This window comes from Sylvia atricapilla, chromosome Z, assembly GCF_009819655.1.
Source record: "Sylvia atricapilla isolate bSylAtr1 chromosome Z, bSylAtr1.pri, whole genome shotgun sequence".
NCBI classification, from domain to species: Eukaryota; Metazoa; Chordata; class Aves; order Passeriformes; family Sylviidae; genus Sylvia; species Sylvia atricapilla.
In genome coordinates, this window is record NC_089174.1 from 69,221,545 (window position 1) to 69,293,633 (window position 72,089).

The 72,089-nt window shown below is 42.2% G+C and overlaps 1 protein-coding gene across 2 annotated transcripts; it reads left to right on the plus strand.

Moving 5' to 3' along the window:
* Positions 1–22,656: 22,656 nt before the first annotated feature.
* On the plus strand, positions 22,657–56,399 carry TARS1 (threonyl-tRNA synthetase 1). 2 transcript variants are annotated; one of them, XM_066339613.1, is made up of 19 exons: positions 22,657–23,169; positions 41,971–42,051; positions 42,895–43,085; positions 44,142–44,265; positions 45,274–45,395; positions 45,614–45,731; positions 46,584–46,648; positions 46,730–46,808; positions 47,342–47,488; positions 48,381–48,479; positions 49,074–49,240; positions 49,721–49,883; positions 49,975–50,112; positions 50,799–50,876; positions 52,601–52,701; positions 52,792–52,896; positions 53,554–53,626; positions 54,371–54,485; positions 55,114–56,399. In XM_066339613.1, the coding sequence occupies exons 1-19, from the start codon at positions 22,714–22,716 to the stop codon at positions 55,260–55,262; spliced, it is 2,571 nt and encodes an 856-aa protein (XP_066195710.1). In that variant the 5' UTR covers positions 22,657–22,713; the 3' UTR covers positions 55,263–56,399. The 2 variants fall into 2 exon arrangements, with proteins under 2 accessions (XP_066195710.1, XP_066195709.1); XM_066339612.1 differs by lacking the exon at positions 22,657–23,169 and adding an exon at positions 41,604–41,710.
* Positions 56,400–72,089: the final 15,690 nt, after the last annotated feature.

The following is a 72,089-nucleotide window of genomic DNA, read 5'->3' on the forward strand; positions in this document are numbered from 1 at the left end:
CCCTCAGGATAAAAACTGAACAGAGCATAAAATCTATTAAAGGCCCACTAATCTTATAGGTAATTAAAAGTTATTTTAATTGTTGAGCTCTAATACAAAGCAGAGTCTTTTTATTGTATTGTCTTCCATTTTCATTTATGCTGTCTTATAATCATTGTGAGCAGAGCTCCAAACGCTGTGATCACAATTTGCATGTCAGAGCTACTGAAAATGTTGCTGTCCCAGGCCCTTACTGCAGGGCCACCCCCTCAACGTGACAGCAATGCGACCAGCAGCAGAGAAGCTGCCAGGTTTGCTGAACATCTCTGAAGGCTGCAGTACAAATACATGCAAATCTCTTCCTAAGCTATCCTCTGTATTACTCTCACATCCTATTCTAATACCATACACCTAAAAAGCAAGTATGCTAACTGCATAAGAGAATAAGATGTATACCCCCTTTATCTTCCTGCCTTTCTATTCTAATAAATCATCTTCAATCAGAGAGGGAAAAAAAAAAACCCAAAAAAAAAAAAAAAAAAAAAAAAACCACCACCCAACAAACCCTCTCAGTGGAAATCACACACATAAATTTTACCCAGCTCAAAGTTATAATTCCCCAAGCAGCTATATTGTGACCACACTGTTCACATATACCAAGGTGTTAACAGCATACACAGCAATGCAAAATACTACTGATGTGGAAGACAGCCAAGATACAGCTATGCAGGACCCAGAATTTTCCATATTCTGCCTACTGACTGTAAAATAAGATTATTCTCCTCCATCTGAAGCTGCTCAGCTCTGAATCACAGAAACTACAGCAATTCATACCACTTCCATTCTTAGTGGGGAGCACCATCATGACTTTTTTCTATTGAAAAGGCAAACAACATCTCCCACACTTGGTCTCTACATCTGCTTTCCAGTACATCTTAGTGATATTCAAGTTGTCAAACTATAGTTTCAACCCAAATCAGTGAGAACCCTAGGGAACTGCAGAGCACTGTAGCCAGATATTTTGTAAAAATCTTATCAATTTATGTTTTTGACATGATGGTCCTGCTATCTCACACTGTTACAATGTATCTTAACATATTTTTCTAAGCAGTTGCAATTTAACTGTCAGTTCTCTCCTTTTAATCCTCCTTCACCAAGCCAATTGTAATTATGGTCCCTTCTTTATGAATTTTTCTAAGAAGTCCTAACATAACTAACTTCTCATACATGCATTATTGACACATATCTTCAATTGTCTTCTGCTGACTCGCTATCCAGCACTATTCACCTCACTGTACAGCAAGGATTTCTTTCTTTAGTACCATTTGTTGATGTTGCATATTCCCATTCAGGACATTGCCACAACCCATGATGTCCTCAGTACTTACTCATGGTCCTGAGATGGTCAGCAGCCTTCAGCAGTTCTTGGATGAGTTGCTATGACCTTGCTCTGAGTTGCACAAATCTAGAACAAGGTGCTCATGATCCCCATACAGTAGACGATCAACATATAGAAACAAATTATTTATGCCTAAATTTTTTAAGATAAAATATCATTACTAAAAACTGATTTTGTATTAAACTTCTAGTTTTCATAATCCCAGTGAGAAACTCTGGGTGGAACTAACATGTAGATTGAGAACATGAAGCTGAGGGAAGAATATTCTTACACTTGATCACTACCTGAGAAAAGGTGAAGTGCATTTCAAACCACCAATGCCATGTGCAGTTCCAGCTTTGCAGTAATGTATTAGTCCTACTGCCATTAACACTACCATGTGTCATCCTGCATGCTACCACCCTAACAAGATTATCAAAGTTTTAACTACACCACCATCCATCTCTTCAGATCTTCACAGGATTTCTCCATTCCATTATGCAACAGAAACTCACAGAGCTCCTGAATGTCACCTATGGGTAACAGCTGGGTAATGCTAACATGCACTGGGACTGGGATTTCAAGGACTCTGAAGCACAACAAATGCAAAGCCATGGGATACGCCCATAGTCAGCTGTCATAAACAGCATGTCTTGGGGTGCTTACAGACAGGGATGCATCACTGTGGAACCAAAGCAGCAACTGGAAAGGAGAATAAAGCTGTAAGAATGTTAATTAAATCTGTATGTTAGGTGCCTAAGACTAAAAATACAGACTGTTTGATTGAGCATCCATACTGCTCCCCTACTGGACCATGTTGCTTCAAACAAACAATAAGAAAAAGGAAAAAATAATACAAGCACATGCTTTCTTAGGGAAGGCTATTTCCACAATACTTAATTCAAAACTGTAAAAATTCTGGGCAACACAGCTGTAGATAAAGACAGCTGTATTCACTGATATCCAGTCTCTATAAATACATAAATGGGCACCTGCTCAAGAACACATGAGGCAGGGCACAGGACTTGGTTTTCTAAAGGATATATCCAAACTGACTTTATTATTTGGAGCTCGAACTCCCATCTCACCGTAGGAAAAGAGGAAGAGCATAACAGTAAAACCTTGTGCATATCTAAGAGAGATTTATTCAAGTACTGTTGCATCAATTTCATGTTTCACAGGGAGACAGTGTTTATATAGAAACCTATAAGACATGTTTCTTATAGGGGAGCAAGTGACTTTATTAGTGGGATTCTGCAGACTGAGGCTTACACTCTACTCTAAAATTTACAGCTTTCACACTATAATTCAGCACTACAGTCAAACAAGACATCACTTCCTTTTAAGGAGGTTTCTTCCAACAAGGCTGCCTGCTTGTGTTCATCTCCTTGCCAGTATTCAATGGAGCAGCAGTGATGCTGAGAGCAGAGGAGATGAGGTGTGTACTCCACCTGGGCAATGTGTCCCTGGCATAAGGAATTTGCAACTGAAGCCCACATTTAGAGAGTCTGGGGCATGAGCATGGCTGGCAGCTCATCAGCCACCCATCTCCACCATGAAAGAGCCTGCATGCACCATTTGAGAGACAAGATGTATAGTGAGATCCCTGCTTTTTTCTGCACTTTCTGTTTGCTTTGGACACAAAATTGCTGTGCTGCAATTAAGCCCATTTCTTTGAGGGTGAGACCCTGCCTTTGCCTGCCTGTACTGTTCAGCTGCAACATGAGCTCACACGCACTCCAGGCATGCCAAACCACTGCTGCCTTTGCTCCACTCAGACAAGAGAAGTCCTACTCCAGCAGTACTAAAGTACCACTAGTGACAAACTCCCATCCACTTTAAAGCCAATTGTGGACCAGACACCATCCCTTTGTTCCAAGAAAAGGTCTGCTGAAATAAAATAAACTAAGAAAAAGAAAATAAAAGTAAGTCAACAAATTACAAGCAGTAACTGTGATTTAATTTGAAAAGGCAGCCAAACTCAAGGAGTTAAGGCTATTTGTCAGTGAAGGTTATTTTCTTGCTATGGAAAGAAAACTAACAACAAAGCCAGCTCCTTTGCTCTTGTATCTCATCTCATTCTGAAGCCTTCTTTCTTGTTTTTCTTAGTACCCCATTCCTGAACAACTAGCAGATTCACCCACAATCGTCTGGCTGGGGCAGCCATGAGTTGCTCTACTGTCTCAATGGTGAACTGAAGCAAAAAAGCTATTCAGCCCCCAGACATCAGGGCAGCTGTGCTGTGAAATGTCAGCTAAAACATGTCAGGCTACAGTGACAACTGAGATACAAAGGCGTGGAGAAAACCTTCCACCCCACTGCCTGCAAAAGCTGCCCATTCTTTGTTTATTGCTTGCAATACTCTTCTATGGTTATCTAAAAAATAGCTGTAAACCCCCAGTGCCTGCTGCTTACAGGATGGGCAGAAATCTCCAGCTACAGCCAAAATGAGCTCCTTCCATTAAACACAGAAAAAGGAACTGTCACCTCAGCAGAGTTAGAATCTTACCCACTGTCAGTTCACATCAAAGGGCTCTGAGTGCTGCCCTCCACACATGGTCTGACATCACTGGGCTCTCAGACTCTCCCCAGACCTCCACGGGTATGGCCAAAGCAGGGGCAGGCTGAGTTGAGACCTGCCCTGCTCCAGGAACAGGATTCTCTTCTAGACCAGATTTTCGCCCTGAAAACCTGTGTGGGATTTATTTCTGGCCCTATCCATTGTGTTCACTGCTTCCTTTTGCAAGCTGCTCCCAGCCACTTTATCCCTCTGTGGTTTCGGTTCCTGCATTACTTTTTAATGTTGCACTCAAAGGGGTGCAATTGATGTATCTAAGGAGCATAACCATTTTGTACCAGAACTCAACTATCTACAGAATATTAATTTAGAGGAATTTCTCCTTTATGTATGATTTGCACATATACTATTCATCTTTATAATTTAGCTTTAAAGGGCTCCAAGTCACCTATGAAGGAAAAGGATAGAATCTGAGAATTATTTTGATCATGCAGTTAAGGTGAAATGTCCCATAATACACTTCTAACATCAGATAAACACCTAATGCAAAGGATCTCTAGCACGTCTTGCTATATTGTGACTGCCTGAATACTGAGTGTATCTTAACCACAGAAGATGTATCATTTATAAAATTAACCTTCCAATTTTTTTAGGTTTTTAACCCTTCTAACAAACTACATGTCCAGTCATTTGATGAGTTACAAAACTATGTCCAGAAATTTTACATCTAGTCATAATGGTGAAACATAAGAAATATTAAAGGAATTATTCTTTTCAGCTGAAAACACACAGATATAGAGAAACTAAAATATGCTTGTTTTAAGCAGATTTTTCCAAGACATCCTACTGGCAGTCTCATAATCTGTTACACACTTGTAATGAATGCTTACATTTTAAGTTGGCATTTAAATTGGGACATTTTAATTGCAGATAAACACTTAGCAGCAAAAAAACCACCACCCCCATCCTTTCATTAGATATTAAGTTTTTGATGTCAATGGGCAAGAATGTTTCACAAGCAGGAACATCTCAGTTTTCAGGATGACAGTCACTCATCTGAAAAAATCAGTTCCAATTGCTAAAATAAGTCAAAGTGGTTTAAATGAACGCAAACCTAGGACAAACAGGAAGGACATTTTTTCTTAAATGTTTATCCTTGTAGAATGTGCAATTGTTCTGGGTTTTGGATCACTAACATTATCACCAAACCACAAAAATCACATATTTTATTTTTTGTATTAAAAACTCTCAAAATCACATCAGTTCTCATGCAAAATTTAGAAAAATCACTACGTCACTTTGGAGACAACTTGGGTGTTCAAACTGAATTTACCTGTGCTACACTAGCTGGTCGGCTGGTAAAATCCTGGATGGGGTAAAAAACACACGTGATGAAAAAGACCATTTCATTCCTGCTTTGTAGCTGATTAGCAAAGATTACCCAGCAGAGCATTTGCTTTACAGTCTTAAGGACTGGATAAACATGAATTATTTAGACACAGTCAAAAGTTGTGCTTAGCTCAAAAGTATGCTTGGAGTTGGGATTAGTCATTTAAGATCCTTATTCAGTAACAGGCAAAAATTAGGCACACAAAACCAGAATTCATGAGAACAGTATCCTGCCTCATCCTTGCCTGCAGAGGAGGTAGAGAATGAGGGATGACATGACCCTCTTACTCTCATACAGGCAGGTAACAACTCCCCACTACATGAACTTGCCTTTGCAAAGCCCCACAGGGCACCAATCCTTTTAAATTCCCTGCCCCTTTCATCTAAAAGCCCTGGGCCCCCTATTATTAAAATTGCATAAGAGAACTTCAGGGTCCAATCTCTGCTTTCAGAGAATCTGAATTCCATCTTTCCCCTGCCCTGTCTGCAGGGCATCCTGAGGTGGAGGCACTCCTGAAACTGAAATCCAGGTGCTGGAGGAGAGTAATGACCTGCCAAGACCTGGGGGACCTCTGGGCTGGGAGTCAATAATTTGCTAAAAGAGCCCACCTGAGGCTGTGGTTGCCATGACAAATGATCCTTTTATTAAATACCAGGGTAAATGGGCATATGAACTTGTAAACTTTAATGGCATGGAACTAATGCAAACCCTCAGGCTGCTATTAGTCATGCTTCCATTCCAAATAACTTAAAATTTAACTATTCAGTTTTGTTATTTTCTTTCAGGTAGTAGATATGTGATGAAAGGTGTTCAGCTGGCTGATTAACCACCCCTTTGCTGGATCCCATTTGCACAGGAGAGGTTCAGCAGCTATCTTAGCAGGTATTTGTGTGTACCTGTCAGCAGCCAGTAAGGTTCCAGCTGCACACCTGAAACACATCCTCCCACTCTTCAGCAGCAGCATGGTAGTTAATACCTCTAAATCTGAGGATTTGCTGCCACTCCAAGAAACTAAAAACTCACTCTCATTGCTGCTGGCACCCATATTGACTGTCTGATCCCTGAGATCCTCCTTGGTTTTGCTCTCTAAAGTACTTTGTAGTCTGCAGGCTGATGGGTTAACTGGATGTATTTACACACACATTTCCCATCAAATGTAAATGTCCTGCTCAGTGAATGTCACCTTGTTCCCAGCCACAGCGCAAAGGGCGTCCTCACCTACCCTCCTCCCATTGTCTCATGCCCCTTTCTCATGCCCCTCTTATTCATTTGCTCTGGGACAGAGACACCCCTTGTCTTTTCAATACACTTTGATATATTAGTTCTTTTTAGAATGGTCTAGACCTTCTCATTTTTGTCCCAGACTTCTCTTCCTAATGAAAAAAGTATCTACTAAAGAGAAAAGGAAAGTTCTGAGTTTCCTCCTGTGGGTTCCTATGTCTCCTTGCATACGCAAGAACACCACAGCTTTTATTCACAAGCCTTCTCACAAGATGACTACATTACCCCCTCTGCATTAGCAAAATTGCTAAATATCCCCTGAAGAAAGAATAAAAAAAATCAGCTGGCACACTGTACACTGACCTTTTCTTACAGCCCAGTGGAGTGGAGCACACCCAAGCACTGCTGCCTGTCTTGGCTCTGCCAACACTCGGGTCACCTGACTAACCCACAGCACTGACCTGCCCTTCTATTAAAAGATTTTTTTTCCCTCTGCAGAATGAGACTTCCTCAGAGCTACATTCACCTTAATGCACCTCCAAGCATTTAGCCATAAGAAATGCAAGTGCTGAGACAGCAGATCTCAGACATGAGATATTACTGACAGCCACTTACACTGTTTCTTCAGAAGACTGCCACTTGCGAGTATCACAAAGTTAGACCCTGCCCTGCTGTCATTCAGAATCACTTACACCAAGCCAATACCCCAAAAGAGTGCAAGAAAGCTTTACTGGACCATCTCAGTGTGGAGGCAACAACTCTTCTGCTCTGGTTCTCTCAAACAAGGAAACCACATTTCTGGCCTTGAAGAATTGTCCTTCCTTCACATCCACAAAGAAAACAAAGCATGGCTCCTTCCCCACACCTCCTGCCACCCTCCCAACAAACTCTCTGATTAAACTGCTTGGCTCAGACAGAATTCAAACACTGGACTCTTAACCCAGTCTGTGTGACAACGGTGTGAAGGCAACAGCAGAGGTGAGGTGAACCCTCTGCAGCACCCAAGGTAGTGAAGCTGGAGCATCCCATCAGCCATCTAGCAAGTGCAGAACAGCTTCCAACTGCCTGCCCAGGACCCTGCTGCTGGCTACACCACCATCCTGACATGGAACAGACTCACCCAAACCTCCTCTTCATGCCTTGTTGAGCTGAATACTCTTTTGGTAAATAAGGAAACTTCCAACTCAGTGTTATTTTCATGAGATACCCAGAAGACAGGAATGACAGAAAAAGGCAGTGGCTGCTAAAAAGTCTGTTAAGCAAAGGTACTTCATTTTTCAAGTGACATGTTATGCAAAATGAGATAGTCTACCTCTTCCTTCATTCAAACATCTCAGAGCCCAACCTGAGGACCATTCTATATCAGCATCAAAAATCCTATGAATTTATATTAAGACAATACCTCAGTGGGACAAATTAGCTTTTCAATTACTTGCAATTCAAACAGCATGAAGAAGCACTAAAACCAGAAACAGGCCATGAATTTTGCAGAAGGACATATTTTTCACACTTTATTAGTGGAAAATAAGGTATATTTCTAGCAAGTGTTTCAAAGAGGGCCTTACACATAAATTTTTGAGTGCCTGTTTAGTTAAGTAGAACGTGAATACCTGTGAAATCCAAGTCAAAACATGGGGCTATGGAAAATATACAACATATCCATGAAAATCAACTCCAAACTTTTACATTCCCAAGAAAGTTCAGACGTTACTATTTCCAGATACACATACAGTTTTACATTATCTCCTCCATGGTTTAAGACAGCTTCAAAAATATGCTTAGATAGCCTAGAAAAGCTAAACAAATCCACTGGAAGAGAGAAGAATAATTTCTTTTACTGTCTTTTATGACATCTGTTACTGGCAAATAATTTAATATTACACTGCAGTTTTGCCTAAGACCCTGATATGGATCACACGGGTCTATCATACCACTGAGAAAGAATTTCAGGCAAAAAAAAAAGTGTCTGCTGTATTCACCAAATTTAGCAGTCCACAGGTCAACACTACTCTTACAGAAAATAAAGGCACTCTCATTAATTCCAAGGGGTGAAGGGTGGGTGGTGAAAATCCTAAATATGTTTTACTAATAGAATTCATCTTGTTAATAAGCTGGCATGTGAAACTATTTTTTCCGGCTGCTGAAAGCAGCTTGTGGTTTGCTTTCATTCTTTCAAATACAATTAGCAAAGCACTCCAGCAGCTGAATAGACCCATTCATTTGAACAAATTATCCCCTGGCAGGGTTTGGGGATTCTTTCTTTTTTTTTTTTTCTTTCTCTCTAAATCTCTTCAAAACTCTCTCCCATCCTTATGCAGTCAGAAGACACAAAAGACTGCCTGACATTAATCTTGCCTGCCTGTGCCTGAATAAAGACAAGTGAGAAGAACATTGCTGAATAAGTTAGATTTTCAGCATCACAGCTACAAGACTGAATTCCTCACTTCTCTAAGCCTTATCTTTACTGGTGTGCAATCCTAATTAAAAGGCTGACGTAAGGAATACACACAGGGAAGAGTCTGGCACAGATGTTATGGATGAGAGGATAAACTTTACGAGCACAGCTACCTCCCATGAAGCTTTTGTAGTCAACTCTTGGAGCTGCTCTTGAGTGCACTGCTTTTCCTTTCAGAGGGTTGAAAATATTAAATAAAACAGAGCTCCCCTTTCTAATAGGGAGTGGCATTTTGCTGATCTAATTAATCTGCATAGCTCATTCCTTCACTGAGATAACTTTACTGGCAAATCAGGCCTCAGTTTCCTTCTCCCAGTGCTCATTTTCAGAGTGAAAAGGGCTGTGGGTAGGAAAAAACCCTGTGCATCCACCTCGTGAACAATGCTGTCACGTAGTTAACACAGCAGAAATATTTGTTCAATTAGTTACATTTTCAGCTTTTAAATGAGAAGAAAAAATAAGCCATGGGTGGTCTGTAACCTCAGAAGAGCAAATATTCCTGGCTGTAAAATCATCTGAGCTCAGAATACTGGGTTGGACATAAAAAAAGCATTTATTGAATCCTAGACCTGAGTCAGGAACAGAAGGTGCTTTAAGAACTTCCAAACTGCACCCTACCACCAATTCATTAAGTGTTCAGCATTATTTAATAAAAATGGCTTATGCATATACTTTAACTGAAACACTGTTTATTCATAAACATTTTTAACTACAGTATGTGTTGGGAATTATTCACACACCCATTTAGAGGCAGTTTTAAATTCTTCCTTCAAGTAATTGCATGCAATTCCCACTGCTGTCTGCCTCAACTAGGCTATAGGTCTGCAAGCAGAGCTTGCCCTGTATTTTGCAATTAAACCAAGGTTAGCTGTTTTATAGAGAACAGGACGCCCTGCTGTTAATGTCTTGTTAATGCATTAATATTACAAAAGTAAGAAAGCTGCCACAATTTGTATAAAAGCATTAAAGCAATTCTACTGCATGCCTGAACCCCAATTTTCACTAGATTTTTGAAAAAAATATCTCCTTTTATACTTATTTTATCCAAGTAGTCGATCTTCAGGTAGGCACAGAATAAAATGGTCAGGCTGTCTACAAAACTACAGGATGTTTCTTGAAAAAACATGAGACTCTGTTGAATGCAGAAATGATGGCTAAGCAGACTTATTGCTCCAGGCCACAGTTCTTTGGGTTACATTAACATGACAGTAACTGCTTTCACACTCGGACTGGTAAACAGGCAAACTAACAATATCTGCTAATGGACGCAGGCAGCTGCTGCAATGGGACATTGCAGACAGGGAACATCACCATTGCCCCACGCAGGGCAACCTAAATATTTCTAAGATGCTTTCTCAGAACCTCTCTGCCACTCTTTCTTTCAATGCTGTCTAGTTTGAAGGTGCTTAAGGAAGCTTTTTACTTCACAAGAGAGATTCCTGGAGAAATTCTTTTCCATGCTATCCTGCTCCCTCATAAGGCACAGATTCTTCCACCTTCCCCATTTCCAAAGCATAACACCCATGCAGAAACAACAGAAACTTCTGAGCTGGGAAAGACATACCCGAAACACATTTTTCTCTTTTCTGTGTAATTTCACAGCTGGAAATGAAGACAGCCAACACTCTTTGACCTGTTACTCCTCCAAGGGCTGTATGTGTTCTGCATCTGGCAGTGGGACAGCTGCTGCTTTAGGACTTTGCCCTTTCTGTCTCCCTTATCTTTCCTTCTGTCATCTGCTTATTTTCCATTTTTATGATATTCTTTTTTGGTAGATAATAATGCCTTTAGGATTAGTGCTGGCAAGAGGCCAGGACAAAATGGCAGCATTAATGACTTTTGTTTGAGTTAGGGTCACTATGAGATAATTTAGACCATGGGCCTGGGGCCCCATTTTCCCATGACATTGGAAAAATCCACACAGAAAACCAGACACACTGAATGCTTCAAATCCAAACGTCCCTAAGCATCTCCTCTTGGGACGCAGCTTGCAGAAAAGAATGAGGACTATATTTCAACACCCATGGATATGACTTGAGATGGGCCGTACTATTGATTATCTTTCTACATAGTTTTTGTTTTCAGGAGGAAAATCCAGCAGAGCAAAATCCATCTCTGTCACTTCTCACCCACTCAGCTCAAGGACTTTTCCTTCCGTGTCTTCCCTTGGAGGACACAGCTTTGCCTAATGCATACCCTGGCCACTTTTTTTCCCATGTTGCCAAAGAAAGCACATTTAATGGGTGCCCACTACCTAGAAATTTTTCAGAGGGGAAGAAATCGGCCTTCACTCTTGGCTTTTTATTTTTCCCCATTAGTTTTCAGAATGTTCTTTTTTTCTTAATCCCAAAGGCTGCCCGAAAACATTTCTCCTCTGAATAGGGCACCAGGACAATCAGTTAAGGGAATATGATCTATCTTTTTCCCACTGTCCAAAGGGGGGAAATGTATAATTCATCATAAACAATGCAAAGCAAGCCAGAAAGTTAAAGTTCATACACTGTTAATGAAGAAACACAGCTACAGGTTTTTCCTGCTATACTCACCAGAAACTAACTCTCTTAGAAACATTTTATTTTACCATAAAAAGTGAAAAAGCAGGTAGGGGAGGCTCTGCTGAAGTCTGTTTTAGTTAAGCATCCACCTAATAGCAGGATACTCTGCATTTGAAACTGAACCTCCTTTCCCCACAGCTATGACCTGTATCTCCTCTACAGAGAGCTCCAGATCCCAGTGGCTCCATCATGGGGGCTGCCTGTGAGCCAAGGGCTGATGTTTGAGATGGCAGGAATCTGTGGCAGGTGTACACAGATCACAGGATGCTCTCTGTGTCCAGCAAGAACAGATCAATAAGCAAGAGGAAAGCTAAGTGGCAACGGAAGAACAGGGAGAGGAGCAAGAGAAGCAGCAACAGGAGGGGGCCTATGCAACTTGCCTGGTCCTAGCAAAAGCTCAAGGTTTTGTGTGAAGGAGTGCTTCTAACAAGGTAAAGAACTCAGGATCGCAGGTGGAAATGTGACACAGGGAGAGGCAGCCCTCAGAGACAGGCAGAAGGTGAAGGATGGGATGGTAGGGAGCTGGCCCCCATTGCTGCCCCAGGAGCACTGACAGCACACACAGCAGCCATGGGATGAAGAAAGACAACAGAGGACTTCTGGCAGTAGGTGTGCAGCTCTGAAGGAGTCTTCTCAGCAAACACATTAGCCTGCAAAATCTCTCCCATGCTGACACAGTGGAATTTGCTCTTCCCAGATCCAATTCTGGTTGACCAGAATGGGGCTTGTATCTATGCAGCCTGTATGAACACTGCACAGGATTTGCAGTGGGTTACAACCCTAAAGAAGAGAAAAGCATCATCTTGCCTGCCTTCAAACTGCCCACAAACAGCACCCTGACTCTCAGCAGGTATAAGGCATTTCTTAATCTGGGGAGATTTCACACTGCCTAGACTAAAAGAAAACCCATGATACTGCAGATTAATGGATCTTAAGTATTTAAAAGCACTTTTCTCACCAACCAAAGGCATACAGCAGGTTTTCAAAGGACATAGCTTGCTAAGTGATAGCTGCAAAAGGACACATAGAGAGAAAAGGGAGGAACACCACAAATTAAAGGCCCATAGTCTTCTTCAGAACTCATTTAGCAAGTTTGCTACATCTGCTGCTCAGAGAGCAGCACCTTGAAATTGTGAGGTGGCATTTCTCCACTAACCCAAACAAAACATGCCAACAAAAGACTATGACTAGATTTAGAAAGTAGCACAGGAATAATATAAACCACTGTTGTGATTCAAATTTAACATTTTAGATAAAGTATTTAAATAAAATACATTCATGTTCTAACAAGCACAAATTTTCTAAAGGTAGCCAAAGTTATACAATAGACCTCAGGAAAGGTGATTAATTCTTTAACACAACATTCAAGCACAAGCTGATGAACTAAAGATGGCCACAATGCTTAAAACAAAGGGAGGAGATGGAAGCCTAAGTGGAAGGTGGAAAATGGAGGGTTTGGGCTGCTTCCTTGAGTTTCAGGCTCTCATCTCCTATAGCTAAGGCCTGACCCAACTCATTTTCCAGCCTTTTTTCTTCATAAGCATATTTGGAAAGTTTACACTGTACCATGGAGAAGGCTGACTGTCTGGGAAGTACTTGTATCAACATGCAGAAGTTGTTGCAGGTATGGCCATACATTCTTGCTTCCACAGACGATTTTCTATGAAAATGTCTAATGAACTAGCTTAACACTAGCTCAAAAGCAATTTTCAAAGGTATTTTGAGAGGCTAAAAAAGGCATGGCTTCCCATGTCCACCTCTGGAAGACAGCGGAGTTCCCCAAGGCTTAAAGCAACTTGCAAGGACTGTTGGTATTTTAGACAGTTCAAAATAAAAAAAAACAGCAACTACCTAAATACACTTTATTGAGAAATAAGACCACTTTTCTCATTCGCATCAGAAATTACTTCATCGCATGCAATGCAGATAGTGTAACTTTCTGAGATTGGATTCTAAAAAAAAAAAATAATTACTGGGAGAAAATAAAAAAGAAGGCAGAATTTCTTTGCCTGTTAAGAAGACTTACTGGTAGTAGAGTGAGAACTGCCTTTACCCAACCTTTCTGCTGTTGAACCAGGAGATGAGCACAGAACAATTGATCATGGATGCTGATGCACAGATATAGTGCACCTAGACCAAGTCTAACCTTGCAATTTGCATTATCCACAAAGAAACAAACAACCCCCCTTTCCCCTTGCAACAGGACAATTTTACAACTGAGCCCAGGTGGTTCTGTCCTGATAAGGTCTCAGTGCCACTTCTGCTTTAATTAGGAGCATGTTTTTGAAGATGCTATGATCTGAAGATTGTCATCAAGTACTTACGTAGTCATCTTCATGAAGACCTTGCTTCTGAAGAGAACTTTTCACTTCCAGAGAAAACTTCTCAAACTCAGGCTTCACAGTCCTCAGCAGAGTGACAGTTTGGAGGTATGAGTATGCTTTCTTGGCTTCAGGGTCATGTTTGTCTCCTCTTCTCCAAGAGCCATTTCCTAAAGAGGGAAACAAGCATATTTCCAAACTAGGTACCATTATGGGCTTCCTTTTTCCACTCAAAATCGCCTTTTCTGATCACTGGAGAGATGGTAAAGCACAAAGGAAAACAGGCCCTTCTTCAAGGTGTGCAGGAAATCAGGCAGCAAGGAATAGCAAAAAAGTAAATGTGCAAATCAAAGAACAACTTTACTTCCACGCTCTGTTTTCTTATTTTAAAAAGGCAGAATAAATCTGTGTGAGATGCCGTCTCGGAGCCAAACACATATGTCAGATCTCAAATGCTGAGATATGTAAGTTAGAGTAAGTGAGAGAGGATTCAAGCACAAAGTTTTTGTTACACATCACTCCTCTTGGACAGTCAGAAAGGCACCAGTAAAGTCAAAAGTACAATCACCACCCTGAATGGGAGGCAAATGGTGCAGCTCTCCCACTGTGGTCAAGGAAAAACCATGTGTGCCATGGCTGCCAGACCAGCCCTGCTTTTAATGGGAAAGGAATACCATAGAAATAAAGTTGAATCCCGTGCCTACACTGTGTTTACACGTGTTTTGTGTCGCAGCAAGGGAACAATTTAACTCAGACCACCAGTAAAGAAACCACATTTTTAAAAAGCAGGATAGCTGACTGGTTGTTTATTAGCAAAGTAGTCCTTCTGACAAACAGACCCTGACCTTAGCAGGCCCTGACATCCTGTCCAAAGTGCCAGGAGGTCAGTGGAAAGCTTGTTCTGGAGCAGGTTTTGTGCTATTTGATGTAAATGATAAATACAAAAGGCTAGAGGGAACAGTGGTAGCCCCCAGCAGTGAGCCTTTAAAGGCTTACAAATAATTAAAAGTTAGACAGTCTTTATTTTTTTAATAACAGCAACAAACCCCATTATGGCTAAATGAGCCAAGACAAAACCAATGCTAAATTTCCAAGGTGACTTGGAGGTACACAGGAACCCGAAATCAGAGAGGCTGTGGTTGTTTTGCTTGGGTTGAGGACCACAGTGTCATTTGGACCAAGAGAAGCAAGTTGTAGAGATGTCACAGGAGACAGAGTACATGTAAAAAACCCATGGTGCTCCTTGCACAGTGCTTCCCAGCTGCATCATGCAGCTGCAGGAACAAACTCTTGGACTTGGTAAGAAGGTACCTGAAGCAGGTAAACAGGGCTTGCTTTTTGCCCTCCCAGCACTGCTGCTGGCATTTAAATGGAGATTTGCTCTGTTTCCTCGGAGAGCACAAAAGAAGGAGTAAAGGCCCTGCACTTCCCTGGGGCATAAGCCCTTTCTCCTGCAGCTTTTGGGTCCAGGGCAGTTCCTGCCAGTCCCCACACAGGGCAGGAGTCATAGGAGCACCTAAGCTTTTTCACTTCTCTCGTTCACCCCAGGAAAGTCTTATCTACCACAGCCCAGCACCGCCTAGGACTGTAATCTTCAGACATACCATGAGCTTTCTTATTTTTCTTTTAATGATTTCACTTTTTAAGGAAGGAGCTTTAGATACATGCCTTGGTTGAGGAATTTATTTCCCAATAAAAGGTCAAAATCACTTACACAGAACTCTATTCATCACCTCCAGTGGAGACACTGGATAGCAACTAACATCCCACTGTCTGGTCTTTCCACTCTTCCCTTCTATGCCTGCACCTGTCCTCTCTACTGCTTTCAAAGACAAAGAAATGCACATCTGGCAGTTGTAAGCAAGCACATCTTGTTACTTTCCCCAAAAGAGAGTACAAGCCTTGCAGAAGCCTCAAAGCCAAACAGCTTCTGCCCCAGTTGAGCACCTGCATTTTGGAGGTGCTGGAATCAAGGACTACAGCAGTGACTACAGCACGGAGGGCTTTGCTATAGCTTTGCACTGGCAAACAGAAATAGCTAAAAAGCATGAGACTATAGACATAAGATGAGAAATTTTAAAAAAAGAAGGCAGTGTTAGTAAATGTAACGTTCTGTCCTGGACACTATACATGTCCCTTCTTTAAATCCCAACACTAGGACTGGGGAAGGTTCACTTGCATAACAGCGTTCCTAAAATAATTTACGTATTTAAATTCCTTCATGGATTATTTTGTGGGAGATCATCTTGTTACAATATTTGTGTACAATTATTGCAGTCTTGGCATTTAATAAGCCTCCTCTTCTGAAAAATTAGAAATATGCAGAACAGAGGGGAACAACAAACTGCAATAAAGTCATCTGAACACAAAGGCAGTGCCAATTACCCAATCTCACCCACTCTTAGGTTTTACGAAATACAAAACCTAAGGCACTGTAAACAAGGATTTTTTTTGAAATTTCTCTACAATTTTCTTGTGTTTGCTTTTCACATGGAGTGACCATCTGCTCAAAAGTCAACTTCTGATGCACAGTCATTTCATTCTACATGGGAAACACACACACAAGCAGAAAAATTGCTTTAAAAAAAAAGTCAGGAAATGCCACACTCTAACTATACTACATCAGAAATCAGACAGTTCTCATTAATCCTTCGGAAAAGCTACAAGACTGGACTACCTGTGATGCAAAGAGGGTGGTAATGAGGCTCCCACATTGGCTTGCATCTTGATCTACAGCCTCATGTGTTAGAAATTTGAGTGATTTCTTTCTTACCTGGCAAAATTTGGCATTCTTTAGCTAATCTTGATATATGTAGCAGCATTTGTGCTTCTGTACATATTTAGATCTCTGAATTTACAGCTACATACCTTCATTATAAAGTGTGCCACACAGCACTGTTTACTGTGAAATAATCTCAGAGGTAGCAGATGAGTAACAGAAAGTTTATGCAAAAGAACTTCCAATTAACAGATTAATTTTAAAAATTTACCTCTTTTAAAAAATTCAGTTGTTTTTGTTGGTCAGCCTTTGCAGCTTAAAGAAAGTAAACCCTCACAGTTTGCCTTTTTTCTCAACTTCTACTGGTTTTTTAACTTGAAATGGATTTCTTATTATAGTGGATTAGTTAAAGCAGTCTGCATGGAGGAAATTATTTTATCTACACCTGCAAAAGAATCTGCTCCTTCTAAGAGCTATATTACACTTCAACAAAACCTGCCCCAGCTTCAGCCATCTGATGATTAATCTCAGAAAACACACTGCTCCAATATTACTTCGAATTTATGTGAGACAGCTGCAGCAAGAGCAGGTATAGTGCCGACCATGCACTGATGTAACACATAGTTACAATTATATTTTGGCGTACAGGTATATTAGGTATATTTCAGAAAGAATATACATTTAATTTACATTTTGAAGTCATGTTTTAGTTTGACAAAAATTACCCTTTTTACTTATGGGTGCAAACAGCCACTTTTAATCACTTCGCTCTAGAAACTTTGGACTGCCTGTGTCCCATCCAGTGCTTTCCCTTTAACACAGCATAGCTGAATATTTTTGCAGACAGAGTCTGTGATCAAAAGATAAATTAATTAGATTTGTAGATATCCCAGCACAGAGAGAATTTCTGGAGACCCAAACCTTGCAGCTGCAATGCTGGCTGTTGATAACTCCTTCCAGCCATCTGCTCAGCCCACAAGTCACCAGGCTGCCAGGAATGTCCCTGCCCTGAGAGCTGGCAGCCACAAGGCTGTGTAAGTCACCTACCTAGACCTCAGCACACACACTCGAGAATGCAGTACTCACACCACAACCAATGTCTGTGGTGCTACTTCCCCAAAAAGTAATTAAATAAGTAATTGCTGTAGCATATGTGGCATCTTTTGACCCACCCAGTAGCAACTATAGTGACAAGGTCTTTTATTTCCTGCAACACCATAGTCCAAGTGGAAGATAACTGCAACAACAAGGAGAGACGGTGTTTTCTGAGACTCAGCGCTGCATGTTTTGAGGCTAACAAATCTAAAAATAGTAGCAAGCTTACAAAAGACTTTGCAACATACTTGGGCAAGAAAAACATTACCATATGATGAGCTGTTGAAGAGCTCAATATTGAAGAAAGCATAGTCCCCGTTGGTCATTCCTTGCCGATGAGCAGCCAACATGATGTTCCTGATAGTATCACCACTGGCACACATGATTACAACTGGAAGAAAATGAGAAACATAGATAAGAAGCAGCTCAACAACTTCAGAGAACAGCCTGTGAGGCAAGAATGCTGCCAGAGACATTGACCCCAGCTGTCCTCCCAGTTTTGCAACAAACATGAAAACACAGATTGCAAACAAAGCTGATTTCCCAAAGAGCTGACAAGACAGGTAGTGAACACAGAGAGGATTCCTCCTTCCTTGTCTCCTCTGAAGATGATTAAATAGAGCCTCTGTGTGATCTGGTTTTTTAACCCCTTCAAAATGTGCTAAGTTCTGGCTCCAAATTTCTCTAGCTGCGTGTATTTGTAGACTAGACCACAATCACAACCTTCTGCTGTTATTACTAAGTGGATATAAGATGAAGATACCATGGCTTTATCATTTCAGTTTCCATTCCATTGAACACTTTGATGTAGACTTAACTTGCCTACATCTCAGCTACCTAGTATTTAGGTCTCTGGCCTAGATTTTGCTGTCTCTCTGCAGTTAAGGGAGAGCATCACCTGTGCAGCAGCAACAGTGGTATGAACCTTTCCAGAACATGGCTTCCTCTCCTGAGACCATACAATAAGCCTAAGCAACAATTTTGATGGCATGCTTAATGTTATTAAATGGAAAAAACCAAGCACCATTTTAAAAGCATGAAGATTAAAGGTGGGTACAAACATCACAGAACCTCATTTATCATGGGCCCGTAGTTAGGCAGAGGCTCTGCTGCTACCATGAGACCTACAAGGCCAAAGGTGTGCCCTATGTGGGCACCATCACCCCCACTGTGATGACTGTGGCTGGCAAGTCCCTTCCCAGATCTGCTGGGCAGGGCGACTATTGCCCTTTGCTATTCCTTCCTTCTGCAAAAGGAAAGGAGAATCCAAACAGGTGAGATCTTCAGCAATGGGGAGAGAACTCTCACACTGAGGAAGTTATACTACAAGCTTTTACACAGGTCACAAGACTACAGGTATGAATATCCTGGTGTCAGAGGGAGGACCAAAGTATTTTGTCAGTGCGTGCTTCAGGACTGTATCCTACAGCAGATGCATAAGAGATCCAGTCAGGACAGTGATTCAAAACCAACTCCACGCATGTTTCCAAGAACCCTGTCACGCATGGCAGGATTCAAAAGCTACAATAATGTACGCAAATATTTTCAACCCAACAATAAAAACGAATCAAAACCGCATTCGGCTCTTCTGGGTGGAAGTGTTTTCTATTATAAGAAATGAAAATGCCAAAGAGGCCAAATCTTTTCGCACACAATGAATCTTCTCCCATCGCCTTTCTGGTTGGATGCCATCACAGGCATAAACCTCCAGATGTGCTGCTGGGGTGACTCATGTTCAGTACAACCCCACGCTTCAGGAGAATTATACCATGCATAGCTCTGTCCTACTGATTATGGCAGAGTAATATAATAATTTCCAGAGAAACAGAACAAGACATATTTCATGACCATTGTGAAGTATATTAGCATGAAGGAAAATGAACATAGGAAAAAAAATTTCTTACAATAAAATTTGGACCAAATATTTTCCAGATGCACATCAGGAACGAATTTGTCTCCCTGTTCTTAATTTCAGTATAGGTGAGAGATTTCCTTTTGAAATGTTTCCTTGCTGCCCTCCCAATTCTTCCTTGACTTTGCCTTTGTAATTTACATCTATCATAAAACTGTAATCTGTAGATGGAATCAAAGAGATTCCCATAACACCAATAAAAGACATTGAGCAAAAGGAATAAAAGAAAGAGAGTGTGTGGGGAACTACTTTAACATACATTAAATTGTATTTTGTAAGCCTCTAAAGGAATGTAAGGGAAGTAATATTAACTGTTTGGAAGGGCTTTCTAACCCAGCAGGAAAGAAAAGGTTATGTATTTCAAGATTCTGAAGCAAATAAGCTATGGATATGTTTCTCACAATTTTCCAAAAATGCAAATTATGTATTTAATCTGCATCTGTACCTTGCCATTGTGTACGTACAAATGTGGACGTGCAAGCCCACACAAAATGTTCTCCCTGCACCATAATACACACAGACCACAGTAATTCTAATACTAATATGCTGAATTTATTGACTAGGATTATTGACTCATCCTGAAAATACTTTAGAGTTTAATTCCAGTTTAAAGGAATAAGCATTCCCTTTGCTACACACATCCCTTGGACTACATACTTATACATTTAAGGACAGGCCCGCATTTGTGAACCTTACAGTAAACCTGAGCCTACAACATGAACTCTGCAGCAGGCTTACTTGAGCATATGAGGAAGCTTGAACTACTAATCAAACCAATTGTAGGCAAGCACTTAACTCTTATTATTATATTTTTCATCTTTCTTTTTCTTTTTTTTCTTTTTTTTCTGTGGCTCCAGGACTTCGGTCATTTCACATGGCTCCACGGACTGCAAACACAGTCCCTGGTACACAGGGGTGAACGGCTTAGTGTGCCTCTTGCTTGCAGGCATCTGTAAGCTCAGTGCAAACCCCCAGCCAGCAGCAACCTAACCCCTGGGGTCAGCCTCTGTCCTGCTTCCCACAGGACAGCTGGTGGGGCAGTTTCTGTCCCAGTTACGGGAGAGTTTTAAGCAATAATCCTGTGTCTGCTTGAAAGCCCGCTCCCAGTCAGGGATTTCAGTGAAGGCAAACCACTCAGGTGAGATCTCAAACACCAGCAGCCTTTGAAAATTAGAGAAGGTGAGGGTTTAGAGCAAAGGACAGTGTGAGGGGTTGTTAAAAACTGGAAACCAACCAAGCAAAAACATTTCTAGAAAGTGCACTGGGCAGCGTGCTGTTGCCCACAAGTCCTGCTGTCCCACTCAGGGGATCTCCAGTGAGTCCCCAGGACAAACAGAGACCTTGACTGATCTTCAGACTTCATCTGGTACACCCTTCAAATGGTGCAGAACTCTTAAAATATTGTGGTAACTTGAAAGATGCCATGAGCAGCAGGGCCAAAGTAACCTGCCAGGTGATTCCTGCAGTCTTTAAGGTCAGAAAGGCACAAGTGGAGGCTGGAGGCCCCCACTTGAGCAGCAGGAGTCAGAGGACAAAGAAGAGGTGAGATGGAAGGAGGCACCCCACAGGGCACAATGGGGAGAAAGAAGAGGGCTGCTTCTGTTCAGTCATTTGCAAGTTGCAAGAACTGTGAAAGATCAAATGTTTCAGCTCAGCAAAACATTTCAGACCAGACTGAAAGCAAGCTCTCTTCGCTGACTTGTCAGCATAATATGAAGAGTGGGGCTGGGGTGAACACTTGTCTTTTCCTGCTGTAAGTATCCTGTAATGCTCTCAGCATCAGGAAAGCCACACACTTGACAAGCATCTTTCCCCACACTGTGGTTTCCTCCAGCACTGACACATTTATTTCTCTTCATTCATTATATTTCTCCAAATGACACTTAAAAGGAAAGCTCTATTTTAAGCACCTGCTTCAGTGAATGCAGAATTAAAGAGCCCTACACAGTTAGACCTCAGTTATCTCACACACTCTGGAATGTCAGTGATTTCACAGCAGCATAACATCAGCAGTACAAGACTGCTCCATTCACAGCCTACAGCATAATACCAGTTCTGCCTGCCATACACAGCATGATCTTTATCTGTCCAGTTCTGATGCTGTTTTAACACTCTACAACATGATATGTAAGAATTATACAAAGGGCATTATACATCCACGGCTTTCTCAGAAAATATCTAAGGATTTTAATTTCACCCTGCAGTTCACTCCTGGAATACATATTTTCTTTTTGCATTACTTACTGGGGAAGCCTGTGGCTGGTAAAACCCTCTCTCAGAAAAACTGTTTCTGATAAGCCCACATATCCATCCACACAGTGCTAGGCAAGATTTCACTTTAAAGCACATCTAACTGTAAAACTGCACGTTCCAAAGCACTTTGTTTTGTTGCTTCATGATGCAAAGTGAGCTCATCCAGCTCAGACATGACTGTCCCAGGTGTTTTACAAGCCATTTATCTCCACGGTGTCTTGCAAACCGTTGATGACAATATCACGGCATGCACTCAGGTGTTTCACATGCACACATCCCCTGAAATTGCCATTTCCCTTAAATGCATCTGTTATTTACAAGGTACTAGACGGGACTCCCAATGGCAGAAGTCGCGAAAAGGTCTCCCGTTGTAAGGCACAGCGGGGTGAGAGGAAAACATCTTTGCTTAGTCCCTGAACTTAGTCACTGCAAAAATCTCAGAGTAAGCAACAGACTTGGTACCCTGCAGACGTGGATAATTTTGGGTAAACCAGACCGCCAGCAGAAAGCTGATTTCTTACCATGCCACAAACATCTCCTAGGGCGGTCCCCGAGGGCAAACCGCTCTCTACGCCGTCGGGAGGCAAAACTCTGTGGGCAGAGCTTTCACTCCGGGCTGCTGTTCTCATCCGTCGGGGGACGCCTGGCCCGGGGATGCCGTCGCAGCACCGCAGTGGGTTTCCCCACGGGCGGGGACGAGCCATAACTCTTCCCCTCCCGCAGGTCCTTCCCTCCGCGGGATTCCCACCGCGCCAGCCGACACCCAACGCCACGGAGGAGCCCGGCCGTGCACTCCGCAGCCACTCACCCCTCTCGCCCGTCTGGAGGGCGCGGACGACGTCGTCGATGTCGAGGTGCCGGCTGGTCTCGTCGAAGCTGTGCACGGCCATGTGGAAGGCCTCCTCCTGGAAGACCACATGGACGCCTTCCATGGCGAAGTAGCAGCTGCGCTCGGGGTTGCTATCGCTGTAGAGAAGCGTGGCCCGGTTCCACTGGTGGTGGCGGAAGAGGGCCAGCAGCATCTCTCCCATCTTGGCGTAGGCGGGCGCGACGCGGGTGAGGTGCGAGTACTCGCCGCCCTTGGCGCCGAAGCCGGCGGCCAGCGCGCCCGCCGACAGCATCGGCACGTCCCAGTGCGCGGCCAGCCGCGCCACTGGCGCCGCCGCGTACTCGCACACCGGCCCCAGCAGCAGGTCGGGGCGGCGGCGCTGCAGGGCCACCATGTCCACCAGGCTGAACAGGGCGCGGTTGCCGCACGCCGAGTCCTCGTAGGTGAGCTGGAAGGCGTAGCCGGCCGGCAGACCCGCGCCGCTCTCCTGCAGGCTCCGCACCGCGTACTCGATAGCCGGCCGCACCCGCCCCAGCGAGAAGAGGTAGGCGTCGTCCTGCGGCAGCAGCACCAGCACCCGGATCAGCTTATCCTCCTCCTCCTCCGCGCCCGCGGGGCCGCCGCCCAGCGCCGCCCGCGCCGCCAGCACGCAGCAGAGGCTGCCGAGCAGCCAGGGCGGCATCGCGCCCACCCCCCCGGAGACGCCCGAGATCCGGCAAACTTTTCTGCCCCCCCTTCCCCGCCCGCCTCGAAATTGTTCGCTCGTGCTTTATTTCTCAGGTGTTTGGCGGATTCACAACCTGCCCCTCCCCACCCCGCCTGCGGGTCACGGATGGAGCATGTCGGCTCTGCTTTTCTCGTTCTCTTATAGATGGATGACTATTACTATGATCACTTCCCCCCCCCGCTACGCCGGATCCCCCCGCGGGGCTGCCGGGCTGCGCCCTGCCCGCTTAAGTAGCGCGGGAGCGGCGGCGGGGTCTCCGCACGCCCGGCGAGGCGCGGCCGGGTTTGTGCGCAGGGAGGAGCCGGCCCGGACGCTCCTTCCCTCCCGCCCCCTCCCTGCGGCCCCCCCGCCCCGCACACCTCCGCGGGCGGGCGGGAGGGCGGCGGGTGTCCTTATCGCGTACATCTAACATTGACGTGTGTGTTTCCCCTACCCTGTGTGTTTCACACACTGCTGGGTTGCTGCCCTCCCTTACCAAGCGAGTCCCCGCAATCGGACCCGGGGAGTAAAAGATCCCATTGCACTTTTTTTTTTTTTCTTAAATGTTTTTTGGGGGTTGCTCCAGCCCGCTTAAGCGGTCCTTTACTGCATAAGGAAGGCTTTTGAGGCACCCCGAGGGCTCAGGGGTTCGGCGTTCGGCAGGGCTGTGGGATTTGGGGAAGGAGGGGTTGCAGCATCAGCACCAGGGGATGCAGGCGGCAGCCCGAAGGGCGCTGCGGCAGGGCACAAGCAGGGCTGCCTTGCTTCCATCTCCTCACCCGGAAAGGTGCCCGTTCACAGTGTAAGTCGACGGGGAAGTTGCCAGTGACCCTATCTGTCTCTTTGGGATCTTTCTGTCCCCCTCGTGCCAGGAAGGTCTGGATGCCAGGTTTTGTCATTTCCCACTGTGTTGAGAGACAGTTTAATGCCCCCAAGCAACAGAGGTTAACCCCAGTGAAGGAGAGGTCTGAGATTATTTTACTGGGGAAAAAAAGAACTTTTGGAATTACTGGGACAACACTGCCTTGTCCTAAGAAAATCCCTGTTCAGTTATACTTGCTGGCCTAAAACTGCTGTGTTTCAGATTTTGTTAGCCTTTTCTGGATTAAGGTGATGTGAAATATGCAGGATGTTTTGTGAAAGAGGCTTTGGAACACCTGATGCTTTTTGACTGCAGTATCCTAAAGGATGGCGCTCTATGGAGCTTTGTGTGCCCTGTAGCAGTATGTGGATTCGGTATTTTCTGAGCTTGAGAAGCGCTAGCAGTATGCATCCTGAACGCCAGAGCAGGGCTGCATGGTTTGATGTTTTATGTTTGCTAGAGAGTGCCAGGTTTGCGTTTGAAGGGTAAGAGAACTGCTCCTGGCTTTACAGAAGGGGTTTGTTTAGTTCAGCACAGAGGTCATTGCCAGGGCAGTATGTGTAAACTTAACTTTTGTTGTTGCCTTCACTGTACAGGCTATGAATGGGAAACCTGCACTCCTGTGGTGACCATCTGCTCACCTTTAAGATGCTTCAAATAAAGAAAGCTCAAAGCGCTTGTGCAATTACAACACCAAGAAGTGGAATGAAAACAGCAGATAACACTATGTAGAGAAATAATCATCAACATTTATCTAACAAGGCTCAGTAAAATAAAGAAGCTCAAAAATTCAAAGATGGGTAGTGTCTCTGAGAAATGTGCCTCTCGTAGTTTTATTTGACTACTGAATCAAATTCCAGAGTGTTCTTGAAGATTACATAAACATCCACCCTGGTGAAGCTGGTTTTGTGTGTTCCTGTGCTGTAAGTTATGTCAGGCATTTTTTGTTGTAAATGACTTCGTAAAACATAGAGGAGATTAAGCAGGATGTTACAATATACAACACGCCAGCCATCTTTACCACAAAGCTTGCAAAAACATTTTCTTAAGACACATTTTGAAATGCTGACCCTTGTAGTCATTGCTTTATGGTGACCCTGCAGATGTGTTTACAGCACCAAAATCTGGTTGGATCTCTCTTGATTTCCTTCTTCCCTCAGCAGAGTATCTTTTTCATTTTACATGTGAGCTCCATACTCTCCTAGTTGTCTTATTTGAGTGTAAGCTGTGTAAACACAACAGAAGAGATAGTAAGCCTGTAAATCACAGGGATGCTGCCCCTTTACTCAGGCTGCTCCTTGTGAGATAAAGTACTGCTTGGGATGAATGAGTGGGACAAGCAGGACCAGCATGAGGCAAAACAAGAAACAAAAGGCATCTAGCCAGTAGTGCAGCAGTAGTAGTGTCAGAGTCCAATTTCAGTGCTTTCATAAAAACATTTGGCCCACAGTATGTGGTTCTTCCTCACCTGAGTAACTGCATTCAGTGTTATGGGAGTCAGTGTCTCTGTGGGCCTAGAGTGCTATAAACATTTCTGTTACCTTTTGGCCTAAGTGTTTTTATACAAAAGAATCCCAGCCTGTGATTGACTTATTTTTCTGAGCCAAGAAGTTGTGCATGAGAATTTACTTGTTAATCCCAAATCAAAAAGTCACTTAATACACCATCATCAATTCACTTACAGTATTTTCCATAGTTATAAATTCAACATTTCTCCACAGACATTACTTTTTTCAGCAACGTAAATGCTTTTTAATAGGAACAAATCCTGCAGTTGTGGATTTGTAGCAGGCAGAATGCCCACAGACTGCAGTTAAAACAGAGATTACAGAATAGCCCGTTAGGACTAAAGTAATTTTGGACATAGGCTATTTTCTCCCCAGAAATAACTCAAACACAAGTCAAGAATCACTTGACTCACTCCAGCTAGTGTTAGCAGCAGCCTATGCTGCCTGATGCCAATTCAGAATTTTTTTCACAGACGGGTTCACTGAAAACACAGTCCCACCTACAGGCTGAAAAGATGAAATGCTTTAACATTGCCTGTACTGCAAGTATACCCTGACACTCAGACTTCCAACTCTTTCCCTGTTTTCAAGAAATATCTTATCTTTTTATTTTAAGGAATCTATACTCTTTTAGAATGCACTTAAAGGACTTCTAAATGCATCATGATGTATCTTGTGTCTCTTTTTGTCTTCTGTGACCTTACCTTCATATACTTCTGTTACGTAAAAAATCAACGTGGTTTTCAGCTGAAAATACTGGAGCATGAAAACCCAAGATGAGCCAATCTGATGGTAAAAAAAATAGAAGAAAATGGGATTTTTTTCTATTATTTTTAAGTGACACCAAATTCTGTGGAGATATAAGAACCACAAGATCACAAAAGTGCACAAAACCCACAGATATACATACATACAGATACACACACACACACACACATGCACAGTAATAACACTTTGGTACTGTTGCTCTCTGAACAGCTTCCACCTCACAGCAGATATTAAAGGCAGGCAGGTAGATGCAATTTGATTTTACAAATGACATGCTAGGATGAAAAAGACTGGCATCCACTCTTTTCTTTTCCATAAATAATAAACGTTAATCTACTTGTCTTGAATGTTTAAGGAGGAGCAACAATTCTTTTCTGCTGCCTCTGTTCCACTACAGACAACATGCAACATGGGTAAAATGCAGCTTTAAACACAGCAAAGACTAGTTGCACTAGTCATTAGTGTTTTACAGAGCACCTGTGGTTCCACTGAAGCCTATGAAAGAACATAACGATCAGAAGTTGATATCACAACCTTCCAGATAACTTTTATTTCTAGGAATAAAGACGTTATTGCAATTATTTACTTTTTAAAAAGCATCCCTGCCTTTCCTATTTTGCAAGGACTTGTCACGAAAATAAAATTATTAATGCAACTGTTGCAATCTTTTAAAACAGTGTAACCTTATACATTACCTTGAATCATATTGCCTCTCTGCTAAATTCACTTTCCTCTTCTGACTGGACTATGTTATAAAATACTCACTTTGTTTAGTCAACAAACTTCTGTATTTAGAGACAATACCTGAATATAGATAATGCCTGGATACAGAACAGACTTTTTTGCTAACTAAACTAAAGTAAGAGGATCTAACTAAACTAAATCGTCTTGGATCCAAGTTCTTCCTGTGGTTTTCACTTTTGTTTTCATTTCCAGGTCTTAGACAGGTCAGCACTGGATGGTCATTGGACTGCACAGGATGGTGGCCATCTTGCTCCTTGTGTGCATCTGCATTCATTAAACGACTGTAATGAGATACATCAAACAACAATTTGAGATAGAGAGCGAGTGGCGAAATACAAACATCAGCTGTGCCTTACCAATATCATGGCATTTCTGTCCAGAGGATTTAAAAAGCTTTGGAGAGCAAAGATCACTTCTGCTTGAGATCTAGTAACCCTACAATAAGTACCCATATTGCTTGTAAAAGAAAAGTAAGAAATAGTATCAGTGTCCCTCAAAAAGGATTGGGATCAGATATCTCAGACCACTGAAAACCAAGGAGCTGCATTGCTGTTATGTGTAATCTCAAGGCAGGAAGTATTCCAAAGTCTATTTTCACATGTATTCCCATAAAAGAGGAACAGAAGTCCTATAACATAAAGAAGCCAGACATCTATGGTTTGTCTGGATATTCAGCTCTGCAGGATGTGTCAGTTTACACAATAATATCATCCCAGGAACTGATTGATCTTTAGGAATATTCTGAGGCAAAATGTGCGTTATTTTTTAAATCAGCTCATTGATATGACTTGTGGTTGTGTTGGTACAGTAGAGCGAGAGATCTGAAACAAGAGAAGCAAGATGCCAGAGATGAGAGGCATGAACTCCTTAGTGGAAACTAGTACTGAGATCTCTGTATGTCTTTTCTCTTGCATGTTAGTTAATGATTGAATTATTATACTACAGAGAATGCATGGGAAAAACATTTTTTATACTATTGACAGATTTTATTCCAATGAGCAGATACAAAAAAATTTAAAATATTTAATTAAATTTTAAAAATAAATTAAATAAGAACGTGCTTCAGGAGTTCTGTAATTTCCAGTTTATTAAAGCACTAATGTGGTTTAAAATTAAAAAAATAAGAATGTAAGAACTTGGTGGAAATACACAGTTGTCATTTGTCATCACATCACAGGGATGAGATTACTGAGTAAGGACAAAAGCTCCAGAAACAGATGAGTAGATGGAGAAAGACAGTACAGAGCAGAGTGGGATGCCAATAGTCAACAAAGAGATACAACAAAGCAAACCAAAACAGAAAATATTATAACTAATACCAAACTGGCCATTTCACACGTCAGTTAATATAATTTTATTAGACCAAGATGGATAAGAGCTCAAAAAACTAAGTGAATAGCACTTCACAGGTTCTAGTTCCTGCTAGAATGCAAGAACTCAGTAGTGATTACTTCTGCCTGAAGCAGAGTGGGAGGAAATGGAGGTGTCCTCATGCTCTATCCAAACAGAGAAAGGACTTTTGGAATCGTGACTTCTATTCACACACTGATAACAGAGACCTCTGGAAAGTGATTATATTCTTTATGTGCAGTGTATCATGTATTTCCTAAGAGCCTGTTTGTTCTTTCCATTCATTTTATATTTTGCTCCTGCTGACAGTGTGTTTTTATGACACACACACAGACAAAAAAACTGCTTGAAAATATTTAACTCGTTCTCCTGTATGTACACTTGTAGATTAAGGTAAAAAGTACATAAGCATTCCTTGTATTTGTAAAAAGATATACTTCTTCATGTTGTTTGCTGCCAAAGTAGACAGAAAGAGCAAACATAGGCAATCGTGGAAATGTTAGCAGAAATTAGACATCTTTCTGAAGAAGTAAGCAATTCTACACTTCCTTTTTCCTCTTGAATTTTCCCAACAGATTTCACATTCAAAAAAGGACAGAAAATATTGGGGTTTAATTATTTTTGTCTTCAACCTTAATTGTTATACCGCTCTTCTTCCAACATCAGACATCTTTTTAGGCAGATGTGTGTGGTAAATTTAATTTTCTCAAAGGCATTTGGGAGCTCATCCAGCACAGGACAGAGAAGAGCAAAACTCCAATGTAATTTGTAGCTGAAGCAGGACTATTTGGTTATTGTGAACCACTGCCAAAATCAATAGGACTGTGATGAGTAAAAAAAAAAAAAAAAAGGAAAAGAAAAAAAAAAAGACTTCAGGTCATACCCATTCTTGCAGTAGCTAATGTGAAAGATGGGGCTTTCTGGCTGCCAGACTTTACTGCCAGACTTCACTGCCCTTCCAGATATGTCAAGACAAGTGCATGTGTAATTGCTATTTTCTCTTATTCTGTCAGCCTGATTTGAGTGTAAAAGGCATTTCTGCTAAACTGGGTCATTAAAACAGGGCTAGGGAGCAGATCCACATGAAGAAATGCCAAGAGGCTGGAGGGGGTGATAATCTCTGGTGGAGAAAACAGCTCCAGGCGAGCTGCAGTAACACATTTTTTATCCTAAGACAGCATATGGGATAAAATGGCATAAGATGGCATATGGGGCTCAAGTGATCTAGATAGTAAAATACACAAATATATGTAGAAAATATCCATATTTTACTGTATTTCCTTCTCATTTGGTTAACCCTTGGTGTCAATATTAAACTGTGCCATTGTTCAAAGGAGCAATTGGACCTACAATGTTTATGAAATGAGAGCTTTATGTAGCAGTACAGGCTGCATGCAGTGAATGATGCAGTGTTTTCCTTGTAAGTGAGAATCACAGGAAGACAGAGCCAGAACCATGCCAAACTAATGGGGAGACATCAGGGAGAAATGAGAGCAATGAGAAATACAGCTGGTTGTGATAATAATCAATTTATTGAAACAAAAACTCTGTAATAATATAGGCTGTATTAATTACTGAACACTTCTATGATTAAATGAAACTGCATTAAACTAGAAGGATATTTCAAGCTGGTTCTACCCTAATTCTACCCTGTGTTTGGTTCTTGCCCAAAAAGTCATTAGCTGCTAATGAGAGAAGAAAGAGTACACATTAAAAATCTATGACCAACGAACTAGAGAGGTAGTCTGAAATCAAAGAAACAATTTGCTATGGCCCAGTGCTTTTCTGTTCAGGGAAGTGCACAGAAAAGCAGGACAGAGTACAGAATGGAGCTGCTCATGCTAACAAGCAACCAGCTGAAGGCGAGTGAGCGATACTGTGCTGTTATATGAGCTGAAGTGCTCTGTGTAGGTCTCAGCAACAGTCCTCTCTGCTCTACAATAATACTGTGCTTGTTTTAAGCATCATTATTTTGAGAAAATCACAGACTGGAGAGATGAGAAGGGAAGAATCAGAGTCTGGAAGCATGTTTCCTGAGACAGATAAAAATATTGAGTTTGCTTAGTCTAGGAAAGAAAAGACTGAAAAGACATTTTATCCTCCTTCCATATGGAGCAGATGTTTCAAAGATAGTGATAGGTTGGTTTTTCTGTTCCATGGTACTGCCAAGACTTCCCATCTCATTCTTCTAGGTGAACTGTGACTAAATTAAACTTTGTATGTCCCCTTTTTCCTCTGACCAGCACCTAACAATGGAGACCCCCAGGAATCCACCTTGCGCCAGCTACTGCTAACTAAGGCGTTTTCTGGCCTCTAGCCCTGTAGTTACGAAACCTTGAAATAATTTACCAGTTTAGTATTATTTTTAGTAATATTCCAAATGCTTTCAAGTGAAAAGGACACAAAGAAAAAAGATTTTATATAACTTGTCACAAAGGGTCTGACAAAATTCACTGTTATGATGTACATCTTTTCATCAGCTTTCATGTGTTCCTTTATTTAAAGCAATGTTACTGGATTGTGTCCCTGAAACATCACTAAAAAGGGATGTTAATGAGAACAGCACCAGAACATTTGAGTCATAGCTAAAAAGAGAAAACCAAGAACAGACTTTTCAAATAAAATAAGTTTCACTCAAAACGTGTGAAATTAGGTCATTACTGCAATGAAAAATAAGGTTGAAGAGAACAAAATCCTAAAATGCATAATCTGACTTCCCTGTGTTGTCTGCAATTTCCTCCCAAAAGCGTCAGATGGAGCATTAGCAGAAGATAATGCAAGCATTTTTCATCCCTTGGTATCTGGAGATAATTTCCAGTGCTATGGAGTAGGACAGATATTGCCTGGAATAAGAAATTGAGTCTGGAAACCCAAGGGTTATGGACAGTATCTGGTAAATTACTGGAAAAAGCATTTCCTGCTTCTAATTGCATTATGTAGAAAATTCCTCCATGTGCCAAGTCATGCCATGGCATGGAGGACTTGGCCAAAAAGAAGATGGATGAACACTTCAATCTCAGTAATGTGAAAATCAGTGCATTTTCTGATAAGAGTATCAGGAAGATGCACTGACAAAGTGTTTGTTTGTTTGTTTGTTTGTTTGTTTGTTTGCTTGCTTGCTTGATTGTTGGGTTTTAGCACTAATTATTTCTTAAATTTTAGAAATTATAAAGCTTATATTCTAATTGTATAGGTATTACATAAGTATATCCATGATCTGCCATTACAAAAAAATCTTTATTCTGAGGGAAAAAATATCAGTGATAGGTAGAAGAAAAAAGGGAATTCCATTATTATAAACATACTCGTAAAAATCCACATTCTAAGACCTTGAATTTTGAAATGCACACTAAAATAAACCATGATAGTTTTTTCTTAGGAACAAAAAGTTAACAATAAAGTGGTTTGTATTCTGGAAAATTCCACATATAAGCAAAAAAGTTTTATGCAGTGCAATAACTTGGTGATGCTCAGTTAAAGTAAAAGCTAGTTTTACTGTAGTTACAAAAACTAAGGATGTATCCATGTTTCAGAAGTTTGGCAAAAGATGTATCAATGTGATTTTTAACATGGTGTTTAAGGACAGTCAAGGACATGAGACTTTAACATTTTTCTTAGTTTATCACCCCTCCTCCTCAGTGTACAAAATACCTAACATTTTATTTTCCTTATAAAGTGACTGGTGCCTCACTATTTAATCTTAACCTACAAACAGGAAATGGACGGCAGGAGCTCAGGATCCACATCTCACAGCTCAGTCACAAGATAGAGTGGAGACCAGATTGGGAGTCACAACTGCAGATGGCACATCTTTTTCTGAGACCAGTATCCAAAATGAAAGTTTTAAATTAAAAACTATAGTTTAAGTGCAAAATCTTACTGGAAAATAGAATCATAAAATAGGAGGAATCTGATGTTGTATGGTGGAGCAAGGGCAGTTTATCCTAAAGGTAGGAGTTTTGAAAAGTATCTTCATCCTAGATACATCAATTAATAATGGATTAACAGCGCACCCCTCAAAATGACGTATCTGAGCTCTACAAAAAGAGCTTTTTAAAGAAATGAGATCCCTGCCCATGCTCCTTTGCTGCTTTGCACAGCTCTTTCAGCTGCCCATACGGAACTGGCCCAAGACCCTGAGAGAAGCCACGTGGGAGGGAGACTGGGAATTGGCAGGTAAGATCATGGCCTTTCCTGTCACATTTAAATGGCAGAGAAGAACGGGGACATGTTCCACCTGGGAGCCTGTATAATAATACAGATACATTATTATGCATCTGTATAATAATCAGATAATACTATACATTATGCGATGTATAATATTGAATACAATATTATTGTGTCTTATCTCTTGCATAAGAGAACTGTTCCTTTATTGGTGACAAAATTTGTGCAACGTACCATTGGCAAATTGAGGGGCTGTTCTTCATGCCCTGGGGTAGGACCAGCCAATGGTACTGTCACTGGGCTGCCTAGTGTTTCAGAGCAGGAACTGAGAATGCGAATCGGGGCACATCATGGGGGTGGAGTGGTATGTTAAAGAAACAGTCTTTTATGTCCACTTCTGCCAATTTCCAGTCCAAGGCAGCATGGTTGGAGAGGGCATGCCAGGCTGGAGAGAGCCAAACTTATCATTCAAATCACTGACCTTTCAAAGGTCCTGGAGGAGCCTCCACTTATCCTTCCCTGGCTTCTTAATAACAAAACCCAGGGTCTTCCAAGAGCTGTTGGATGGAACGATGTGGCCTTGGAAAACAGTTTTGCTACTACAGATTCTAGCATGTGCACCTTCTCTTCACAGAGGGGCCACTGGGATCAACCCAAACTGGATGGTGTTGTTTCCAGCTCAGCCAGAGGGTGACAAATGCATGCTCTTCAGCGGCCCCAACTAGAAATCCCTAGAGCAGATGTTGAGGGAAGCTCCCCATTGGGCCATTATATCTTGGCCCCATAGGGTGATTAGGGCCCTCACCACAAATGGCTTTAGCTTCACCATTTTTCCCTCTGGTCCCCCAGTAACGATGGTCCTTTTTGATCTCCAGGATGTTGCCACCCCACCGATTCCCAAAATCAGTCCAGCAACCAGCTCAAGTTCCCAATCTGTTGGTCACTCAGAGCAGGCAATGATAAGTGACATCCACCCTGGTGTCCAGCATTCCAAATTGGTTTACCTTTTCTCCTTTGGAGAACAGGCTGCACATTATAATAGGTTTGTCTGATCCCATTGTCTGGACCCATAGAACTATGGAGTCCATGGGAACTTGTTCTGGATAGTCTGTGGAGATTAAAAAGGCTTGAGTGATCAGTGTTCCCGCAGAAAGAAAATAAGGTGGATCATTAAAAATTACAGAAATAAAGATTTCTTCCCCAGACTCAAGTGTCTGTACCTCTGGTATGACAAAAATTTCACTGTGCTTGTGGATAGGGTCCCCGAAGATAAGAATGTCCCATGGTCCCATAAAGGAGCATGTTTCCCCATAGGTATTTTAAAACTCTCTCCTCTATGAAGTCAATAGATAGGTCGGTTACCAAATGCCAGCAGGTTCCCATCTATACATCAGTGTGTGCCAAATCTTCCTCATCTCTGGTGGAACATGTGGAGAGGGAGTCTGTGGACCATGTGGGGTCTTCACTCCCTTCTCTCCACCTGAGGTATCGCTGGGACAGGTGAAATAGGGCAGCTTGTCATTTGATGTCATAGCGCAGGGCTGACCCGCACTCTGCCTGTCATTTCCTGACCGCCAATGATGGTTCCTTCTATTATTTTTGATAGATAACATTTTGGTACAGTCCTTTAAAAAATGTCTGAATTCGCCACGGCAGAAGCAGCGCTGGCTGTCCTTTGTTGCTGTTGCTGCCACAACAGCAAATGCTTCAGACACACCCTCTGTGATTCCTTTGGCAACAGCTTGAGCTACGGTATTTTTGATCAATGTGTTTCACAAGTGCTTCAATCAGTTGCCTGACACTGTAGGCTCAGGATCAAGGGGCAACCTCTCAAAATTGTTTGGTTTGAGTTACCCCTGGTGTAGAAGGTGTGGGGAAGGGCACACAGCTCCTTGAGAGGTTTGGGGAGAGTCACGGTTTACAGTCAAATTGGCTGCAGGAGGTACCCTGCTCCTTTGGATCAGTCCCTGGTCCTTTCGTTTCAGTTTTCCTTTTGCCTCATGGCAGGCTGGATTTTTGCTATGCTGACAAAGAATATCGAGTGTGAAGATGGGTGCAAAGTTGTCAGCACAGCAGAGGCGGATTTACTTCCAAGTTGTGGGAATGCTGGAGGGTGAGGAGAAAAGGTTTTCTAAGTGATTGTTAAAAAGATTTGTTTGGTGGTTGTTTCTCCATTTTCTGAAGGTATCTCACAAGGAGGTAGTTACAGCTTCTTTTTGGAACTCTGTTGGGAATAAATTAACCGAACTAGGCAACAAGGCAGACACTTCAGTTGATAATGTTTTTTCATTATTCGTTACGATTTGGTCGGTGGTATTGGAAAAAAGAAAGGTGGAGGAACAGCCAAAACAGCCTTCCCCAGTATCCCCACCCCTCCGTCCCAAACCCCTTTCCTCTACACCAGAGGGTCTACGTGGGGCAAACTGTCCAGAAGCACAGGAGAGCTACTGACTCCTTGGCTCCCCACAGCTTCCTTGGCACACCTGCTCTGACAGCAAGGGCCCTGCTGTCAGGGATCCTTCCTTAAATCCCTCTTCCACAGTTGTGAATCTCCCAGTTCAAGTTGGCAATCCTCAAGGACTTTCCAGGTTTCCCCAGTTTCTCAAAATGGCCTTCAGGAGGCAGAAGATGGCAGTGGCCACACGGCATGGCCCCCCTCCCTTGTGCTTCTCCTTCCCAGAATCCTTTTCTCCCTGCTTCTCCCAACCCCTTCCTGTACCCTGACCCCTCACATCCTTTGGGTACCTCCTCTTCCTTTGTGTCAGCTCCTCCCTCAGTTCCCACAACATCATCTTTAAGCACCACCCCTTTCAGCTGTTGCCCTGCCTCTGTCTCCTCCTCTCTCTCAGACAGTTCCCACCCTCTTCTGACTTCTGGTTCCCACACCCCTCCTTCCAGTTCCCATGATAATGGAACTGGATGTGACTGACCCAGAGACCTGAACCCAGAACAGGAGGCCCTTCTCATTGCTGGCCCAGTTACTTACAATGGTAGCAGAGAGCACCCATCATGGGACCCCTTCTCCTACCAAAGCAAAAAATAGCTTTGCAAAGCACAAAAAAAGTTTGGGAGAAAAAGTGAGTATTTTAAGAGCCCCTTGAAGGCAACTTTTTCCTCTAATGTGTTAGTTCCCCATGATCTCAGGGATTTGTTCTCATGCCTCCTAACTCCCACAGAATACCTTCTGTGGAAGAGGACATGGAAGAGATTATTGTGGGAACTCCTTCTTGAGCTTTTTCAGAGCCCCAACTACACTGTTGATGCTACCAATAGCTCCATTACTATGGACCACATAAGTGGGGAAGGAGATTGGGTTTCATGGGAATACCATGGCCTGTTCTTGATCGAGTCAAGGGAGCTGCTGAGAAAGAATTAATTGCAATGCCCATGAAAGATCCTAAATACAGTTACGTTAACATCAAGCAGCTTCCCTCTGAGTCTTTTAAACATTTTATTGAGAGGCTCTGAGAGGAAGTGAAAAAGCAGGTTGAGAGTCAGCTGACGTAAGTGGAGATCATGACAGAGATGGCCCAGGCGAATGCCAATGATATCTGCAAAAAGATCATCCTGGGCCTTCCATTCGATCTGCCGCCAACTCTTGACCTCATGATCGAAGCCTGTGCTAAGAAGGCCACTGTCCTAGAGCCAAGGGGCAAAACACAGGGGAGCAGGAGAGTAGTGATTGCAGTGATGTCATCAAATTCACCCAATAAGCCATTCCTATGTTTTAACTGTGGAGCGTGGGGACATTAGTCAGATGTAAGTCCCAGTAAAAAGAGACAATTCACATGGGATGGGCAGGGAAGTCAACAAGGTACACAAGAGCAAAAAAACTAAAAGGGGAGTGTGAACCTGCCTTGCATGATGATAAAAATCAAGCAGGTGAAGGAGGTAAATGAAGAGAACACGCTGATAACAATAAAGTATGGGAGCCACATCGACCATTTTTATTAACCACAGTTAAGAACATGCCATTTGATACATGTAATTGGCAGGTGATATCAATTGATCCCCAGGACTTAGAAGAATTCACCAGACTGGAAGTATATTGTTGGGGACATGAAGCACACACCTCTGGAGACTGAGATCTCCCCCGGGTCAGCTGTCCCTGCTCTTGCTCAACGTGACCAAAAATGTGAATTCGGGCAAGCAAAACAAATTTAGAGTCCAGAAAAGGGGTCCAAAACAATTGGATGAATTCTCTATCTCTCCCCAAACCCTGCCCCTTGTTCCTCCCTTGAACCAACTCCCTGCCCATTGCCCCACCTACCTGATTGTCAGTCTGTGTTTGTCCCTGTCCTTAGTTCTGGAAAGATCTGTAGTGTTTGAAGGACCATTGGTTTGCTCAATTTGTATCCTCCCATTATGTTCCCCCATTGGTCACTGTTCTGTAAGTCCCACCTTGAGCTCCTCCCCTGTTTGTCTCTGACTGGTTTCTGCATTGCACCCTCCCCTTGTTCCTCCTGCACTTAAAAGTCAGTTCAAGGATGTGTAATTGGCCTTTTTGTAGTAGTGTGTTAAATAATCAGTTAAAGTTCCTTTACTGTTCAGTACCTTTTTATTTATTTGGTACCTCCCAAGTCTTCTCCTCCCTCCCCTTGGTACCCCTCAACCTTAACTCCTGCCTGTTGTGGTGCCTGTGTCACGCGGCTCAGCCAGCCCTGGCACCATGGCAACACGGGGGTTCTTGGCTGACCAGCAGGAACGTGGCAAAGGCAGGACAGAAGAGACGGGACTCCTCCGAGACAGGGCAAACAGAGTTTATTGGATCACGAGATCCTCACCTCAGGGCTCTGTCTCAGGAGAGACCCTGAGCAAATGAGGGGAGCAACTTATATAGGGGGGTGGACCACCGGGATGGGTACAGCAACAATGCAATGGGAGACAATTATTGAGACAATGGGAGATATATTGATAAATCATAGGAAACTAGGAGGGGACCCCCTGGATCCTGCCCAATCACTCAACGCCTCTCCTGGAACCATTTTACCAAGAACTTTCTGGAAACAAATTCATATAACAGGAAGAAACAGAGTAAAACCCAAAAATGGTCCACCACATCTGCCCATTCCCCTGTCAGTCTTATTTATGTCCTTGTTTTGAGCCATTCCCCAAGCAATGCCTACTCTGTTGCCAATCCTCACTGAATCCGTTCCCTCCCTCTAGAGAATTCTCTTGTATTCAATAAGCCATTGGCTATACGAGTATGTACCCTCCTCCCCTTCCCCATGCTGGATTATTTATCTGCCTGTTCCTGATTAAGTCCTCCTATGGTTTCCCTGATTGGTCTGTGTTTGGTGTCCACCCCTTGTACCTCCCCCAGTTAAAACTCCCTGTTCAGGGCTCAGCTCCTTTGTTCAGGGCTCTTGTGCCTGCGCACCCCCGCCCCCCACCCCCCCCGCCCTGTCCTTGAATAAACCCTTCTTGGATACGGCAAGCAAGAGTCCCTCTTTCCTTCCTTGCCTTTGCTCCTCAACACTGTATCATCAGCCACCCTGCATGGGAGGAACTATAACCTTCCGGCTCTGCACTGCTACCTGAGCCACAGAGAGCTCAGGGGCAGCCCCTATCCCGCCACGGTTGGTGCAGCAGCTTAGGCTAGCCAGACTCATAAGAGGCAGCGGCCGTGTCAGACACACTTGGGTCACCATGAGCCAAGAGAAGTCTCCCAGGGAGACTTTCTAGGGAGAGATCACTGCACCTTGAACTAACCTAAAGGCTACACACTCCCCATAGGAGTACAATGTCCTCTGTGGATGATCTAGGGGCCTGGAGGCCTCACTGTCGTAAGTAACCCTGACTATAACTCAACCGGTCTATGCTGTTAGGGAAAAGAAATAAACATCTCTATGCAGAAGATGCTGGGAGGCTGAGAGATTCAAATTCAAACAGTGGATGCCAGCCAATCCCAGATGACCATGTAAGCAGGCAGTTATTGGCCAGTGAGCTGCGTGGTAACAAATTTCTAGCCAATCGGAACTGAATGCTAGGTTTTTGAAAACCATATAAAAGAAAGCTGTTAACAATAAAATTTGCTACTGCTGTATGAACCTTGGAGTGTCATGTCGTGTCTGTCTCAACAGCGACAATTTTCCCAGCATATTCCAGTTTCAATCAAGGCTTCAGTTATTTTCACAGTATTTAGATTTCATGTCAAATTTATTTTTTTATATACCTTCACACATTTTTAATTTCTGAATATACATTTCTAAGACTGTTATACTAGACTTCTAAGAAGTTTACTGCTTTGTTGCCTTAACCCAGGGGAAATTAATACAAGAGAAAACTGCACAAAAGTATTTCAGTTCTTAAACCTGAGATTCTCATATTTGTATGTTTTCTTAATTTTGAGATAACTCTGCTTAAAGTGGGTTTATGGAAATCCATTAGACCTGGAATTCAAATGATATATTTTGAACCTTCAACATAAATAGGTTGCATTCATACAATTTTATTTTCAAACTAATGCAGAGTTTGTGAAATTAGTAAATACTGTACAGTGAACAGAGTTGTTTTGATGTACACAAATATAAACAAAACAAGACATTTTACAGGAAGACTAGTGCTGTATTTCAAGTCAGATGGTTTCCCTTGAGCAGCCGGTGCAAGTAAACAGTGTAAATGTGTTACATTAATAGTTTTAATTTTTTATTTGCATTTTGATTGCATTTTGATCTTTAGTTTTCCTAAATTAAATATAAGCCAATTCCGCTAGAAATTTCTGACCACATTTTTCCCAACAAGCTTCTTATGAACTAGAAACATATATTCATTGCTGATAATCATTAAAAAAAGCTGAAATCAACTTACACTATTAGAGCATGGCTGAATTCGCACATCATTAATTACACTGCTTAAGAGCGAAGTCAGTAAAACATTCATTTAATTTTGCGCTTTTCAATAAACCCTACTTCCTAAAGCCAAGAGCTGAGCAGAATTTGTGTCTCAGCAGATCAGCGCGTTTCTCTGCTGCCATCTTCTGGCACAAGAGACAGTTTTACAGTTTCCCGATTTCCAGTTTTGAAATACTTAACAGTTTTTTTCTTTTGAACAGCATCAGTGCAAAATTTATCTATAAGTTTTGCAATATTTTGTCTCTTAGCCACTTGCAATTTTTCCACTCGAAAAAGATTTTAGGATATTTGCACATATAAATATTAGTAATTATAAAACAAATGCCCTTTGTATTATTAAAATTGTATTTCTACAAAAGACCATATGTATATTGTTAAATTTAGCTGTTTATTAAATATTTTTGCCTATATTTATGCAGTTCACATTTTACTATCAGACAACAAATGAACTACCCAGATCTAGGCTTGATTCTGTCTTCAAGTTCTTATTTACTACATCTTCCCATTTTCATACATCAAAAAATAGATTAAAATATTTGCATTATTTTTTAAGCTCCTACATTTGTGGTCAAATAGCCCTGTGACATTCTCTCAACCATCCTTCACCACCTCATAACCAGTATTTGAAAGCTATATCAATGTCCTTTTTTTCCCCCTGAATCTTTGACTTTTAGCATTTAAGTCCATGGAGCCTGAGGTGCCCTGATATCCATCTGAGCACATTTTAGACACTCTGAACTCCCCAATCACTGCTGCAGATGAAGAGAAGGCAGCTATTCCAGGAGGCAGATGTGGTGTTGGGTCCTTTGCAGGCAGTGGAAGTCCAAGGCAAGACCTGATCCATGATTTACTGTCTTCAAAGCAAGGATGCTATGTCAGGATTTCTTGAAAGCATGAAATGTGGTAATGACCATCCTGCATAAACTAGGCTACTGGGTAAGTTCACTGGTATATATTAGTATGCCTAAGCTTACCAAACACATGAAAGGCCTTGGGACTGTGCTGCAATATGGTAACCTTCCTAAATGAAAATATTATTAGCTGAGAACAACAGCAGGAGAGGAGGGAAAGATGGTTGCAGAGCAAAAGCCATGTCTGAATATCACATCGTTTCCTTAGAGGTGTCCCAGCTTCTGAGCCCCTGAGCTCAGGCTTCCCTTGGGACAGTTGCAGGTGCTCCTGTGGTTCAAGTCTGACACAAGCACCTCAGAATCTCTTCTACACATTTTTTCCCTCCCCAGGGAAATCAGATAGTGGTCAACCCGATTTTTATTTTATTTTAGTCTCTTTTGCAAAGAGTACTCCCATTCGCTGATCTATCCTTCACTGAACATCTGTGCCGGAGGAATGGTAGCCAGGTATCCTGGGTTCTCGAGTGAGTCCAGAGGAGGGCAACGGAGCTGGAGAAGGGTCTGGAGCACAAGTGTGATGAGGAGCAGCTGAGGGAGCTGGGGGTGTCTGAAGAAAAGGAGGCTCAGGGGAGACCTTATCGCTCTCTCCGACTCTTTGACTTGATGGTGTAGCTAAGTTGAGAAACCACCCCTTCTCCCAGGCAACAACTGACAGACAGGAGTACAGTCTTCAGCTGCGTCATGGGAGGTTTAGGCTGTACATTAAGAGGGACTTCTCCACAGAATGGGTGATTCGGCCATGAAGAGGCTGCCCATGGGGGGTGATGGAGGTCCCTGGAGGTGTCTAAGCCAAGACTGGACATGGCACTTAGACCTGTGGTCTACTTGACAAGCTGGCGTTCGGTCACAGGTCGGATTCGCTGATATCGGGGATCTTTCCCAACTTAATTGATTCTGTGATTTTTTTTTTCTTTTTTTTTTTTTTTTCCCTGAGAGTGAGCAGACGGCGTCTGTCTGAGCGCCGAGGCGCGCTGGCCACCCTTACGGGCGAGCACAGAGCCCGGGCCACGCCCAGCCGCCGAAGCCCGCCACGGGCCACCTTCGCTCGCTCCACCCCAAGGCGGCCCCGGATAACACCGCTGAGCTCTCCCTGCTCCGCGGTCGCCGCCGGGGCCGGCCCCGGTTGCATCAGCCGCGGGCCGAGCGGCGCCTGCGCCGGGCCGTGCCCGCCCCTTCCCGGGCGGCTCCGCGGCCATGGCGGGTGCTGACAGCCAGGTGGGCCTCGCTGCACCGGCAGCCCTGGCTGGAGGCCGGCGGCTGAGGGAGATGGGCCTCTTCCCGAGGGTTTCCGCAGCTCCGGGGGCCGGTGGGGTGTGTCCCCCCCATGGAAAAGGAGAAGGGAAATGGGGGCACGCAGGTTTTGTGGGATGAGGAGTTTGGGTCTTTTCCGCCGTGTGTGGGGCAGGGGGGAGTTAAAGAGCCTTTAGGTGTGGAGGACTGCCAGGGCATGACTAAACGGTGCTCGCCTTCCGCAGGTGGACGCTAGGGAAGAGAAGAAAGCAGACTGCGGGAAGAAGAAGATGAAGGAAGGGGCTGGCGATGGAGGGCGATCGGAGGTGAGTAAGTTATCCTTCGGCCTCGGGGGTGGGGGGATGTGGAGTTCTCGTTGCTGCCCTGTGCGCTGCTGGCATTGTTAGAGTTTGTGCTTCTGAAGTATTTTATCAGGCGTTATAGTTACACATCCGACAGTGTGCCTTGAAGTGCCGTTGGTGGGTTTTGTGTTAAGTTGCATTGGTGTAATAGGAGAACAGCTCAGATTGCCATAGCTGGGCTAGGTGATGTTTCTCCCTGTGCCTCTTCGCAGCAGGAAGCAGTTAGGAGGTCTCCGAGGTGAAAAAGCCTGCTTAAGGTGCTCTCCTTTTTTTCGTCTTCATGTTGAGTAAACACAGATCCCTCTGACTCCACGGAGGGCCAGCTGCTAGTCAGCAGAAGTCCTGACCCAAGTGCATGGCTGTGCAACGTTGGCTGTGCCCAGGCGGTAGTCTTGACGTCATTACACGTGTTTAAGCTGGAGTCAGTTCCTGTCTGGGCGGCTCAGACTAGAGTGTTCCCTCAGTTTTTTACCTAATAGGAAAAACTTCGTTTTGTGTTGGACTTACACAGTCTTTTCTGCTTGACTTTTGTTCTTGTGTAGTGTATTAGATCGTGTAGTTGTTTGGTAGCATATGTGATTTGTTGAACAGGTGTCGAGTGGTACAGATTTCATTAAGCTGAAGCCTTGTGGCATTATGACATAATTAATACTATATAACCTGAAATAATGGTGATTATTTGTTGCATGTAGCACATATATAGATATTGTCACATAGCTGCTTATGTAAAGTTTGTCTGTTTTGTTGGCATTCTCGATGTGATGTGCGATCAGATTAATAATTTTCCTTTGCTTTTATCATATACAGCTGAATCCCTGGCCCGCATTTATCAATGAGCGTTTAGAGATGTACAATAAACTTAAAGCTGAACATGATGCACTCCTTGCAGAAAGAGCTGCAAATGACAGTAAACCCATTAGGGTTACATTACCTGATGGCAAGCAGGTTGATGCTGAATCTTGGAAGACTACTCCTTATCAAATTGCTTGTGAAATTAGGTATGTTTCTGTTCTGTGATACACAATCATTTTCAGACAGTGAGTTATAGGGGATGGTAAGGTATAATTTCTTTGTAATTTATCCCAAATCTTTTCAAAGCATCTTATATACAGTAAAGTGAAGGTAACAAGTAGAGTTTAAGCTTTGGAGTGCAATTTTCTTTTGCCTTGTAAAGATACAGTTTCTAAAATTAAAAATAAAAATTAGGTATTTTAGACATATTGTAATAGTGTATTTTTCCATCCAGGTACTGCTGTTGCATTAAGAACTGATTTGCTAATAAATTACAAGACAGAATGTTAGTACTGCAAACCAGTTTGACCTGAGGAAGATGACTGCTTTGGGCTGTTTCAATTGATTACAGAGAAATTTAACAATATGAGTATTCTCCACTTTTATTTGCATGGGCAATATCTACTAAAAAGAGCATTACACATCTCTAGGTTACTCGTACCTGCTGTGGAGTATTTTTGAATGATACTCAGTGAGCACCCTGACAGTTAAAATTGCAAAGATTGTCTTGATTACTAAAGGTGAAATGCCTCGGGGTTTTTTTTTGTTGTTTTTGGTATTGTTTGTTTGTTTGTTTTTTCCTCTTTTCCTGTCCATAATAAGATGCCATGTCATTGGAACTTTCTTTGCTTCTGTGATTGTAAATCATGAAAAGGGTGTTTTGCCTAGTGGATTTAAACAGTAAAGCTTCTGTGTAAAAAGTGGTATTTCATAACTTTTAAGAGAGTGATTCTCTTATATTGCAATAGGATTGTGAAGTCAGGTTTGTTCTTGGAGGGTGCTGCCTCTAAGTTGAGTGTATGTGAAGGTTAAGTATACAGCACAGTTTCTTCCCATATCCGTGAAATATAAGTAGAATTTTTCATGAGTGTTCAGAACTGGCTAAACTGGTCATTTACTTAAAATTTTTTATGGCATTATATCCACTCTGAGCACTCCTAAAGTCTTATTCAAACTGGAAGGCAAATTTGGAGACCTTCTGCTTGTTGATTTCAAAATAGAATATACTTTCTTACAATTGTACTTCCATGTTTGTTCTGTAGTCAGGGATTAGCTGACAACACAGTTATTGCCAAAGTGAACAAGGTGGTTTGGGATCTAGACCGTCCTTTGGAGGAGGATTGTTCTTTGGAGCTGCTGAAGTTTGAAGATGAAGAGGCTCAGGCAGTGAGTATCTTTTACAAAAACATTTTTTTGTGTCAGGTTTACATTTAACTCAGCCTCTTGCAGTTACCTTAATATTTACTGTGTTCAGAAGATGAGAACAGGTTTGTGGTTTAGGTATATCTGCTTTTCCTCATAGTTCCCTACTGGCGGGGGTTGGGGTACTAGAGATAATGTACATTTTGCTCTGTACTTGTAGCCAGGTCTGCTTGAAGTTGCTGTAGTTCTTGTTAAAAACTTGTATTTTCTGCTGTCATGATAATGTAAAGTAGATCTTTTGAACATCTTCAGCCCTGATTTTGGGAACAAAACTGAGTAGAAAAATACTTTCTGTGTAGAATGGTAAAAGTATTGAATAGGTTGCTCTTTTTCTTTGTGTATGCAAAAGTATCTACTTTTTTATTTTGGCTACTCAATCAGGTAAATGTGCACAGCCAGTAAAATTTGTGAATAGGTTCTTTAGAAAAATAATCTGTTGGTACAAGAAGCTGTCAGTAAAACTCATCACAGAAGTCTTATATTCAAACCTAGCTTTTTCATATTGACTAAATGACAACTCCCAATTTATGATTTCAATTTGTGCTAACCAAGGCAGACTAACTCATAAGAGATTTGGTTTTGTCAAAAGCTCGGGTGTTTTACAGGGTGGAGTGTACAGGGTTTCCCTTGCATAAGATTGCTGAAAAAAAGGTTTCAGGATTAGTTTCTTGACTTGTTGACAATAATTGCATAATATCAGCAATAGCTGAAAATAAGAATTGCTTGCTAGCAGAATGTAAATTTTCCATTTCCAGTTTTCCAGTGGAAATGCTGCTTTTTGGAAACATCCTCATTGATGCTGAGGATGAGAGTGCTGCTGAGCAGGTCACTTCTGTTCTGTACACTGCTATAATGTGGAATGTGCCTCAAGTATCCTTGGAAGCAAGTGTTTCAGAAAAAAATTTAAATAAAACAGTTGGAAATATGTCATGTGTATTCAGACTGATCCCTTCTTTTTTTTACATCTGTTAGGTCTACTGGCACTCAAGTGCTCACATAATGGGTGAAGCTATGGAAAGAATCTATGGTGGCTGTCTGTGCTATGGCCCACCAATAGAAAATGGATTTTATTATGACATGTTTCTTGAGGAAGGGTAGGTTTTATATTTTCATTCCTTTAGGAGTTGGGGATGGGTGGTAGTCACAGCAAAATTCCTGTTGTGTGCTTGTTCATGGAACAAAATCGTATATACTGCTGCAGATTGCTTTGGTTTTTTTCAGGACATCCCAACCATAGGTTGGTGCATTGCACCTGGATCGCAAATTTCAAATTAAAGCAAAAATTACTCACTTCTCTGTGTATTTATTTTAGGGGTGTATCAAGTAATGACTTCTCTGCCTTGGAAACGTTATGCAAGAAGATAATGAAGGAAAAACAAGCCTTTGAAAGACTGGAAGTTAAGAAGGAAACATTGCTTGAAATGTTTAAGGTGGGCTGTTGTAGAAGGTTGTTTCTAGCCTCGTGCAATTAGTCTTCTAAGTATTAGTAACTTCAGGGCGTGTTTTGTTAGTGGTAGAAGAAAGTATCTCAAAATTAACTTTTTCAGGTGATATGTTCTTAGAAGCTGAATTGTGATATTTAACAAAAAAAAAAAAAAAGGAAAAGAAAAAGAAAAAGGAAGTCATTCTTAGGTTCTTGGAAATAGGCATTCTGATTTTGTAAAACTATTAGAATTCTCATTCTTCCCCAGGATGATCTGTGGCTTCTGTGAAGCCACATTCTTTATTTATTTCCCAGAAATGTAAATTTGCAATATATTGTGTGTGCAGTTATGTTCTGTTATCTTGTCTGTGGTGATACTGTGACTGCATATGGTGCTACTGCATTCAGAAAGCTTCTAGAACATTTTTTAGACTCTAAAAAGAGTCCAAGCAACACTAAAACCTGACCCTTTCTCTCTAGTATATGGCTGCAAATAATTTTTGGAACTCCTCAGGTGGGCATTAATGAGTTTTCACTATTAGGACATCAGGAGAATCATAGTATCATTCAGATTGGAAGCTACCCCCATAGGTGTCCAGTCCAGTCTCGTGTACAGGACATGGGGTCAGACCAGGTTTCCTGGGCCTGTCCAGTTGGGCCTTCAAAACCTCCAAGGACAGAGATTTCATAGCCTGCTTGCTGGGCACCTTGCTCCACTACAGTCTGTCCTCCTGTCTATCTCCTTTATAGGCCTGTTCTGATGCAACATAGCATCAGGTTTGCAAATAATTTAAACTGTTGACCACTTCTCTTTTTTTAACAAGGAGTTAACAACTATGTGTGCTGCTTTTCTTCTCAGTATAATAAATTCAAGTGTCGGATCCTAAATGAGAAGGTCAATACCCCAACTACTACAGTATACAGGTAATTTTGCGTGGATCATAATATTACTGGATTTGTGGTTCTAGGATTAAATATAACAAGTAAATTCTTTCCTTTCCTTAGGTGTGGTCCCCTGATAGATTTATGCAGAGGGCCTCATGTCAGACATACTGGCAAGATAAAGGCCATAAAAATTCATAAGGTAAGTGCTGGAACTGCCTTAGACAGATGTTATTACTGCAGCACTTCAGATGTGTTGCTGTCTTTGGGCTTAGCCAGGAATGTACCATGAAATGGGTAAGCTGGCCAAAATCTTCGTGTTACAGATTGTGAAAGGTTGTATGCTAAAATGAAATTCACATGACGTGATGCCCAAGTGTCCAGGGCCTGCACTTCCAGCACAAATGTGAGTTTGGTTTCAGGTTTGGCTGAACTTAGAGTTTGTAGTTTTTGCTCAGCTGATGATTATTGCTATTTGTGAATAAACAGTTGGAGTAGGATAGCTACAAAGCACATTGGCTTTTAAAAAAGATGAGAGCCTGAAATAATTTTTATTTACTGTGTTTATCTTTAAGGATTTTTTCAATCAGTGCTCTGAATTTCACATTGAAATTCTCCTTATGCCTTAGTTGTTCCCCAGTAACCATTTATTAATAATTGCATGCCTTTTTGTAGCAGGCAGAAGTAAAATGTGGAGGCTTCTCCCTTCAATGTTTCATTTGTTTTTGCGTGCAGAATTCTTCTACCTATTGGGAAGGCAAGGCCGATATGGAGTCCCTCCAAAGGATCTACGGAATTTCATTCCCAGATACAAAAATGCTGAAGGAGTGGGAGAAATTCCAGGAGGAGGCTAAAAGCAGAGATCACAGAAAAATTGGGCGGGTGAGACAGCTTTTCTAGTAACATATTTCAAAAGCACTGTGGGGATATAACCCCTTAATTGAAAGCATCTTGAAGACAGCCTATACTTGCTGCCATGACCAAGGTGTGACACAATTTTATTTTCAGTTGGGTTGTGAAGTCAACTGTTTTTCTTGTGAGCATCCAAGTCCTAAAATAAACAACTTTTTAATGCTTTAAACACTATCACATCCTTATTGCACACATTGATCAGAACAGGATGTAAAGACTTCAGTCTGCAGCCCATGAATGTTCCAGTCCACAGACAGTGCTCATTCCCATGCAGTTTGCTGTAGCCTGTTCAGGCAGTTCTTTCCTTCTGCTGGATTTCTGAATCTGCAGTATACAGCTGTGTTTTCAGATGGCTGGTTTTTGGGTTTGTTTTTTCAGATGGAAACCCCTGTTGGGTAACTGATAGTTCTGAACAGGGTTAAAATGTTTGCTGCTAGTACATCATGACAAAATACTGAAGAACTCACCATATGCAGACCTCAGGTGTGTGTACCTGTTTGTAACAACATTAACCAACTGTAGTTCACACATTCAGTTCGTGTGCAGAGAATTAAAGAGCTGCAGAGGCAGAACTAAACATGTACTTGTCAATGTGCTGAGGAACTCTGGGGGCACAGTTGGGAGTTTTGGCACATCAGTAATGAGTGAAGCAGGAAACTGAAAGATTTCCGTCTCCTGTAACTGCTGACAAACATAAAAGTACTAGATAAAATGCATCTGGCGTATTGGATATTGCTTTTTTTCTCATGTTCTTTTTGAAACTCTTGTTACTGGTGTGCAGTGAGTAGCAATTTATTTGTGAATATTAAGTGAAAAAGGTAGGGTGCAAATACTAAGTTTTTAAAATAATATTTTCCTGCAGGACCAAGAGTTGTTTTTCTTCCATGAGCTCAGCCCTGGTAGCTGTTTTTTCTTGCCAAAAGGAGCTTACATTTATAACACATTAATTGAATTTATACGGGTAAGTAATATCTTCTGGAGATCTTGTAGGAGAAATTGCATCATTTAAAAAAATATGTAACAGCATGCTACATTTAACAATATTAAACTTTATACCTGCAGTTAAAGCTGTGATAAAGGTGCTTTGTCATAGGAATTGTTCAACATCTAATAGTAGGGCTAAGCTCATGCTGTTGCTGTTCATTGATGCATATTGATTTGTTTCAACAAACATACTTCATTTGGTCTTGTAGGCCTATTTGTTTTGAAAATATATGTAGGAAAAGAATTCTGAAGTCTGTATTATTACTGTGTATTTGGGCTGCAGTGTAATATATCAAGGGTCACTGAGTAATTAGAGACTGCTGCATTGCTTGGAGGAAGGAAACTTGTTCTTCTTGCTTACTTTCTACTAGAGAAATGGTTTGGGGGAAGGGTGGTGGAAGGGATGTATCCTGGCATATCCAACTTGGTGTTTTGTCTTCCTTTCTCCCTTCCCTTTCTAAGTTATGGGACTTCTGTGTGGCATCATTTTTATATTTCTGTGGCTGCAGATTGAAGCCTGTGCTTGCCTTTATTTTCTTTATTACTTATTTATGTACTGTGCCTGTTCTAGAGTGAGTATCGAAAACGTGGATTCCAGGAGGTTGTCACTCCAAATGTTTTCAACAGCAAACTGTGGATGACTTCAGGGCACTGGCAGCATTACAGTGACAATATGTTTTCCTTTGAAGTGGAGAAAGAAATCTTTGCTCTGAAGCCTATGAACTGTCCAGGACACTGGTAAATACATAGCAGGTTACCAGAGATTGTGCTAATTGAAAAAAACCCCAAACAAAACCCACTCTGCTTCTTTTGCCTGTGTAATTATAAAGATGGCTACCTTCAGTTATTCATTCTGTCAGGAATGATGTAATTACGTGTCTTGCTGTCTATATCTTCACTTGAGAAATGTCATGCCATTTTACCATCATTAGAGTGACCCCATCATTACTGGAGCATTTTTAGTTCTGTGGCAGTTCAGGCAATTCTGCTTTTAATGCTCAGCTTTAGGAGCTGTTTTATCTCCTCTCTGTGACGAGGGGAAGGCCTAACAGCCATAAAAGGAGATCGTTTTCCTGACAAATCTAGATAAGACTGATGGATCTATCCAGATTACACTGATGGTCTTATGAGGATGTGCTTTGTCACTGGCTTTTTCTCCCTGACTGTTCTTAGAATTTTGGTTCTCAGTAAGCTTCAAGTAATAAACTTTTCCTTCAGCCTTATGTTTGACCATCGGCCGAGGTCGTGGCGCGAGCTGCCGCTGCGGTTGGCAGATTTTGGTGTCCTGCATCGCAACGAGCTGTCGGGAGCTCTCACGGGACTCACCCGAGTACGCCGGTTCCAGCAGGACGACGCTCACATCTTCTGTACTATGGAGCAGGTGGGGGTTGCTGCTAAGTGAAGCTGGGTATTAAAATCAGGTAAACTGAAATTCCCGTGTTTGAGACATGATTTCTGTTATCATCATCAAGATTGAAGAGGAGATAAAGAGCTGTCTGGAATTCTTGCGTACTGTGTATGATGTCTTCGGATTTTCATTTAAACTGAATCTCTCCACTCGTCCTGAAAAGTACCTGGGAGACATTGATGTGTGGAATCAAGCTGAAAAGGTAAAACAGTAGTTTTATTCTTCTCAATGGTGTAAGGCTGCATCTTCTGGAAGAACTTACTGCCTTGCGGGAGGTACAGTGAAGCTGGGCTGGGCATGAGAGGTATCAGTAACTGACTTCAGTTCAATCTGGCTGCTGTGAGTAGTTTGCTCTCTGTATAGAGGCAGTCTCCATGTAAGCATCAAATGAACTCTTTTCTCCTTGTCTTTTTTTGATAATTAAAAAGGAGGAAGAGAATAAGTTCTGGCAACCCTTGTAATAACACTAAAAGCCATCTCCCAAAAGTGAGGCTGAAAGGGGTGAGCTTGGCCGCTGCAGGTGCAGTGCTGGGGAGAAGATAGGACAGGAACAGACATTTGGTGTACCAGGGTAGATAATCATCTCAACATTAATTACAAACTTTGAATTTAATATAAAAAGTTATATTACCTAATGTGTATTTTACATAATGCTTGTTTGACCTCTTCCAAAATGAGTCCATTAATTTTGTGCATTTAAATTTGGAGAAATCTAAATTTTTTTTAGCTGACGTTCTTTCAAAACTTCCCTTTTTCAGAAAATAAATGTGTTTCAGCAGTAACCGAGAAGTGGTGAGAATTTGGTAGGGTCACCTATTTATAGGTGCAGGCTGACCTGAAACTGTAATGTGTAAAGAAACACTGAGTGTGTGTGTCCTTTATCTCCAGCAACTTGAAAACAGCCTCAATGCCTTTGGTGAGAAGTGGGAGTTAAACCCTGGTGATGGAGCTTTCTATGGACCTAAGGTTAGTGTGTTGCTAACCCCTAGCTGGATTTGGCTTTTAATTCTGTTTGGATAAGGCAGAAGGCTGGGATCAGGAAGAAGGGATTCTTTTTTTGTTATCCCATTTTAAGATGCTGTCTGACTGAAATTCTCTGTTTTCCAGATACATAAACTCTAACATACTTAAGAGAATAATAATCTGTGATCCTGGTTTTCATGTAGTTTTAACTGCTTTAACACTGGTTTAATTAATTTAACATGAATAAACTATTCATCCGCTGCTTAAACAGCTGGCTGGTTTAGTGGGTGACATAAACACAAGGTGGCACTGTAAGACCTGTTTTAGCAGAGCAACTTCTGCATTGGAAATAATCCTTTCAGCAGAATCCTTTTCTCCTTTTCAGGAGAAAATCAAAAGTAAACTTACTGGTTAAACAAATTTTTATTCCTTTAACTGCAGAGTTTCAAAGTTGTATTGAGTTACTGGTGGGTTTTGGTAGTTTAAAAATTGCCGTGCATTGGTCATGTGAATTTATTTGGTTTCTTAAGAACAGTCTCCTCAATTTGGACAGCTTAAGTAGGAGTTTTTAGAAATTTCTTTGAAATTTAGAAATCTTTGCTCGTAAGAACACTGAGCACTATGAAATGGCCTTTAAATCTTTCCTTAATAGCCTACACTACATTCATATTTGTATTATCATCTAGTAAGCTGGTTGTGATTTCTCTATTTGTGTGCCACTTGGATCAGTTTTGGTTTGTGTCTTGTAGGTAAAATGTGTTATAGCAGCTAATATTTAGTCATTTCTATATTTGAAGGAAGATAAACATACAGGAGCCTTTGTTAACATTAATTAATCTTGCACGTGCTCTTCATGTGCAAGTTTGGATTTGGAATTAGATTGTAAATAATTTATTTTGATTAGAAGCTCTTTGGTGACTAGCTGAATGATAAACTGCATTCTGGATGCAAAATTGAAAGACATTTAGATCTTGAGTTGTTAAAACACTGATCTTGGTTTTTTATTACAGGGATTAAAATAAGGCATTCTGCCGCAATATATACGTATATAGCCTGATATATACTGGTAAAATGATGTGTAAGTGAGCAGTGTAATGTGGTCAGGACACTATAAGTCTAATATTTTCTATACGTTTTCTTCGTCTAAGTTGGATCATAAGTGTACTTACAATTTAAGTGTTAGATACAAACGAAACAGGCTAGACTCGTAAGTCAGTACAAGTGTTACTGATTGATAGGAGTTCCTGCTGGTAAGTGGTCTCTTTAACAGATTCTTGTCCCATGTTCATGCCCTGAATTTGCAATACAAGCTACAAAGTATTCAAATACTGCATAATAAAGAAGTATAAATTTGCCAATTCAAGGCTGAAGAAATCTCGTTTGTAAAGAGACATGTTCAGTTCTGTATTTACGTTCTTCTGTATTCATTCAGGAAAAAGGCCCATGAAAGTTCCGGACTGAAACTCATAAAATACAGACTGAGACTAAATGTAGTTCCCCCCCGATATATTACCTCTCTAGGTACTCACCCTGTTTTACCTCTAACATTTTTTGCATCACAACCTGCAAGTCACTTAAAGCCTAATGAATGCGGAGGTAAAACTATGCTGTTCAAAACTGCATAGAATTCCTCTGCATTGACTGAAGCTGTATCTCAAAATAATGAATTGCTTTCAGAGGGGAATGCTTGTCTCTTAACTGTAAAAGTTTGTCTTTTTGTTCTTCAGATTGATATTCAGATTAAGGATGCCATTGGCCGCTACCACCAATGTGCTACAATTCAACTTGACTTCCAGTTGCCAGTCAGATTTAACCTCACCTTTGTCAGGTAAGTGCAAAGGCCAGTGGTTTTAACTTCTGTCCGTGTCAGGCATAAGGTTGAATCAAGAAAAAAACTTACAAAAGCATTTCTTTACAGCCATGATGGCAATGACAAGACCAGACCAGTTATCATTCACCGGGCTATCTTGGGATCTGTGGAGAGAATGATTGCCATTCTAACTGAGAACTATGGAGGCAAATGGTAACGTTAGAAAATTATTCCAGTTCAAGCAAACTCTTCATGTAGGAGACAAATTAGCCCCAAATACTAGAGAGTCAAGAGGTTCTGTTTGTTCCACTTGCTTGGTAGGGCGAAATGCCTAGGAATACCACAGGGCAGTTTCTTCTGAACCATCTTCCTTAGATACTAACTGATTCAAGATACGGTAGATTCTACATGATACTGCTAGTGCAGGTGCAGCATACAGCTAGTCTGCCCACGGCATATGCATCCCAACTGCTTTTGCAGCACGACTGTCTTGTAAAGAGTCATTTATGTAGGTGACCTACTTTACCTATATTAATACCCAGTGGGAGTAACCCCTCTGATTATGACAAGACTCAAAAGTAAAGGTTTTCCTGTGCTTAGTTAGGAATGAACTCAATCAATTAGCTTTGTTAGCTGTCATAAAACACAAGAGCAATCTTCCAGTCAGCAAGTGCTTGTGGCTGTTAGACACTCAGTTCTTTCCGGGGACATGATTGTAATGAATATAGGCCTCTCATCACCTCTGAACCCAATCTGTGCAGCTGGCTTTAAGAGTTTCTTGTGTAGATTGTATTCTTTTCTGTAAATAGTATTTTTTGTACTGAAAAAACACTGAAAGTTGCATAAACTTGTTTTGTTTGTTTATTGAAGGCCACTCTGGCTGTCCCCACAACAAATAATGGTGGTACCAGTAGGACCAGCATGTGATGAATATGCTCAAAAGGTGATGTATATGGTATCAGGGCTTTGTTTTCAATATATTGTATTGGTCTGAAATACTTGGTTATTAATGATTAATAGTATTTATTTCAGAGATGTATTCCAAGTCTTTGTAAATTACATTGAGTCCCTTCTTGTATTACAATGACAATTAGATGCTGAAGTTGTAGATCACTTAAAGAACCTGAGTTGTGTTTTGGATATATGAATAACAACTGCTGATCTTTTTGAAACTTATTTTTGGTAAACTTAGTTTTTCTCTCACTCAGATCTGTCTTACCCTTCAGGTTCTAGTCCCCCATGGCCATGTGCCTCTTGCAGAGCAGTAAGAAAGATGAAAATGAGTTTTTGTATATTTACAAATATTTACATCCAGCACACTTTTGCCTGTAGTTCTTTCAAGCTATTTATATACAAATAAAATAGTCTGCAAAGTTTTCTTAAATAATCTCTTCTAATCAGTAAGTTCCACCATCCTGTTGTCTTTTACAATATCAAACTCAAATCACTAGTCAGCCCAAACATTAGATGTTCATATCACTGCTTACATAATTATTTATAGTGCATATAGTTGCATGATAGCTGACATATTTTAATTTCTTGAATTGGGCTCATCTCCAAAGCCTGAACCCATGGCAGTGGCTTTGTTTTAGGGTTCAGATAATCTGAAATGGTTTAAATCTACAAGTCATTATTAGTTCATGGTCATGAATATCCAGTAGTGACAGTTTAACTATTTTTTCCTTAGGTCAGGCAGTACTTCCATGATGCTGGATTTATGGCAGATGTTGATGTTGATCCTGGGTGCACACTGAACAAGAAGATCAGAAACGCTCAACTTGCGCAGTATAACTTTATTCTGGGTAATGTATTAGTTACCTTGTACTGGCTGACCCTTTTGTTACAGGGTTTTGATCATTCTGTGAGCAAGGTAGAGTGGTATCAGTGTTCTCAGTCAATTCGTTCCTAAGAGCCTCCACTGCAGAGAACCTCTCTTGTTGACATCATAAGCATTCCTGGCTTGTATAGCTGTCCCTGAAGGGAGATCACTGTGACCCAAGGCATTAATTGATACTTTTTGCTGTCTTCTGGTCAGCAGTATAAGGATAAATATGAAGTTTTTTGTCCTGCATCAGTCAGATTTCAAGTGATTTTCCATCTTCCCAATAATTTATGCTCTTGCTTCTATTTCAACAAAAGAAATACGTTTTCATTGCATGCAGCTGTGGTGCACTTCTGAACTAGGCAAGCACGCATAAGAGAAGCCTCTTTCAGAGACCATGATGCAGGAAAAACTAGAAACTCATCCTGAAGTACATGTCTTGAGGCAGCACGTTACTTGTGTTCTGTGAATTGGGGATCTAGCATTGGCCTTAAAACCATCTGGGATCCATTAAGAGTAGAAGGAGCTTTTGACAGAGAAACTCTACCTTCCAAGGTGACAGAATTGTGAAATAAGAATTAATTCCTTTGCCTCTTGGTTGTTTCTAGTTGTTGGTGAAAAAGAGAAGGCAAGTGGAACAGTGAACATCCGCACCCGAGACAACAAGGTGCATGGGGAAAGAACCATTGCAGACACTGTGGAGAGGCTGCTGCAGCTGAAATGCTCTCGTTCCAGACAAGCTGAAGAAGAATTTTAACACCATCTGCTTTACCTGGCATATAAAGAATTTGTAATTTTCCTAATTTAGTTAACCAGAGTTTTTGTTCTGAGCCAGATTTGAAGTATATTTCACATTTGAACTTCTTGCTCATTTTAATGGGGATCTTTCTTTAGTCAAAAATGCCTCTTTGTATATAAAAAAAAATCAAGTTTTGAAAAACTAGTGAAGTAAAGTTTCCTGGCTTCTAAGCAATGACAGATGAAGCAAGATGAAATGACTTTCTGTGACTGTGAGGGATGATTGAAACGTTGATCAGGGGTTATCTGTGGCATTCTAACTGCCCTGTTAAGAATAACATACATTTTGATAACAAATACTTTTCATGCCAGTTTAACAATAGACCTCAGGGTTGAGAACCAACATAGTTACCATGTGCTGCAGCAGCAGTTCCGGAATGTCTCCACGAGCAAAGGAAATGATAGTTTGCCATCCTGTTTCATGGTCTCTTACTAGTTGTGAATCTATTTGACTCTTCACAGCTCCCAGTCACGAACAGGGACATGAATAGAAGCCTCCTTTTTCCATACGCTTGTTTCCTCTGGCAGTTTCAGCTCCCATTTGCTGGAATGCCTCCCAGAGGCATTCCTGACTTCCACAGTGGGGCCCTCTGCCACAGAGCACAGGGCTGCTAACCAAAGCCTACTGCGCCCCTTTCCAAAGGCACTCTCTGAAATGTGCTTGCTCTCCAAGTCCTCAGAGCTGTAGAAAGGGGATAACACTGTCTGGAAAAAGCAGGGCACAGTAAGGCCAAAAAAGCAGCTGAGGAAACCAGTAGTTTTAGGAGCAAAGGGTGTTTCTTTTCATGTCTCTGAGCCGTCATTATAGGAAGGGCATCTGTCACCCAGAAACAAGAATGTATTGAACAAAAAAAGCTAGTGATTATTTTTTTAAGATAAATGCTACTTTTCACTTTAATAGGTGCAGTCCTATCCATGGAACACTTCCTTCCCAAGCCTCTAGTCCAAGGCATCACATAATTAGCAGCCCTTCCTATCTTACTCCTGAGGGATATCACCTGTCAATTCTGGGTTTAGTTTGGGGTTTTTCTCTACATCTGGCTAAGAAGAGGCAAATGTCTGTCACTGACAAAAAAATAAAATCTTGGTCTGCGGTTTTTTGCATCTTTTTTTTTTATTAATCTTAGCTTGAACAGCTTCAAAAGGTAGTTGATAAGTTCATTTAAAAAGAAAAAAAAGCTATTGCTGCAGCCTAAGCAAACATCAGACGAGTCTGAGGACAGGTTTGAAATATCTCACCTTTTGAAAACCTCTATGTCTTGCCATTTCCATTATTGTCTGGGCAGAAGCATTTAATCCTGCTTTTTCTCACCTATTTTACTCAGGGGTGATGGTCACATTTTATCAGCATTTGAGCCCTTAGTGAATTCAGACTAACCCCAGCAATTTTCAGCAAAATCTATTTCATCCTCCTTTCATTCATGGAGATTAAAGGTTCCATCTAACTGCTGTGGGGGGAAGAGGGGAAAATTGATTTTTCACTGCCTTGCTGCTTTCAGAGTTACTTTTGTGAGGGTTGTTATCTTCTGAATTTTGCACCTTCTCTGCTTTGCTGAGAAGTGACCCTTGCCCATGCAGTCTCTACAGTGGAAGCAGACGTTGGCTACTGCTGGGGCAGAAGGACTTCATCAACTGGTGAAGCAAACCCAGTGTGATACCAGTGCTCCAGGCTAAAGGAGCCACCAGCTCTTTCTCTCTAGAAATTGTGCTTCATACTGCCTTTGCACTGATGTATTTGTTGATTTTCATAGAGCTCTCCTTTCCTGTTCTGGGGATCCCTGGGCATGCCAGCATTAAACTGCCCAGAAACTGCCCAGGTTGTGTAATGAGCTGTTCATGGCACAGTACGTGTCAGTTTTGGAGAGGCCATCCCTCTACAGCAGCTTCATTTGCTGAGAGTGTGCTCTTACATACCAATAGAACAGTGGATATGTACTATGTGCATACATTTCTAGAAACATCACCCAAGGTACAGTTCAGCACAGCACAGAGCCCTCACAGGGTGGTGACAGGACTGAGGTGTCTGCCTCCAAATCAGGTCAGTGCAGTTCAGCTGTGGATGTGCACAGAAGGCTCTGAGGCTATGCTACCCCTGCCCGAGCAGCAGCCTTCAGCAGTGCTCCTGATGGCTACATCTGGCTTACAGACAACACCACAGGAGTTAGGGCCAGAAATCTTCCTCAGCCACCGAGGGCTAGTTGGGCACGTGCCAGCCCAAGATACATCTGGTATGCAAATATTACTGTGAGTCAATTGTCTTCTATAAATAGGTGACAGCTGAGGGCCTGTTGAGCTCCCCTTTATGGCAAGGGGCTGCATCCCAGCATGTCCCCTTGAGTAAGGACTCTGCTCATGGTTAATCCTTGAGGCTGGGAGAATCCTTGCCACAACAGATTCTCAGCAAGCGATTAATAGCATGCTGAACTTTGAAATACTGGCTAAGTGATACAAAGAATGGATCGTGCATGTGTAATCCTTCAGATGGAAGCTGTTGACTGAGTCTGGGACTAAGACTGGATCCCCCTGCACTTAAACTCCCCTCAGAAAGGAACTTTAAATGCATGGGGGTCCTCCCTGAACCTCATGACTCAATGGCAAGTAGGGTCTCTACAATTTTGCCTGATCCTGTTCTCTGTGCAGTGAAAATCAAGTGTACCTTGCCACTGAATCTTGTTAAAACACTGTCACATTTACGATCAAACTTCATTAAATCACTGGTTTTACACTGATAAACATATTGTTATTTCTTGGTTACAAGTGAAGTGTGGCGCTTCATCTATATAGCACTGGCCTGGCCCAGGCAGCACATTCTCTCCCTTGGTTCAACCAGAAGTCCTCTGAACAGTAGTTTCGGTCACTGCTTACCATACTTGGTAGGACAAGGTCCCAGCAAACTACTGTGTGTGTCTTCTAAGGCAGGATGATGCAGCTTTGGTGTCATAGAATAATGGTGAGACCACTTGTCAAGCAGGAAAGAAGCTTTTATATAGTTCATTCCAGGGTTTGAGAAGGCTGAAAGCCACCTCTCCAATTTGGCAGAGCCTGCTCCGATTACTAGCATTAGGTAAGAGAAATTACCTAGTCATTTGCAGTTTGCTTTTCAGTCCTCTATCCTTAGGAAAGTTTTCACGGACATTTTCTGTGAAGTATCTGGTAAGTTATGTCTCTATCTCAGCTTTAGTTCACAGCAAATTTAGTTTCACAGAATCACTGAATATTCTGAGTTGAAAGGGACCCACAAAAATCCAAGAAATCCAAGTCCTGGCCCTGCATAGGACCATCCCCAAAAATCACACCTAGGAGCACTGCCAAATGTTTCTTGAGCTCTATTAGGCTTGCTGCTGTGACCACTGCCCTGGAGCCTGTTGCAGTGCCCAGCCACCCTTTGGATGAAGAACCTTTTCCTAATACCCAGCCTTAACCTCCCCTGACACAACTTCAGGCCATTCCCTCTGGTCCTGTCACTGTCACTACAGAGAACACATCAGTGTCTGCTTCTTCTCTTCCTCCCATGAGAGAGTTGTAACTGCAATGTGGTCTCCACTCAGTCTTCTCCAGGCTTAACAGACCAAGTGACCTCAGCCACTTCTCAAATGGGTTCCTCTCCAGATCCTTCACCATCCTTGTTGCCCCCACTTTGGACACTCTCTAATACTTCAATGCCTTTTTTACACTGTGGCACCCAAACCTGCCCCCAGCCCTGGAGGTGAGGCCGCCCCAGCACAGAGCAGAGCAGGACAATCCCCTCCCTTGCCCAGCTGGCCGTGCTGGGCCTGATGTCCCCAGGACAGGGTTGGCCCTCCTGGCTGCCAGGGCACTGCTGGCTCATGTTCAACTTGCCCTGGATCCAGAACCCCGGGCCCCATTCCATGGCACTGCTCTCCAGCATCTCCTCCCCGAGTCTGTCTGGGGTTGCCCAGGTGCAGAATCCAGCACTTCCCCTTGTTGACCTTCATGCAGTTGGTGATGGCCCAGCCCTCTGATTTGTCATGGTCTCTCTCCATGGCCTCTGCCCTCAAGGGAGTCAATGACTCCTCCCAGTTTTGTATCATCTATGAACTTGCTCAGTATCCCTTCCAGTCCTGCATCCAAGTTTGAGAAGATGTTGAAAAGCACAGAGCCAAGGATGGAGCCCTGTGGAACCCCCCTAGTGACAGGACACCAGTCTGATGTCACCCCAGTCTCTGTAACCCTTTGTGCCCCACCCATGAGCTAGTTGCTCACACATCACAGGATGTGTTTGTCCAGCTGTGAGTTGGACATTTTGACCAGAAGGATCCTGTGAGAGACAGTATCAAAGCTTTGCTGAAATGCAAATAGTGAGGGGGCACATGGAATGACAGAGAAGGAAGATACTTTATTAAAGATACTTTAGATCATCCAGTTATATACAAATAATGTGGGGCAGTAGTTTCTGTATCTGTCAGGAATCACTGTGCCAGGATTCAGTGTTCTGGGTAGCTCCTCAGTTCTGCAAACCTCCCTGAAAGGGTTTTTCCTGGAACAGAGCCACCTGGATACTGCTACTGTAAAGGGTAATTTCACTAAGGTACTTCCTGTCATATCTTAGGATGACAATACTTGCTCCATTACACCACTGGGTCAGTCTGATGCAGTTCCAGTATTTAAATTCAGTAATGTATCAATTTCTCTGGAAGCAGTAGAGCATCACCTTTGGGGAGAACCCAGCTGTGAGATAAACTGTTAGTTGCTGTAGGCACCTTTACTCAGTCAGGCTTGCCTGACTAATTTTTTTCCACTGCATCCAAACCAGTCCATACGTGCTCCTTGATAAAAGGGATTTATTTCACTAGGTCTGACTTTTCTTTTTTTTTTGTGAGACTAGACTAAGATTAAGTGGTCTTTGAAAACTCATTTGAGGCCTTTAGCTCATGTCCTGTGTAATTTCATGATTGCCTTCTCCATCATTTCTGAATTGCACAATCATCTCTGTCAAAAATCTAAGCAATCGGCCCTCCCTCAGATCTGAAAATGATAAACTGATGTGATGAAATTAAGAATTGCTGAGAGCTATGCTTATTTTAAAAAGGCAGAATTTAGTGATTGGTGCTTAAAGAGAATTTCCTAAATCATTCAGCCTTTCTACACACTAGTGTTTTCCATCTGTCTTGGACAGGAATATTCTTTCACAGTTGTCTGGGTGCAGCTGATGCCTTGTTACTCATTGTGACTGAACATGCTTATACAGAATGAGATACGTTTGGACTTGCACCAAAAGTTTTTTGTTAATTTTTTTTTCATGTAGCCTCTGGAGCAAGGCATGCATTAACAGCTTCTGATAAATCACTACAAGAACATGTGCTCAGATGAACTGGGGCAGCCAGGGACATTTGGTAGTGTTCTCAGACATTGAGGGTAAATCATCTGGGCTACACATTCAGTTTCAATACATCAGGTATCTGTATCCCTCTGAAAACTACAGCCTTCAAACTGGATCACAAAGCTCTTCTGCAAACAAAAAATGCTCTGAGTTGCACAGAGGGTAGCTGTGAAGACTGGTAAAAATGCCACCAACCACACCCAAAGTGTTCAGCATCCCAAAAGGAAAAAAAATTAAGAAAGAAAGAAATAATCCCCTTTAAAAGAACCCCAAAAACCCAAACCAAAACCAACAAGCAATAAACAACAAATCTATCTATCTATCTATCTATCTATCTATCTATCTATCTATCTATCTATCTATCTATCTACCTATCTCTATATACCAGTTAACCATGACAGAGATGCATCATGAGACACCTTTGTCTTCCCCAGAGTCTTTGGAATTGCCTCTCTGAGATCCCCACAAAGAGAAGGAGGCACTGGAAGGAAGCCAAGATTAGACAAGAAAGTATGAAATAAAGACATGCTGTGCTCTTCCTGTTGACATCCAGATGCAAAGTACAATTAAGCTCCTTGGAGTCAGAACATCCCATCCTGTGAAAGGTTTATCTCACTAGATTAGAAGAGAGTATGTTCACTGTGTGCCAGTTCGGGGCTTAGGACACCTTTTGCTATCGATCTCTGGAAGAAGCAGGCTTTTAAACCAGACTTTTATTGATTTTATTGTATTCCTGAAACATGACTCTTCAGTTTTGAAATACACAGAACTTACCCTGTTACACTGGGTGTGTATGACAACATCAGCACAGGTTAATTTAAAATTCTGCAGAGCATAAATGCAGAATGACAACCTTACCATGTTTGATGTGTGGTTTTACAATTGTATGCTTCAGGGACAGACTGTAACCTGTCTAAAGAACATTGGCAATAATAGGAGAATTTCTCTGTGTTTTTCCTTTACTGGGATTCAGGCATATAAGGATGTGAAATCTCTTTCCCCACATATCTGCAAGGACGTCAGAATGCATACTGGAACAGCTTTGAATGAATATGACTTTTTGGAAAGATACCTTCTGTTGGTGCACTCACTGAAATGTCAAAATGGATTGAATTGCTAAGCATACCTTTCCAAGAAAGCATTGCCAGCTGAGATTTAATAATCATACAATGACATTTCTTCATAAACACTTCATTTGCTATGGAAATTGAGATCACACATAAGTATTCTGAGTTCTGCTCCCCATATCAGGACAGGTGGTGTCAGAAGAGGGATCAGGTGGAGTCTAAGCACCTTCAGATCATACTAATAGCACAAAGAGATCAAATGCAGAGTTTATTTAGGAAAAACATTTCTTTCTTTAGGATTTTTAAACCATTTTATATCTTTGAACAGATAATTCCTGAACTGACTGTACATCCACTTTATAAAGTTTTTCCCTTCTGACTAACTCCTCAGCATCAGTAGGCCGAGCTATTTGTATCTTTTCCTGCCAGAGATTTTTCTGAGATTGCTTACAGGGTAGAAATAAGAATTATTTTAGAATGTTTGGACTTTATGTGTTCCAATGACAAGTTAGTTTTGGTTATTTTCAGCATCAGACTTCTTCCACAGAACAAGATTTTCAAGCTCTGACTAGAAACAACTGTCAAACAACAAATCTCCACTTCCTCATATGATACATGAATTTGTATCATCCTGGATTTACAGGTGGGAATTCTGCAACCAGCTGCAGCCTGGCCCTGAAGTACCGAAATTGCAGAGGTACTGTCTTACTCATCTTGAAGTTTGCTACTCGTCACACTGAGTCCCTGTCTCAGATATGACATTCCCTCGTTCAGCTCCCTCCTCTGCCTGAAGGGATTCAAACCCAAATTCCCAACCTCTGAAGAAGAGCATATTATTGAGAGTTTAGGGGAAACTAAACTGCTAGGAAAGCACAGACACCTGTGCCAGGGCTCACAGGGTGCTGGGTGTTTGCTCTCCCCTCTCTCCTAGCACAGGCACCATCGCAGATAACAGAGGAAATGACAGTACAAGAGCTGCATATGTCAGCTGAAAACAGGGGCAATAACACCTCTACTCTCAAATATGTCATGAGCTGCCTCTCTGCAACTCCTTCCTCTTCCCTAACACAGCCAGTTCATTCTTAGCTTCAAGCCCATCCATACCATTTGGTTATGGACTGTCATTTATATGCCCTTTGTTATGTAGCCACCTTTTGAGCATGATAATATGAACCTAATTCAATTATCCCTATAGAGACAAAATACATCACAATAGTACCAGCACAATCCTAAGAGAATTTCTGAAAATCTTAGTTCACTGTCAGCTGACCTGTGCAAGCCAGGGGTTTATGTCAGATGAAGGAATAAATGTTCAACTCAAAATTATAACAGAAAACCAGATTAAAGTTTCAATTTCCCATCCTCAGCTCTGTACCTTCATCACAGGGTCAGCCTTCTAAAGAACTGTCCTGCTGATGTGGCAGTAAATCTTAGATTATGTTTAATAAAATAGTATTAATGTGGTGCCAAGGAACCCCAACAAGATCAAAACCTCATTGTTCAAAGCTGTACAGAAGCAAGCTCTGCTCTGAAGTGATGGTGATCTAATTATATGGGAGCACCAGGAGTGCACAGCACCGCACTGACTTAATCCCTGTCACCCTGCCCAGCCCCAAAGAATAGGACCTTCAGGCTTGGCAAACAGGGCTCTGCTCCCCAACTGCACCACCTCTTGTGTTTGCTCTGCCAAGCAGCATTTTTTATGAGATCTCTTTTGTTAGAAGAATGAGCAGCCATGCCTGTGTGTGTATGCAGACGTTCAATCTCTCTCCAGCACTGCAAACAGCCACAGCATGCTTGGAGTTGCTGTTTCTTGCACCAAACACTCTCACCAACTGCCAGTATGCCCTGAACCAGTTTTACACATCAGAGCAGCAAGTGGATCCCACTGTCAGCCACAGAAAGACATGAGAGACATGGTCAAAAGGTTTTTTCATTTTGAAAATGGTGGAATTTCTCTGCTGTTTAAATTGCGGTCATGAACAACCCTTCTCCAAGTCACTGCATAGTTTTATTTATGTCTTGAGACAATGACTCCCTGTTTCCAATGGCACCACTAGCACCTCAACACTTCAACACCTTTTTCCTCCTCATACTTCAAATGCTGGTTTGGCCCAACAGCTGCCCACCATTTGTAGAGAGGAGCCCTGGGATCCCAGAGAGGTGCTGCTTCAAAAGTTGCAAAAGTAAAAAAAATAAATCAATCAGTCTGTCCTTCTCTGGTCTACCCTTGCTTATGGTATGTCAGGCCCATTATTGATTCAGTGCTTAAAATACCAACAGTGCCCTTAAACTGTTTGATCAATAGAACGTGTTCAGTTCTTCAGGAGGCAACTATCTTCAGAAATTGTAATGGATAATAAAGCCTGGAAAAAAACAAAATCTAACTCACTGACTACTTTTGCCCCACTGTTCATCAGCAGATCCTTCAGCCCTGACACACCTGCCAAGCATGCAGTTTTCATCACACTTCATGACCAAGCACAATTCTAGAGGGAGATGAATGTGTGCTGAGGGTTTGCAGCCTTTTTGGCCTTATTACCCTCTGCACTGATTAGCCAGCAATTTTGTTGGTTGGAAGATTTGTCTGAGCCATTCACAAGGGCTCGATTCCTCTCCCCAGTAATTTACCACAGAATTATAGAATGGCTTTGGCTTTATTATTATTTCCATTATAGAATGGAAGGTACTTTAAAGGTCACCTGCCATGGGCAGGGACTCCTTTCACTAGACCAGGTTGCTCAGAGCAACATCTAACCTGGCACTGAACATCTCCAGGATTGGGGAATCCACAGTTTCTCTGAGCAACCTGTTCCAGTGCCTTACCAACCTCCCAGTAAAGATTTTCTTCCTAGCATCTAATCTAAATCTACCCTCTATCAGTTTGAAGCCATTCCACTTTGTCTTATTTCTCCACACTCTTGTAGAAGTCTCTCTCCATTAATCTTGTAGGTTTCCTTTAGCTACTTCAATGGCACAACTGGGTCACCCTAAATGCTTTTCTTTTCCAGTCCCAATTCACTTAGCCTGCAGTGCATGGTGCTTTGGATGCAACATCACTTTTTCTCCTTTCTTTTCTGTTCTCTTGTCTTCTGTAAGAGCAACTTCACAAGCTGTGTGAGCAATGAAGATGTTGCTACACAGCTCTGGAGTGTGCAGAAAGATCCATATAATCCTCTTGTAACAGAAAAAAATAGCAATTTACTTTTTCCCTTCCTCCCTCAAATTGTTTTCAGTCTTCATGGTGGAGGTGGAGAGATATTTCTCTCCATACCTCTTTATTACTGTTGGACTTCTGCTGCACTATAGAAAGAGGCATTTATACTTGACAAGAAGCACTGCTTCTCAAGAGAAGAGAAGAGCTGGTGGAGGGGAGGTGCTGTGCAGAGAGGGCAGCATCACCACCTTCAGCAAGGACTATGGGGTGTAATAGCAGCACACAGGAGTTTCATAAAAATTAATTTCATTAAAGAACTGCAGCCCAATAGTTTTCATCCTCAGACATGACTCAGTGCAAGACAGGCTGGTTTTCTTTTCTCCATCAGAGTTGCAAAAAGCATTTGGCTCTCAGTTACCCCTGAATAAATGCAGAATGAAAAGACTGAGAAGTCAATTATGACATCATTTGTTTCATATTCTGAGAAGGGCTGAACTTGCTGGATACATTTCTAGTACATTCTTACTTTTGACAACCTTTTGCTTTTGAGTTGTGGCTGTGAGGACTGTCAGCAAAAAGATTTTTGTGAATGCATCTTCAACTACTCTAGGCTGTCTGAGGAGCTACCATCAATCAGGCAAATCAATGTTTTGAATTCACCCACCTGAATACCTACCTGCTGTCTGTCTCAGCTTTAGCAGGGCTTTTGCTACAGTGTACTGTAGCACTGCTACTGACAAATCGGTGAAGCATTGACTAGGTAAGTGAGTATGAGAGGTGTCTGAACTAAAAGAGCTAAAAGGGCTGTGATTAACAGCAAAGCCTGTTCAACGTCTTCATCAGTGATGTGGATGATGGGACAAGTGCACCTCAGCACGTTCTGAGGAGTGAGGAGTGGCTCGACGCCAGGGGGTAGTGCCAGCATTCAAAGGGTCCTTAATGGGCTCAAGAAACGGGCTGACAGGAACCCCAGGCAGCTGGGCAAAGGGAAATGCAAATTCCTGCATTCCCTGCACCAGCACAGGCTGGAGTCCAATCCACTGGAATGCAGAGAAGGAGCTGGGGACAAGGTGGACATGAGCAATGGGCCCGTGCAGCCAAAGGCCAGCAGCATCCTGGGCTCCATTGGGCAGGACACTGCCAGCAGGTCAGGGCAGGGGCTCCTTCCCCTTTGCTCAGCCTGGTGAGGCACATCTGGGATGCTGCACACCATGGTGGGCTCCCCAGCAGAAATCACACAGACACACTGGAGGCAGCATCAAGGGTCAAAGATGATGAAGGAAGTCTATTAGGAAGAAGTCGCACATGCAGTCTCAGATGTGATAGAAATAGGATCAGCAGAAGGTGGCTAGAGGAGTTCATCTGGAGACTGGAAAGGATACACATGCAGACACTTGTTCAGTAAAAACCTGTGCACTGTTATCAGAACAGTTTTCAACTTGGTAATTTACAGTCATGCAAATTTCATCCAAGGTTTATTTAGGTCAAGATCTGAAACTTCATTCAAAATTATCTAAAGCTCTGGATTTTTGAAAAGAAATGTTGTATAGTAATTTTAAGTTCATTTCTCCTTGAAAAAAATGGGGAAAGGGCAAGCATCTCACTGTTGAAAATCTTATGAATTGCTGTTCAGTTTTATTCAGACTATTCTTCAAATGAGCATGACTTAGTACTTGAGATAGAAATCATGTTCAGCACATCATTTTAAGACTGTCTTCAGATGTCACAGTTAGCAATTTCATATGAATCATGGTTTGAATTGCATGTGTTAATAAATAAAATCCAATGCCACGTAACACATAGCATATAGAAGCTATTCAACAGCAAAGAGCAGCAGTGAATGATAGCACAGCTCATCAGTTCCCCCGCAGTACCCCTCCAGTATTTATGGAGGGGAAATGACAGAAAGGAAATTAGACAGGATATCGGAGTTGACACCATAATTTCAGAAACCTGTTAAGTGTTATTCCTCAGTAGTTGCTAGGGCTGCACACAGGGTCAAACAAATAGACATGGGTCAAGGTTTTAATTGCTTATCAAGCTTTCAGTAAGAACTGCAAGTTTCTCACATCTTTTCTATGAAAGGAAAATGACAGCTATGATATTATTTTTTTAATCCAATAAGATGTCACTCATTTTATAATACATATGTTTTTAAAATTAATTCTGATTTCCTCATAGTTGAAAAAAAGTATCTTCAGTGAAGTATAGTTTCATTAAAAAGCTCCTGAATAGCTAGTTTTGAACTGTCTACACATTCTGAGTTCAGCTGTTATTTCACAAGCCAGGTACCATTGACATTTGAAAGTAATACATTATTTTGTATAGAAAGGGGCCATTTTGGTAATAAAATGGCTCAGAGCCTAGATCATCAAAGATGAGTGTTTCCCAAAGTAGTCAATTCAGAGGCAAATTATTTCTTATTCATGAGCTTATACAGTGGTGGCATAAGGGGAAAGTAGCAAGTCCTTCACTGAGACAATGAAATATTGCAAACATTTTGATTCATTTTATCAGTCACAAGCACTGCTTTGGAGCTTTCCAAGGAAATTTTGCCTGACCATAAGCCTATTGCTGTGATTTTGGGATCCACCTGGAGGGATCACATTTTAGCACTACACAGGCAAACAGATTCAAAGAGCACCTGGATTCATAGCAAGATCTGTGTCACCTGGAATATCTCATTATTTTCCAGAGCTCCAAGTTGCTTTCTTTTTGCACCAGACTAGCTGCAAATAAAATATTTCCCCTTCTAAGTTGTTTCTGAGCTAGAATAGTCTCCCTAGATAAAAAGCAGCTCTGTTCTGGGTTTCAGCTATACAGATTTTTGGGATTAATTGCTCAATTACTGCAGTGATAAGGACAGCTAGCTCCCTTGCCAGTCTTCCTTCCTTCCTTCCTTCCTTCCTTCCTTCCTTCCTTCCTTCCTTCCTTCCTTCCTTCCTTCCTTCCTTCCTTCCTTCCTTCCTTCCTTCCTTCCTGCCTGCCTGCCTGCCTGCCTGCCTGCCTGCCTGCCTGCCTGCCTTCCTGCCTGCCTTCTTGCCTTCCTTAATTTCATTTTACTTTGTAGGAGCCATGGCCAACTAATGGTCCCTGGGGAAGAGTAGGAAGCCTCTGGATTGATCGATACTTGTGTACACCACGGTAGCACAGTGGTGTTGGGATGCAGCTTTTCCAACATTAGCCTGGAGCACCCCATCTTGCATTGCAGTTTTCTCTGCTGATCAAGTCTTCAGGCACACGGAAGTATTGGCTCAGGAAGACCTTCAGGATCACATCATAAGCCCCTTGCCTCATAGTCAGGCGTCATCCAGCTGTAAACACTGGACTTGCAAGCTTCTGGCAGACAGCTTAGATGGTATCTTAAGAACATTTGTAGGCTTAAGCTTTACAGTCAGCGTATTTTCCATTACTGTGCAGAGAAGCTAGATATTTTCTCTGCTGTGGTGAATTCCTGGAGTCTTGCTGTTCTGATCCACTCTGCAGAAGGATAGAAGAGCAGCTGCTTAAGTTCTCAAAACTCCTATGATTTCAAATGCATAGTTAGAGGTGTCAAAAGGCAACAGAGAAGCATGTCCTGCAATAGAGCTCTATGAATCTTTTATTTTATTTCCTTCTCATTTTGGATATTTAAGATGGCAACCATCCATCTGACCCAAAGATGTCTCAGTGGTTATGCTAACAGAAATCTGACATCAAAGACATTTCAAAGCTGTTGTTGAGCATGTTTTGTGAGTGTGCCTTGAGGCTGAAATTTCAGTAAGACAAAGGTTAGGGCTGTGGTTTTTGCTAGCATGGTTCTCCAACCCAGTACAACCACAGTCCTCATTCTCTCCAGCAGACAAGCTGGGTTAGATCAGGCAAAAAACATCTGCAAAAAATTTTGATTTGTCCTGTGTGATATTTTGATTGCAAAATCTGCCACTAAGTCAAACACAAACACATTCAGAATTCATCATAAAAATAGAGGGGAAATGTCAACCAAAACCTTTAACTCCTGTAGAAAGATATTCCTGCCATTAAATATCTTTATTGGTAATCTGGAAGGAAACAGAAAATCAGTGCAGAGAACATTTTCAGATGAGACAAAAATTGGCAAGATAGTAAATGAGGACGATTGGTTAGATAGGGTGAACAGGGTCACTTGCTGAAGTTGGTGGAATTTAAAAATCTACTTTCATAAAGAAAGGAAAAGGGGGAGCCTGTATGCTGAAGTTCATGACACTGGGAAATAGCATCATAGTAATCACAAACTACGATCTGACTTTGTGTTTATAATGTAATGGAAAACGTGTAATAACTAAAATTTGAGGCTGAAAAAGTAACAGAATACCAGTGTTGTGTGCAGTGACAAATTCAGATTTGCAAGTTTGTGCATCTGCACTTTGAAATTACATTTTTAAGCATTCAACAAGAGCAGAAAAAATAAAGTCCATGGAATAAGCCTGGAGAAACTCAGTGTATTTATCTCATTTAAGGGAATAGAGAGGTAATTTGACCAAAGTTTGCAAGCACCCCTCTGTGAAATAGATTTCTAATGGAAGCTGCAACCTATTCATGGCCTGGAAGGACAAACACAGTCCTGAGTTTAGAAGAAGGTACAAAAATGGCAGCTAGCAAAAAGCAGAAATCTCGAAAAATCAGTCATAGAAAGGACAGAGTCAGTCACAGAATGGTTTGGGTTGGAAGAAACTTAATAGTCTTGTTTCAACCCCCTGCCATGGGCAGGGACACCTTCTACTAGACCAGGTTATTCAGAGTCCCATCCGATCTGGTTTGACAGGTGCTCCAGATCTCTCATCATCTTGGTGGCCTCCTCTGGGCTCACTCCAATAGGTCCATGTCCCTCCCATGCTGGGGCCCCAGCTCTGGATGCAGAGCTCCAGGTGGGTCTCACCAGAGCAGAGCAGAGGGGCAGAATCCCCTCCCTCCCCTGCTGCCCACGGGGCTCTGGATGCAGCCCAGGACACGTTTGGCTCTCTGGGCTGTCAGTGCCATGGCCGGGGCATGTCCAGCCTCTCACCCACCAGCACCCCCAAGTCCTTCTGGGCAGGGCTGCTCTGGCTCTGGTCATGCCCAGCCTGTGTTTGTGCTTGAGATTGCTCTGACCCAGATGCAGGACCAGCACTTGGCCTTGTTAAACTTCACTATGTTCCTGTGGACCTCTCCTCCAGCTTGTCCAGGTCCCTCTGGATGGCATCCTGTCAAACCATCTCAGCTTGGTGTCATCTGCAAACTTGATGAGGGTGTATTTTCTGTATGTCATTAATGAAGATATAAACTGGTCCCAGAAAGGACCTGTGGGTGTCCCACTTGTCACTGATGTCCTTTGGGGCTCAAAGGCATTGACCTCTACTCTCTAAATGTAATCATCCAACCACTTTCATATCCATCTAACAGACCACACGTCAAATCCATCTCCCTCCCTAAATGAAACATGCCATCTGAGCAGCCCAGCTCATGAGCATGCAAAATGAGTTGCTTTCATCAGACACAACTCCACATAGCTCTAGAATTAGAACACAGCTCACAAAGAACACAGTTTTGCTTTGATCAGCACAAGTACTGATCAGTACTTGTTAAGGACAACAGTCCTCTTACCAGCAACCTTAATTCACTAATCCAAGGCTAAATATTTACAGTCATTCTCTGAGTAAATAAAGGTAATGAAAGAGAAGAGAGAAACCTCTTGGCCTTGTAGTTCTAATTTACAGTGGGTTTGGCACGCCATATACTGGATATCTTCATCTCAGCAGGCAGCGCTCATTCAAGAGGGACAGGTTTCATGGGCTGTTATAGAGTACACACAGTGTTCTTCCTTCAGAGGTTTATTTTATTGCTTTCACTAAGAAAGGTCTTCAGGCTCAAGCACCTAAGATCCCCATGTGTGTGTGCACAAACAGTGATAGTCAGTCAGAGTCACCCTTTAAATCTGTTTGAGGACTCTTGGTAACTGCGAAGCCAATTCAGCACCAGCTTCTCACAGACGCTGGCCAGTAAAATACATCCAGGGAAACCAGCAGGAAAGGCAGGAAAGGGTCCCCTCCAGCATCCTGCACGAAACTGCAGTGAAGGCACTCAGCTCATCCAAATGTGAACTCCAAGGAAGTGGCAGCTGGTAGACAAATTTCCCAACAGAGTTTCTGTCATATAAAGAGCACTGACCAACACCTCTCAAAAGGAATATTAAATTTCAGAAATATTGGAACTATCAGTTTTGACATTGTTCATGATTACTCACAAAATCTGAATTAATGCAAAAAAGGTTTCAAACACTCCAATACTCTACTTCTAAGAAACAAAACTTTCTAGCATAGTTTGTTCCCTCTGCAGCTTCCCATTTACAAAGACAAACACATTCTTCACGAAGAGTAAGGGGGTCTGTCTGTACTGGATGGAAAATTTCAACTCCAGTTTTGGTTACCTTTCTGCAGTTTCAGACCTAATACAGGTCATGGCCATGTCATTCACAGCACCAGAATAAAAGCTCCCTGAACAAAGTTTCCAATGTATTAGTGGCACATTTTACCTCCTCACATGCTTGTTACAACAGCAGCCAGTGAACCCTGAGACATGGGTTGCTCAGATGATTTGTTGAGCTTGGCAGAGAATGTTTTTGTGCTCCCCATCTCACTACTCTTTGGAATACCATAAGTCCAACAAGGCATGAAAGACACATTTCCCATTTGGAGGGTGACTGCAGGTCAGGCAGACTGATGCTGAGTGGGTGTTGGAAAGGCAAAGGAGCAGCAGATACAAAGCCCCAGCACCCTCCCACAGTGCTGCCTGCTCCCAGCAGGGTCCTCACATAAATGGGGGTACCCTGGTCAGTCAGACTACCCTTGTGGGAGGGCAGAGGGTGCCAGCAGGAAGCTGCAGCCAAAGTCTGAAGTTTGCTGATCATGTAACAACAATAATTACCAAGACATGTTCTTGCTCCCATTAAATACAGCAGGATCTGGCAGCTGCAACATTCTCTGCCTCCTTGCGTAACAAACTTGGAAAAGAGGCATGAACATAAATGAAGTGACCTAGGAGCAACAGGGAACTGTCAGCTTCCAGGTGACACAAAGGGAGCACCTGCTGACAAGAGGCACGTCTGCTGAAAGCAAACTCCTGCATCATTCTGGAGCTTATGCATGCTCATGGTCTCGCCTCAATTTAGATGTAAAGCAAAACTTCAGCTTTACAGGGCTGTGAAGCTGAGACCAGCTGGGCTCA

What these genes read in the sequence shown, in the direction of transcription:
- TARS1 (XM_066339613.1), top strand. Translation starts at nt 22,714, where the DNA reads ATGGACGCCTTCCATGGCGAAGTAGCAGCTGCGCTCGGGGTTGCTATC. An exon ending in GACATGTTTCTTGAGGAAGG is followed by an intron (nt 45,396 to 45,613) that starts GTAGGTTTTATA and finishes TATTTATTTTAG; the next exon opens with GGGTGTATCAAGTAATGACT. An exon ending in TTTAACCTCACCTTTGTCAG is followed by an intron (nt 52,702 to 52,791) that starts GTAAGTGCAAAG and finishes ATTTCTTTACAG; the next exon opens with CCATGATGGCAATGACAAGA.